Below are 72,089 nucleotides of genomic sequence, written 5' to 3'. Positions count from 1 at the left end.
CCTATTTAGTGTGAAAAAAGCCCAACACTTCCTGACAGGCAAAACTGGGCCTGTTCTACTTAGCTATTGATGAGGTACATTCTCTGCATCTATTATTTGAGATTTATAATTGAAAGCAAAGAAACATACTCCTGCCAATTTAAGTAGAAAGATAATTTATTGGAAACCTATCAGAATCCCTGGAAAGCTAGAGGACTGAATTCAGCAAATAGGAATGAGGGAGGCCAGGCAGCCAAAGCATGCTAAAAAACTACTTGTTGGGTCTCTACTGCCCTTGCTTCTCTGGAGTAAGGTCTGGGTCAAGTCTAGGGCAGAGGTATCTGGTCATCAAATATAGGTCAAGTGCCTACATCCACACCAAAGCAGAGCCTGGACATGATGAATGACTAACACTCACTTTTTAAAAGAAAAGGATAGTACTGTGATGATATTTTATTTGGACTAAACTGTGAAATCACAGATTGTTGAAATTAAAGTTTTCTGGTGGTAGAACACATAGGTTGCTAAGTGCCAGGAAAGAGGACCTTGATTTTGGCATTGTGTTCTCCTCCTACCTCACACTACAACTTATTTTCAACTTCTGAGAATTGTTAGTCGCTCAGTTGTATCCAACTCTTTGCGACCCCATGGACTGTAGCCTGCCGGGTTTCTCTGTCCATGGGATTCTCCAGGCAAAAATACTGGAGTGGGTCGCCATTCCCTTCTACAGGGGATCTTCCCAACCTAGGGGTCAAACCCAGGTCTCCTGCAATGCAGGTAGATTCTTTACCGTCTGAGCCACAGGGAAGCCTAGAAGAGGAAGGAATTTGGCTTAAAGCTGGAGACTTTTTGCATCTGCTTGGCTAAGGCTGACGCAAGTCCTGTGAGCCTCTTTGTCACAGCAAACAGGAGACTGTGTGCCTGGGGCCACCTTCCTTGTTCTGGAGAAGATGTCATCTCTGATCCCTTGTTTGGCAGGATAGACTGAGATTGCATGCCTCCTCCTTCCTGAAGGGTGTTAGGAGTACACTGTGAGAAGCTAAAGATGGGGGCAGCTCTGGGAACTTACCTTAACCCAGGAACCAGGCCAGCCAAAATGGTGGTTGGTGGGGGGAGGGAGGGGGAGGGGATGGCACTGGGCCTGAATACACTTGGGGAGGTGGTGCTAGGCTTCAACCAGACAGTAAAAGGAAGCAGAGTTATACCTTTTCTGCTAAAGCTGGTTTTAATGAAGGATGGCATGCCAAGAAGAAGACTCAGGCTAGCTGAGCATGGCCCCTCTCTGAGCCATTCCTGGAAGCTATGCTCATCAGTTTTTCTTCTTCATGACACTAAATCTATACTGATGTATAGTGTGGACCAAATTCCGCACCTGACTTGACTTCAGATAATTGAGTATTTGACTATCCCATATATACTCAGGGGAAAGGATCTTGGTGGGTTTGTGATAAAGCAGTTATTTGTTCAGGTGGCTCTCATCATTTCACATGGCCTCGATGTGACTGGCCTGGTCAACAATCATCGCCTCATGGCAGGCCTTGGCAAGTCTGTAAACCTCTGGCATGGACTCCCCAAATAAGGCCCATATGTAATAAAAGCCCTCCTTATCTTCAGGAATATGGGCCTGTGATGGAGGCCGGCGTTTATATTCAAAGTATTTCTGAGTCAATCAGTAGAAGCCAGGATGGAGGGTGCCAAACAAGGAGGAGAGGATCTCCATGCCCACATCGTCACTAAACTTCATGTCCACATTTGCACACACAAGGTAATCCACCTCCTGGTGGAAGCGCTGCTCAATAAAATTGCTGATCACCTCCATGCGGTGTATGGAAATCTTCTACCAGCAGGCATACCTCTGGACCTTGAAGATGATCATCTGCCGTCCTTTCTGAAGGCGAATAAGAGGAACGTTGGCTGGCTGAACAGTGAAGATATAGTAGTTCACCCTGTGTCTCACCATAAAGTACATCTCTGCCATCTCTAGGAACAGCTTCAGGTGGAAAATGTTTGTTTGTTTTTTTTTTTTCCACAACAAACACAGTTAATCCAATGGTGATGTTCTGAAGCCAGAACTGCTCATTCAGGATATCAATGTTGAAAGTCCCATTCCAGATGATGGGAGCCAGCCAGGGGGTCATAAGAAGGACATATTTCCTAGGTGGTACAAGCATATCTGGCAGGGGATACACCATCCTTGATAATTTTATACTTTGTGGTGTGTGGTGTTCTTTAATAGTTATGCTTGCCTCAGTTGGGATGTTTCCCAGTTTCTAGTTTCTGGGTTTCAAGTAACAATAGCCAAGAAAGGCTATGATGAAAACTGTTAGCATTTTTGTTCCCAGAGCTGCCCCCATCTTTAGCTTCTCACAGTGTACTCCTAACACAAGTAGCATTTTTGTATCCCAGCCAATATTTGTAGTACCTGAGCCATGCCTGCACGGCAGAAGAATGTCACCTCTTGTCTTCTCCACGATATGGGGGCACTCATCCGTCCTGACCTTCCACCCTCAGTGTTCTCCCCAGGGCAGGGTGAGGCGGAGTGGCCCCCACTCCCTGCTCACTACTCCAGCAGTGCAGTCTCCCCTGAGGCTTGACACCAGTGCAAGGGGGCACCTTGACCCAAGGGCATTTTTTGTGGTGCCCTGTGGAGAAAGATGGGATCCTGGCAGGACCTTTATAGACTCAGTTTCTGTCTGAGGTGCTGTCAGAGTAACCAGGTGGCAGGAATTTGTCTACAGACTGCTGGAACTTAATGACCTGTGTGTAGGAGAGAAGTCTGGGCATGTGAAGCAGCTTCAGGGCATTGGCTCAAGGCAGTTCATTGAGTAGGTCAAGGACAGAGATTGTGATGAAAGTGAGGCAGAACAGTAGCCACCAGAGTGCCTGGCCAGGGCGTCAGGGCTTGTGCACTGGCTTACCATTGACACTTACTGTCCATGAGCTAAGCACGGGGTTTCCTAAAGTCTATTAAGTCAAGATCAGACTGTCTTCATGATCACGTCCACATAGGCTAACATGGGCCAGCCTTTGGGAGGCCTGACTTGGGGACACATGATTCAGGTGGAGAGGAAAGCAGACCTATAGATCAAGGATTGTTTTCCTTTATCCCCTTTATAATGACTTAAAATCCATTGAATATTTACTTCTTTTTTGATACCTACCTTCCACTAGTGTTAGGACTACTAAGCTTGATGCACATTATCTTGTTTAATCCTTTCAAGTCTAGAGGATAGATGCTACATTATCCTCATTGTACCAATGGAGAAATAGGCTCAGGGAGGTGGGTCTTGGTCCACAAATACAAAGCAGCTGTACTCCAAAATATCCTGCATTTTTACCCTCTGACTCATTTGTGCCTTCTCTGAGGTTTCTTTTATTGAGGTGGTTTTTGTTTGTTTTGTTTTTGTCGGGTTCTTTTGGTTTTCTTCCTTAGGGTTTACATGCAGCTGTCCCTCAGACTAAGGCCTGAAGACAGTGAAGAGAGGCTAAGATAGTGCTCCGTGCTAACTCAGGGCTCTGCACATTGCCATTTCACACACCTCCTCCCTCTGATATCCTAGGCAGCTCCAAATATATACCTCCCAGAAATTGAAGCTTCAGACACAGACCCCTCTTACCACACTGTGGAACCAACCACAGGTTAAAAAAAAATGGTCTCACGGCCAATGAGGAGTACCTGCCACCTGACCATGGAATGGGCTGGTGCTCCTATATTGTTCTGTGATACCTTGCTCCCACCTTCCTTCAGAAGTGGGTGGCTGGGACTTCCCTGGTTGTCTGGTGGTTAAGAATCCACCTTCCAGTGCAGAGGATATTGGTTCAGTCCCTGGTCCAGGAAGACTCCTCATGCCACGTGGCAACTGAGCCCAAGCTCCTCAACTACTGAAGCCCACGTGCCTAGAGCCTGTCCTCCACAACAGGAGATGACACCACAACAAGAAGCTTGTGTGCCCCAACTAGAGAGTAGCCCCCACTTGATGCAACTAGAGAGCCCAGGCTCAGCAAATGAAGACTCAGTGCAGCAAAAAATAGATAATTTTAAAAATTTAAAAAAGAGAAGTAGCTGGTTGGAGATGGGAGTTGTCCGGGTGTTATGAAGCCTTCTCAGTAGAGTTCTGAGCATATTGGGAGGAAGAGTGTTCTGATTAGTGTCTTTTAATGGAGTCATCTCTTTATGATATAGATTGTGACTTTTGCTTTGCTGTGCATAGAGTTATAGCAGATTCCTGATGAGCACTCCTGACTGGAGGGCCCTCCCTAGGAAGTTTCAAAGAGGGTGCAGTATAGCTTGTTTCTTTTATCCCCTGAGGCTTTGAAAGGTTGTTGTTGAACCACAAAAAGACACTGGGATTCCTGGGCTCCAGAGGAGAAGAATTCAATCCGGGGCCAGAGACGAGGCTTGATCACTCAGAGCTTTTGTGTAATAAAGTTTTATTAAAGTACAAATGAGATAGAGAAAGCTTCTGACATAGACATTAGAAGGGGGCAGAAAGAATACCCCTCCTGCTAGTCTTTAGCTGGAAGTTATATAGCTGCTAGCAGTCTGCTAATTAAAGGAAGGAAATGTCTCAAAACTCAGAGAATGGCACCAGGCCCTTCAACGACAAGACACATTTTGAGATTATCTTGGTGAGTCATCCCGGGCCATAAAACAATTTATATGAATCTTGAAGAAAAGCAGATTCCCATACAAATATATAGTTTCATTAACATAGATTAAGAGAACAATGTATGAGTATAGCATACTGGTTTGTCAAGTCAATTCCGAGCCTGTAGTCTAATCGACTTGAAGACAGAGTCTGGGGTAAATGCATAGTACATTAACATAGCTTAAGACAAATATTTCCATAAGAAAAATGCATTGGTTAGCTCAAAGTTTAAGAATAGTTCAGGTGGAACCAGGTGTCATGGCAACACAGAATTTTAAGAGAAACCTCTTTTAAAATTTGTATCGAGAAGGGGGAAAAATATATGTGTGTATATATATATATATATATATATATATATATACACACACACACACACACATACAACTAGTTTGTTTCCTCCTGCCACTTAAGAGAGAGATAAAAACATGTCTGACACTTGCAGCCTATTTTCTCCATTTGGAGACCCCTGGCCTTCCTGCCTGTTACCCTCTCAGCTTCACCAGGTTTACTAACCTCCTTTCTGAAGAATAAAAGGTACTCAAGTGCTTTTGTGTTAATGGAGCCACACTTGCAGGCATCCCAAGGAAACCACTTGACTGAAAAGAAGTAGTCTTAGCCACGTCCACATATCTGATTGGAGGATTCCACCAATAAAGCCCTGCAGTTCATTAGGAGAGAGCTTATTCCTTGAACTGGAGTTGCAGCATTCTGGAGAGGTATGAGGTACACTGGGGGTACAGTCTCCACCTGTGAGTTTTGACAGGGACTGAATGCCCTCAGGATGCTGTTTCACCTCTGAACTAGGTGGTGGTCTTATGGCATTGGGAGGAAGACAACACAGCAGATGGAGTGTCTGCGCATTTCTGTAAACCATGATCTACAGTCACAAGCATTATCTACCATATTTCAGCCTCCTAGCAACCTTGAGAGATGAGAGGAAAACCTAGCGTCATAGATAAGGAAACTGAGGTTCAGTGTGTTACAGGGTATGCTAAAGCCATACAGATGCTGGTCAGCAGCATCTGCTCCCACTGCCCATTGCTGGGGAGACAGGCTTGGCTAATTCACCATGTGCCTGTGTACATATTACAGTCACTTTCCTCTGAATTCCTCTGAATCCTATCTAAGGAATGGGAACAATGCCCCACCCCCTTACATTAAATATAATTATTTTAAATGAAAATGCCACTATCTGAAGTATTTAGGGACCTGAGGTTTTCCCTTTTCTTCTGTTGATTCTTGTTCATGGTGCCTTATTTAATCCTGTGTTTTGTGTTTTAAGTTTTTCTGAGCTCCTGCCATTGCAGAATTCCTTGGTAATTCTTGGAGATTTCTCTTGAGGCTGGATTGAGAGAGATTTCTTCCAGATTTTATACATATGCTTCTGTCAGGTGCTTCCAAAACCAGCGTCACCTTAAACTGAATTCTTAGCTTGAGGTTTGATTTTTTCTTTTGTGGGGCAGCGGGGAGAGCGGGGGAGGTTCCTCTCAGTTAATTTGTCTTCAGATTCCAAATTCATCTGAAGTCCTACTGATTGAATTTCAAGGGAAATGTTTTCCACTATACTTAATATTACTTATGAAACAAAAGATTGGGGACTTTTTTGTCTCTTATTTTTTTCATTTTATTCTTAGATTAAGGGTATTGCATGCTGGGATTAGAATTTTATTAGATTTTTATGTTGTTGGATTTTCTACCTTGATGAGGCCCTAGGATGTCTGGTGCTGCCTATACCCCATTAGTTAATGCAAAGTAAAATCAGTTTCCCTGAAGCTTGACAAATTCCTCCTTGGAAGAAGTTATCCTACCTCTGTGGGTTCATGCTTTCTTTGGATTTTGGCTTCCTTCCTATATGTCTTATCTTTTTGCGAACTCAGTGATGTACTCAAAACATGGAGAATCTAAATTATTAGCTAAACTAACAGTTAAACTAAATTAATAGTTTTCAATGGGAATGATATTCAATGTAACCAGATAATCGTAGTGCTGAAATCCAAATTCAGTACTGAATACTCTGATGTTTTCACTGTAGATAAGCATAACTTTGTGACTAACACTAGTTTTCTTCCAAGAGTAATTTTATTTTTTATCTTACTGAGCTATTATAATATTGACTATAAACAGTGATGCCAACAACTTACTTTGTTTCTGATTTCAAAAGGACTGCTAATGTTTTACCATCAAGTATGATGTCTGATATAGCTTTTAAATTAATTTATATTTTGTGGCAAAAAACATGTAATGTAAAATTTCTCATATTAACTACTTGTAAGTGTACTGTTTGGTAATGCTAAGTCTATTCAAACTATTGTGAAACAGATCTCTATAACTTTTTCATCATAAAAAACCAAAATTCTGTCCATTGAACAACAAATCCTGATTTCTCTCTCCTTCTGGTCCCCAGATAGCACCATTCTATATTCTGTTTCTATGAGTTTGACTATTGGGTTCATAAAGACTGGGAGAGAAAAAAAAAAAAAAAAGACTGGGAGAGATGACTGTTTTTTCATTGCCCAAATTTCAACAGAAGGTCACAAAGCATACAAAGAAAATACAGATCTGCCGGGGGCCAGCGTGAGGAATTCCGCCCATGGCAAAGGTCATGAGGAAGGAGGCTTGGCATACACAAAGGCGTGATCAAGCCTCAGGAAACCCCCTGTTCCCCAGCATCTAACCCCAAAGCCAGAGTCTGTTTTATGCTCTCACCTACACCTCTGACTTTACGGGGGGCTCTCCCCCATAACCGTTTCTCTCAGAGAAGGAGTAAACGCGCAGCTCCAAGGCAATAAAAATTCCTGGGTGTGACAAGAGTGTTTCAGCTTACGGACTCCTCTGAAGGTTATCTAGCCCACCTGTATAGGTTTGTCCGGCCACAGGTGATTGTTTACAGCCTCCCAATCTGAGAGGCATGAGATGTTTTAGACTTACTAAAGGCAAAATCTTTTGGGGAGTTGGAAATTATTAGTATAGTTGGTTAGGAATTATATTGGTGAAGGGTCTCTTCATTTGTTGTGTCAATAATTGCTGCTAATTCCCTGCTCTGGGTGGGACAAGGATGTCTCAGGTCAAACCTCTCTGCTGACAGACTAGCTTGTGTGACAGGATTATCCATACTCCTGCCACATGATTGTTTACTACCTCTCAACCATAAACAGCACAGAGTTTTGGAGTATTTTGAGAGTCTTAATTAGCATAGGACTTTTTCTTCTTGTTGAGTCAATGATTGCCGCCAGGCCTCCATATCCTTAGGTACTTGGGAATATATTAATCAATGTATTTGGAATATAGCAAAAGGAAATATGGTAGTTTTTGATGTTAGCAATACTAGACTTTTTCAGTTAATGGATTTTCTCTTTTGTAATAGATCACTGTACTTTGTTATAAATCACTGTGTCCTTGCTATGTAAGAATGTAACTTTATCATATCTTAAGACTAAATAGATCTTAAGGGGAGCATTGGTGAAAGGATTTTCATTTGTTGGGTTGATGTTTGCTGCTAAATCTCCATGTTCCCTACTCTTATAATGAATATAACTAGCATATAGGAAGGAATAAGTATTAACCTTTAAGCATATAGGAGAAATAAGTATTAACCTTTAAGACTAATCATGTTAATCTCAGGTTAAATAAATTCCTTTCTTGATTGTAACTCACTACACCCTCACCCTATAGGAATGTAACTTTATTTGGAGGGTGGTGCCTGGTTTAAGAAAAAACACCCTTGGAAGAAATAAGTTTTTTGGTTATCAGAAAGAAAGGATCATAAAATGTCAGCAGGTCTCACTCATGGCCAGAAGATGATGTACCTTTTTTTATACATTTATGTGAAGCACCTGATTTTGATAAAGGTCAGGACTGCTGACCCCCACGTGACTCTGTATTCATCCCTATGTGTAACAAAAGGTATATAAGCAAACCCAAAAATAAAGAAATGGGATCAGTTTCCGGAAAGACTGATTCCCCCATGTCGCTTCTCTCTTGCTCCCGGTTTTTCTGGCTGAATTCCCATCTGGAGCATGGATGCTATTCCACATAATCCAAGTTATTCAGCCTCCTTTTCTCCACTAATCTTCCTACTACACTATCCATTTCTAATCTCTCTATATCTGTGATTAAATATGTATTTTTCCAAAGACGCCGACTCCGTCCCCCCACCTTCGAATCACCCTGGATCCACCGGGGCTGGACTCCGGCACAGATCCTTGAATTACCTGACAAGGAATTTAAAATAACCACCTTAAAGGTGCTCAATGAATTAAAAGAGAACACAGAAAATTAAATGACATCAGAAAAATCGTGCATGAAGAAACAAGAATAGCAACAAAGAGAAACTCTGAAAAAGAACTATCAGTAATTCTGGAGCTGAAAAATACAATAACTACAATGAAAAATTCACTAGGGAATTTCAACTGCAAACTTGATAAAGCAGAAGAAAGAATTTGTGAACTGAAACAAGTCATTTGAAATTATCAAGTCAGAGGAACAAAAAGAAAAAACACTGAAGAAAAGAATTGCCTAAGGGATTTAAAAGATACCATCAAGTGGAACAATACATGCATTATGGGAGTCCTTGAAGAAAAGGTAAATAAAGGCACAGAGAGACTATCTGAAGAAATTGGCTAAAAACTTTCCAAATCTAGGGAAGAAAATAGACATATAAATTCAAGGAGCTCAACAAATTCTACATGGAATTAATTCCAAAATATATGCACCAACATACATTATAACCAAACTGTCAAATATCATAGACAAAGAGAGAATCTTCAAAGCAGTATGAAAAAAAGTGACTTGTCACGTACATAGGAGCTCCCATAAGATTATTTGTGGATGATGAAAGAAATCAAAGATGACACAAATAGATGGAAAAATATACCATGTTTGTGGATTGGAAGAATCAACATAGTGAAATTAAGTATACTACCCAAATCAATCTATAGATTCAATGCAATCCTTATCAAAGCTACCAAAGGTATTTTTCAAAGAACTAGAACAAATAACTTCACAATTTGTATGGAAATACAAAAAACCTTGAATAGCCAAAGCAGTCTTGAGAAAGAAGAGTGGAACTGGAGGAATCAATCTGCCTGACTTTGGACTATACTATAAAGATAAGAAAGCCTTCCTCAGTGATCAATGCAAAGAAATAGAGGAAGGCAACAGAATGGGAAAGACTAGAGTTCTCATCAAGAAAATTAGAGATACCAAGGGAACATTTCATGCAAAGATGGGCTTGATAAAGGACAGAAATGGTATGGACTGAACAGAAGCAGAAGATATTAAGAAGAGTTGACAAGAATACACAGAAGAACTGTACAAAAAAGATCTTCACGACCCAGATAATCACGATGGTGTGATCACTCACCTAGAGTCAGACATCCTGGAATGTGAAATCAAGTGGGCCTTAGAAAGCATCACTATGAACAAAGCTAGAGGAGGTGATGGAAGTCCAGTTGAGCTATTTCAAATCCTTGAAGATGATGCTGTGAAAGTGCTGCACTCAATATGCCAGCAAATTTGGAAACTCAGCAGTGACCACAGGACTAGAAAAGCTCAGTTTTCATTCCAATCCCAAAGAAAGGTAATGCCAAAAAATGCTCAAACTACCACACAATCGCACTCATCTCACATGCTAGTAAAGTAATGCTGAATATTCTCCAAGCCAGGCTTCAGCAATATGTGAATCGTGAACTTCCAGAGGTTCAGGCTGGTTTTAGAAAAGGCAGAGGAACCAGAGATCAAATTGCCAACATCCGCTGGATCATGAATAAAGCAAGAGAGTTCCAGAAAAACATCTATTTCTGCTTTATTGACAATGCCAAAGCCTTTGACTGTGTGGATCACAATAAACTGTGGAAAATTCTGAGAGAGATGGGAATACCAGACCACCTGACCTGCCTCTTGAGAAACCTATATGCAGGTCAGGAAGCAACAGTTAGAACTGGACACGGAACAACAGACTGGTTCCAAATAGGAAAAGGAATACAACAAGGCTGTATATTATCACCCTGCTTATTTAACTTCTATGCAGAGTACATCATGAGAAACGCTGGGCTGGAAGAAGCACATGCTGGAATCAAGATTGCCAGGAGAAATATCAATAACCTCGGATATGCAGATGACACCACTCTTACGGCAGAAAGTGAAGAGGAGCTAAAAAGCCTCTTGATGAAAGTGAAAGAGGAGAGTGAAAAAGTTGGCTTAAAGCTCAACATTCAGAAAACTAAGATCATGGCATCTGAGCCCATCACTTCATGGGAAATAGGTGGGGAAATAGTAGAAACAGTGTCAGACTTTATTTTTTTGGGCTCCAAAATCCCTGCAGATTGTGATTGCAGCCATGAAATTAAAAGACACTTACTCCTTGGAAGAAAAGTTATGACCAACCTAGATAGCATATTCAAAAGCAGAGACATTACTTTGGCAACAAAGGTCCATCTAGTCAAGGCTATGGTTTTTCCAGTGGTCATGTATGGATGTGAGAGTTGGACTGTGAAGAAAGCTGAGCACCAAAGAATTGATGCTTTTGAACTGTGGTGTTGGAGAAGACTCTTGAGAGTCCCATGGACTGCAAGGAGATTCAGCTAGTCCATTCTAAAGGAGATTGGTCCTGGGTGTTCTTTGGAAGGACTGATGCTAAAGCTGAAACTCCAATACTTTGGCCACCTCATGTGAAGAGTTGACTCATTGGAAAAGACTCTGATGCTGGGAGGGATTGGGGGCAGGAGGAGAAGGGGACGACAGAGGATGAGATGGCTGGATGGCATCACTGACTCGATGGATGTTAGTTTCAGTGAACTCTGGGAGTTGGTGATGGACAGGGAGGCCTGGTGTGCTGCAATTCATGGGGTTGCAAAGAGTTGGACATGACTGAGCGACTGAACTGAACTGAACACTATTGTACTGGCACAAAGACAGAAATATAGATCAATGGAACAAAATATAAAGCCCAGAGATAAATTCTCGCACCTATGGACAACTTATCTTTGACAAAGGAGGCAAAAAAATACAATGGAGAAAAGACAATATCTGTAACAAGTGGTGCTGGGAAAACTGATCAATCACCTATAAAAGAATGAAACTAGAACGCTTTCTAACACCATACACAAAAATAAACTCAAAATGGATTAAAGATCTAAATGTAAGACCAGAAAATATAAAATCTTAGAGGAAAACATAGGCAGAGCACTCTCTGACATAAATTACAGCAAGATCCTCTATGACCCACCTCTCGGAGTAATGGAAATAAAAACAAAAATAAACACATGGGACCTAATTAAACTTAAAAGTTTTCTCACAACGAAGGAAACTATAAACTAGGTGAAAAGGCTGGCTTCAGAATGGGAGAAAATAATAGCAAATGAAACAACTGACAAAGAATTAGTCTCCAAAATTACAAGCAGCTCATGCAGCTAAACAGCAGAAAAATAAATAACTCAATCAAAAAGTGGGCCAAAGAACTAAACAGACATTTCTCCAAAGAAGACATACAGATGGATAATAAACACATGAAAAGATGCTCAACATCACTCATTATCAGAGAAATACAAATCAAAACCACAATTAGGTACCATCTCACACTGCTCAGAATGGCTGCTATCAAAAGGTCAACAAACAATAAATGCTGGAGAGGATGTGGAGAAAAGCGAACCCTCTTACACTGTTGATAGGAATGCAAAATAGTACAGCCACTATGGAGAACAGTGTGGAGATTCCTTAAAAAACTGGAAATAGAGCCTCCATATAACCCAGCAATCCCACTGCTGGGGACACACACCAAGGAAACCAGAACTGAAAGAGACGCGTGTACCCCAGTGTTCATTGCAACACTGTTTACAATAGCTAGAACATGGAAGCAACCTAGATGTCCATCGGCAGACAAATGGATAAGGAAGTTGTGGTATATATACACAAGGGACCATTACTTGGCTATAAAAAAGAACGCATTTGAGTCATTTCTAATGAGGTGGATGAAACTGAAACCTATTATACAGAGTGGAGTAAGTCAGAATGAGAAACACCAATACAGTATATTAATGCATATATATGGAATTTAGAAAGATGGTAATGATGACCCTATATGCAGGACAGCAAAAGAGACACAGATGTAAAGAACAGACTTTTGGACTCTGTGGGAGAAGGTAAGGGTGGGATGATTTGAGAGAATATCATTGAAACATGTATATTACCATATGTGAAATAGATGACTAGTGCAAGTTTGATGTATGAAGCAGGGCACTCAAAGCCAGGGCACTGGGACAACCCAGAAGGATGGGATGGGGAGGGAGGTGTGGGGGGGGCAGTTCAGGATTGGGGGGACACATGTACACCCATGGATAATTCCTGTTGATGTATGGCAAAAGCCACCACAATATTTTAAAGAAATTAGCCTCCAATTAAAATAAATTAATTAATTTAAAAAAAAGATTATCAGTGAAATTCTCAGCAAAAATCTTTCAGATGAGAAGGAAGTGGGATGATATATTCAAAGTGCTGAATGAGAAAAAAAAAAACAACTGCCAAACACAAAAGTTATATCCAGAAAAACTGTCCTTCAAAACTGAAGGAGAAACTTAGGTGTCATTGATAAACAAAAGCTGAGGGAGTTAATCACACTGGACCTGAACTAAAGAAAAGTAAAGGGGATGTCTTTTATATTGAAAAGAAAGTTGATGACACAACAATAGAAAACCATATGAAAGCATAAAGCTTTCTGATAAAGAAAAACTCAGACAAATATAGTCTTTTAGTATTATAATGATGTGTAAATAACTTTAGATTTTGGTACAAAATTTAAGGGACAAAAGCATAAAAAACTATAAACTTATATTGATAAGTATACACTATAAAATATATAATTGTGACTGTAATAACATAAAATGGGGTGGAGAAGCAAAGGAGTGAAGTTTTTGTGTTCAACTGAGATTATTATCATTTCAGAATAGATTGTTATAACTTTAAAATGCTTCATCTTATCCCTACGGTAGCGAAAAAGAGAATATCTACAAAAGATACTTGAAAGGAAACAAGAAGGAAATGAAAGCATGTTACTACAAAAAAAAAATCAATGAAATGCAAAAGAAGACAGTAAGAGAAGAACACAGGGAAAAAATGGATGGAGATTAACAAAATGGTAATTAAATTCTCTGTGAGTAACTAAGTGTAAATGGATATAACACTCCAATCAGAAGATACAGATTGGCTGAATGAGTTTAAAAATAAAACAAGCAATCCAACTATATGCTGCCTACAAGACTCTCTTTAGATCTAAGGAAACATGTAAACTGAAAGTGAAATAATGGAAAAATATAATCTATACATATAACCAATAGAGAGCAGGGTGGCCACACTATACAACACAAAATAGGTATTAAGTTATAACAACATGGAGAACAGTGGAGAAATAACTCCAGAAAGAATGAAGAGACAGAGCCAAAGCAAAAACAACACCCAGTTGTGGATGTGATTGGTGATGGAAGTAAAGTCTGAAGCTGTAAAGAACAATATTGCATAGGAACCTGGAATTTTAGGTCCATGAATCAAGGTGAATTGGAAATGGTCAAGCAGGGGATGGCAAGAGTGAACATCGATATTTTAGGAATCCCTGAACTAAGACTGGGATGGATGAATTTAACTCAGATGACCATTATATCTACTACTGTGGGCAAGAATCCCTTAGAAGAAATAGAGTATCCCTCATAGCCAACAAAAGAGTTCAAAATGCAATACTTGTGTGCAAGCTCAAAAACAACAGAAAGATCTCTATTCGTTTCCAAGGCAAACCATTCATTATCACGGTAATCCAAGTCTGTGATACTGTGATATCACAGTATATACTGTGTATCACAGTATACTGTATACTATATCACAGTATATATTGTATATTTACTGTGATACTGCCCTGACCAGTAATGCTGAAGAAGCTGAAGTTGAACGGTTCTATGAAGACCTACAAGACCTTCTAGAACTAACAGCCAAAAAGATGTCCTTTTCATTATAGGGGACTGGAATGCAAAAGTAGGAAGTCAAGAGATACTTGGAGTAACAGGCAAATTTGGCCTTGGAGTACAGAATGATGCAGGGCAAAGGCTAATAGAGTTTTGCCAAGAGAACGCATTGGTCATAGCAAACACCCTCTTCCAACAACACAAGAGAAGACTCTACACATGGACATCACCAGATAGTCAATACCGAAATCAGATTGATTATATTCTTTGCAGCCAAAGATAGAGAAGCTCTATACAGTCAGCAAAAGAAAGACTGGAAGCTAACTGTGGCTCAGATCAACTCCTTATTGCCAAATTCAGACTTAAATTGAAGAAAGTAGGGAAAACCACTAGACCATTCAGGTATGACCTAAATCAAATCCCTTATGATTATACAGTGGAAGTGACAAATAGATTCAAGGGATTAGATCTGATAGACAGAGTGCCTGAAGAACTATGGACGGAGGTTTTTGACATTGTATAGGAAGCAGTGATCAAGACCATTCCCAAGAAAAAGAAATGCAAAAAGGCAAAATAGTTGTCTGAGGAGGCCTTACAAATAGCTGAGAAAAGAAGTTAAAGGCAAAGGAGAAAAGGAAAAATACACCCATTTGGATGCAGAATTCCAAAGAATAGCAAGGAGAGATAAGAAAGCCTTCCTCAGGGATCAATGCAAAGAAATAGAGGAAAACAATAGAATGGGAAAGACTAGAGATTTCTTCAAGAAAATTAGAGATATCAAGGGAACATTTCATGCAACGATGGGCACAATAAAGGATAGAAATGGTATGGACCTAACAGAAGCACAAGATATTAAGAAGAGGTGGCAAGAATACTCAGAAGAAGTATACAAAAAAGATCTTCATGACCCAGATAACCATGATGGTGTGATCACACACCTAGAGCCAGACATCTTGGAATGTGAAGTCAGGTGGGCCTTAGGAAGCATCACTACGAACAAAGCTAGTGGAGGTGATGGAATTCCAGTTGGGCTATTTCAAATCCTAAAAGATGATCTTGTGAAAGTGCTGCACTCAATATGCCAGCAAATTTGGAAAATTCACCAGTGGCCACAGGACTGGAAAAGGTCAGTTTTCATTCCAATTTCAACAAAAGGCAATGCCAAAGAATGTTCAAACTACCACACCATTGCACTCATCTCATACGCTAGCAAATTAATGCTCAAAATTCTCCAAGCCAGGTTTCAACTGTACATGAACTATGAACTTGCAGATGTTCAAGGTGGATTTAGAAAAGGCAGAGGAACAAGAGATCAAATTGCCAACATCCTCTGGATCATTGAAAAAGCAAGTGAGTTCCAGAAAAATATCTATTTCTGCTTTATTGACTATACCAAAGCCTTTAACCATGTGGATCACAACAAACTGGAACATTCTTAAAGAGATGGGAATACCAGACCATGTTAGCTGCCTCCTGAGAAATCTGTATGCAGGTCAGGAAGCAACAGCTAGAACTGGACGTGGAACAACAGATTGATTCCAAATCGGGAAAGGAGTACATCAAGGCTGTATATTGTCACCCTGCTTATTTAACTTATATGCAGAGAATATCATACGAAATGCTGGACTGGATGAAGCACAAGATGGAATCAACCTTGCCAGGAGAAATATCAATAACCTCAGATATGCAGATAACACCACCCTTATGGCAGAAAGTGAAGAAGAACTAAAGAGCCTCTTGAGGTTGAAAGAGGACAGTGAAAAAGTTGGCTTAAAACTCAACATTCAGAAAACTAAGATCGTGGTGTCCAATCCCATCACTACATGGAAAATAGATGGGGAAACAACAGAAACAGTAACAGATAGTGGAGACAAAAAATAACATAAGGATTAGAAAGTCAACTTACTAGGAAGATACAGCAAATATAAATATATATGTATCTAATATAAGAGGTCTCTAACGTGAAACAACAGACAGAAATGAAGAGAGAAATAGTAATGCAGTCATAGTGAAAGTGTTAGTTGCTCAGTTGTGTCTGACTCTTTGCAATCCTATGGGTTGTAGCCCACCAGGCTCCTCTATCCATGGAAATCTCCAGGCAAGAATACTGGAGTGGGTTGCCATTTCTTCCTCCAGGACATCTTCCTAACCCAGGGATTGAACCTGCATCTCCTGAGTCTCCTGCATTGGCAGGAGGATTCTTTACCACTGAGGCAGCCAGGAAGCCCAAGTCAACAGCTAGGGATCGGGTAAAATAACTTGCTTGGACCTCTGGATATTAGTCAAGGATCTATAGCAACAAAGTGAATGCCCTATCAAGAAAAAGTCACTCTCTGGGAATTCCCTGGTCCAATGGTTAGGACTCTGTGTTCCCATTGCAGGGAGCACAGAGTTCGATTCCTGGTCAGGGTAGGAAGTTTTGTGCCATCTGCTTCTGACTCTTATACAGTCTCCTCCCCAGCACATCGCAATGCACTTTGAGGAAGTGATGGTCAGTTTCCAGTTTGATGCACAGAGAATAGAGTGGATCAAATAAGCAACATTTGAACCTATCTGGGAATTGCCTGACAGACTATTCTGGGTCACCTAACTCAGACCTCATACAGTCAAAAATGGCATAGCTAATACCCCAGGCTAGAGGAAGCATAGGGAATCAGTGGGCATGGCTTGTGAAAACCACAGTGACTGCAGACCTGCAAGCACTTAGGGCAAGAGATTATTAATTGATGGATACAGTAGAGTAGATAAGAACTCAAGAAGAAGCAGGAGTGAGAATCTCAGGGAAATTAAGACATTGAGATGCAGCTACATATATCAAGCAATCAGACAAAAAGCATACAGCCGAGCCCAGAGAGGGTGCAGGCTTTGAAAAGGTCTGAGAAAACCTTAAATTTTTATACCAGGCTGATTGGAGGTCTTACCCAATACCTGACAAACTGCCAACACAAATGGAGGTGACTATTTTTACAAATTAACATTTTTCAACAAAAGATCACGAGGCATACATAAAAAATGAGGAAACACAGCTTATTCAAAGGAACAATTTAAATCTCCAGAAACAGTCCCTAAAGAAATACAGGCATCAGACTAACTATAAAAAAGACTTTATAACAATCATTTAAAAAAAAAAAAGACCTAAAGAAAGACACAAAAAGTAAAGTATATTTTTAAAATGATATATACACACAATTGGAATACCAAGAAAGTATAAAAAAAGACCTAAACAAAGTCTTGAGTTAAAAAATAAAGGCATTGAAAAAATGCACAAATGGTTTAATAGTAGACTCCTTTCTATGGGGGAGAAGGCAATGGCACCCCGCTCCAGTACTCTTGCCTAGAAAATCCCATGGACAGAGGAGCCTGGTAGGCTGCAGTCCATGGGGTTGCGAAGAGTCAGACACGACTGAGCGACTTCACTTTCACTTTTCACTTTCATGCATTGGAGAAGGAAATGGCAACCCACTCCAGTGTTCTTGCCTGGAGAATCCCAGGGATGGCGGAGCCTGGTGGGCTGCCGTCTGTCTATGGGGTTGCACAGAGTTGGACACGACTGAAGTGATTTAGCAGCAGCAGCAGCCTTTCTAAGGAAATAAAGAATCAGCAAACTTGAAGATAGATAATTTGGAATGAATAAGTCTGAGTTATAAAAAGAAATTTTAAAAAAAATTTAAGAAGAAATTAAAAAAGAAAGTTTCAGTGAACAGAGCCTAAAGTTCTTATGGGACTCTGTCAAGGGGAATCATGTACATATTATGGAAGTCCTAGAAGGAAATGAAAAGGACAGAGGGTTCATTTGAAGAAATAATGGCTAAAAACTTACCAAATGTGATGGAAGCCCTAATCTACAAATTCAAAAAGCTCAACATATTCCAAATAGGATAAACCCAAAGAGAATCACACTGTCATTATAATCAATTGTCACATATTATAAGCAATCACACATTATAATTAAGTTGGTAAAAGACAAAGAATTTTGAAAGCAGCAAGACAAAAGAAGTTTTTCTTGTACAAGGGATCATTAATAAAATTACAAGAGAATTTCTCAGGAGAAACCTATCCAGCAAGACTGTCCTTCAAAAATGAGAAATAAACACATTCCAAAATAAAGAGAAACTGAGAAAGTTCATTACCCCTAGATCTGCTGTATGAGTAATGCTAAAGGGGGTCCTTAAAGTTGACATATAAGAATGTAAGACTACCTAGAAGACATAAAAAATATAAGGTTCTTCTATAATGATGAACAGACAAATATAAAAGCCAGTATTCTTAAAGTATTAGATTATAATGCAAGCTTTATTTATTCATGTATTGAAGTGTAATTCATTTACAACATTATATTAATTTCAGGTATACAAAAGAGTGATTCAATATTTTTACAGATCGTGCTTCATTTAAAGTTATGAAATATTAGTTATATTTCTTGTCCTGTAACATAACTTCATTTTATCCTATGTATTTTATACCTAGTAGTGTGTACCTCTTAATTCCCCTTCCCCTATCTTGCCCCTCCCCACAAACCTTTCTAGACCAGTAACTGCTATTTTGTTCTCTGTATCTATAACAGTTGCTTCTGTTATATTAAATATTATATTTAGTATTATATGAAAGTTGCTTTTGTTATATTCATTTGTTTTATTTTTTATATTCCACATATTAGCAAAAACTGTGTTTGGATTTCTCTAACTTACATCACTAAGTATAACACTCTTCAGGTATATCCATGATGTTCCAAATGACAAAATTTCATTCTTCCTCATAGCTAAGTAATATTCAATCATGTGTGATTGTTATATCTTTCTTATCTATTCATCTGCTGATGGGCCTGGTTGTCCATATCTTGGCTATTGTAAATAATGTTATGAATGTTGGGGTGCATATATCTTTTTGAATAACTGTTTTTATTTTCTTAGAATATACTCAGGAGTGGAATTGCTGGATCGTATGATAGTTCTGTTTTTATTTTTTAAGGAACGTCCATACTGGTTTCCATAGTGGCTGTACCAATTTACGTTCTCACCAATTTTGTTTCCTTCATTGTACAAAAGCTTTTACGTTTAATTAGGTCCCCTTTGTTTATTTTTGCTTTTCTTTCCCTTGCCTGAGGAAACAGATCTGAAAAAAAAGTGTTACTAAGACTTATGTCAAAGAGTATACTGCCTTGTTGGCAGGTAAGTATTGGAGTCACATTCATTAAAACAGCTCCAAATAGTAGCAGATGCTTCTTGTAGTTTACCAGATTATACTTCTTTAGTCTATCAATTCAAGGAAAATATCCCCATTAACCTCGGGCGATGGGATTGTTGTAGGAGAGTTAGATGCCCAGTATCCCTAAAAGATGATGCTGTTACTGTGCTGCACTCAACATGGCAGCAAATTTGGAAAACCTAGCAGTGGCCACAGGATGGGAAAAGGTCAGTTTTCATTCCATCACAAGGAAAGGAAATACCAAAGAATGTACAAACTAACAAACAATTGCACTCATTTCACATACTAGCAGTATTATGCTCAAAACCCTTCAGGCTAGGCTTCAGCAGTCTGTCAACCAAGAACTTCCAGATGTACAAACTAGGTTTAGAAAAGGCAGAGGAACCAGAGATCAAATTGCCAATGTCCGCTGGATCATAGAAAAAGCAAGAGCGTTCCAGAAAAACATCTACTTCTGTATTACCGAGTAGGCTAAAGTCACTGACTGTGTGGATCACAACGAACTCTGGAAAATTCTTAGAGATGAGAATACATACCACCTCACCTATCTCCTGAGAAACCTGAATGCAGGTAAAGAAGCAACAGTTAGAACCAGACCTGGGACAACAGACTGGTTCCAAATTGGGAAAGGACTACGACAAGGCTGTTTATTGTCATCGGGCTTAGCAACTGAACAACAAAAATCTCCCTCATGGCAGACATTGCACCCAACCACTAGGTGGTAGTGCAGCCACACCTCTTCTCATTCCTCCTGAATAAGACAGAAGCTCAGTAACGTGTTCACATCTATTCGTTCACTGCTTGTTTAACACAGTGACTTGACCAAGCCCTTCCTTTCAAACTCCACCCTTACCAAATGCCCCAGTCACATGAACCAAACTCTCAGTGACAAATGAACACACCACACATCTCTGTTAATAGATCTCATCCTTGTTGTGTCATCCTCTGTGCATTTCTCTTGCTTTTAGGACTCTTCCTTGGTATGCAGAGCTAATATAAATCCTGCTCTTCTGCAAGATTCAAGCCCCGACCCATCAACCTACTCCCATGTGCCATTACCAACTAGGCTACCAAGGCAAAAAACATTATGGTTGGCAATGCAGCCACAACACAATTATTGGGCCAATAACACATGATAGAACTTTTAACGTATTAATACTGTACATGAAAAGTATGAATAAATATTATGGGCCATTTGAACCCAGGAACGCTTTTTAAGCATGGATATTTTGGACCAAGGACCATTTGGTATACAACAGAGATGCTCACGGACACTTTCAACAGGTCCCACTTCTGGGTATATATCCAAAGGAAATAAAAATAGGATCTCAAAGAGCAATCTCTACTCATGTTGCAGCATTATTCACGGTAGCCACAAATGAAAACAGCCTAAACTGCTCATTACTGTTTGAATGGATAAAGAAGATGTGATACACACACACACACACACACACACATAATGGGATGTTATTCAGCCATGAAAAAGGGCAGTAGGGTAAAGAAACAGGTGTTTGAACAATGAAAGTGGCCAGTGGTAATGGCTTGAGCAAGATCCAGGTACTTGTGTTGAACAGGCTGGAGTCAGCGAGGCTACAGCCCAGGGCCTGACACATGGGCCAGTGGTGCCATGGAGATAGGAAAGCCTGGAGGGTCTCAGGCTAGTGCCCTGGCAGATCTGTTAAGTAGTCAGGACCTACTTAAGTGGTCAAAAGCTACACTGAGTCTCTCCCTGGTTGTATACCATTGGTGACTGCTCCATCTTCTCTACCTCTTCATTCTGTAATGTCCTTTAACCTCCAGGATTCCCAGAGAAGTGCTATGATGAACAGACTCATGGATTCCCTCTTCCACTGCCCTGGGATAAGCATATTTCCCAGACAGTCACCAAAGCCACAGATCCAGGGATAGACCCACAAGCACTTGAAGCCCATGCTCCTTATGACTAGAGTGTCATAACTAGACAGCCATAGAGACACTGCAGAGTGCCATTTCTTCATCAAAGCACTTGTTCAGTTTTCTGGCATTCACAACATCACAGTGTGGTCTACAGGGCTGCCACTATATCAGCATTATGGCTAGGCAAGACAATCAAGATTGTGCATTAACATTCCTATGCACAGCTAGGCAAATGTCGCAATCTGGATCACAAAGGCAACGTGTCAGTCCCTTAAAAGACACTCATTAAAATTCGCTCATCTTTTCCTCTTAAAATGCTAAGAACAACCCTGAGAAGGTTTCAGAAACCATGCCTCCAGCCACCTACTTCTACGGGAAGGCAGAAACAAGGTATCATAGAGTAGCACAAGAACACCAGGCAGCTTCAGGGTGCAGACGGCAGATGATCCCTACCCACCATGGGACTTTTACACCCACTGTTAGTCTCATAGCAGGCCGGTAGGAGGTGTTTTAGAGGAGACATATGCTTGGAGCAGCCTAGGACTGCAGAGCGAAGTACATGTGTTGGCAACACGATAAGCCTAGAGTCAAAAATGGCACTGGATCAGGTTCCCATACCCATCTGAAGGACTCTGCCTCAACTGCTATTGGAAGCATATGGGAGAGACCCAAAGGCACTTGACTGAGAAAAGAGCCCAGAAAAAGGAAACTGCAAAGAACACACAAATGAAGCCAAGGATCAGAACACAGAGCAGCCAAGAACCCAACCCTGGAGTCTGGCTACTTAGCTGGCTTCAGCACTTAGCAGCCAGTCGTGCAATCATGGGCTAGTCACCCACCTTTCTGAACTTGTCTTACCATCTGGACCATGAGGATAATGTAGCATCTACCTCCCAGGATCACTGCAAGGAGTCAGAAATATAATGTACACAAACTTCAGCAGCATTATCCTAACTGTAACGCAAGACCTAGGATCTCCATAGTAAATGTTCAGTGTAATTTTAAATGATTATTAGAGTGATTATTAGAGTAAATCAAGGCTGTATATTGTCACCTGCTTATTTAACTTATATGCAGAGTACATCAGGCAAAATGCCAGGCTGGATGAATCACAATTTGGAATCAAGATTGCTGGGAGAAGTATCAACAACCTCAGATATGTAGATGATACCACTCTAATGGCAGAAAGGGAAGAGGAACTAAAAGAACCTCTAGATGAGGGTGAAAGTGCAGAGTTAAAAAGCTGGCTTAAGACTAAACATTAAAAAAACTAAGATCATGTTATCTGGTCCCATCATTTCATGGCAAACAGAAGGGGAAAAAAGTGGAAATGGTGACAGATTTTATTTTCTTAGCCTCCAAAATCACTGCGGATAGTGACTGTAGACGTTAAATTTAAAAGACACTTGCTCCTTGGAAGAAAAGCCATGACAAACCTAGACAGCATATTAAAAAGCAAAGACGTCACTTTGCTGACAAAGGTCTATATAGTCAAAGCTCTGGTTTTTCCAGTAGTCATGTATGGATGTGAGAATTGGACTGTAAAGAAGGCTGAGTGCCAAAGAATTGATGCTTTCTAACTGTGGTGCTGAAGAAGACTCTTGAGAGTCCCTTGGACTGCAAGGAGATTAGACCAGTCAATCCTAAAGGAAATCAACTCTGTATATTCATTGGAAGGACTGATGCTGAAGCTGAAGCTCCAATACTTTGGCCACCTGATGCGAAGAGTGGACTCATTGGAAAAGACCCTGATGCTGAGAAAGATTGAGGGCAGGAGGAGAAGGAGGTGACAGAGGATGAGATGGTTAGATGGCATCACCAGCTCAATGGACAAGAGTCTGGGCAAACTCTGAGAGATAGTGAAGGGCAGGGAAGCCTGATGTGCTTCAGTCCATGGGGTTGCAAAGAGTCAGACACAACTTACTGACAGAACAACAAAGAGTAATACAGGAAAACAATCCTTGATCTAAAGATCTTTTATCCGTTCCACTACGATCACTAAATGAGGCCTCCTGAATGATCGCCCACAACAGCCTGTATGCATGTGACCTTGAAGACAGTCTGATCTCAACTTTATTGACTTTTCAGGAAATTAGTGCTTATGTAAATTTCTCACAGTCAGTAAGTGTCAAGAGAAGGCCAGAGCACAAGCCCTCTGAGGTCCTGGTCAGGTCCTCTGGTGGCTGCTGCCCTGCCCTGCTTTCATCACAATCTCTGTCCTTGACCTGCTCAGTGGCTGTCCTTCGGCTAGTCTCCTGAGCCTGTTTCAGGAGCCCTGCCTTCTCTCCTACAAGCTGGCCTGGAAGTTCTAGTAGACAGTCGACTGAATCCTACCACCTGGTTACTCTGACATGATCTTAGAACAAACTTGAATTTATCAAGATTCTGCCAGTCCAGAAGTCTTACTCAGTTTGGTGGTCCTAAACACTCAACTCCCAGGAGCCCCTGGCAGGTAGAATCTCAAGAGGACCAGGCAACATAAGCACCTTGTGGTCCATGCATTCTGTCTTCCTGTGCCCAGGAGAGACCGCTGTGAGTGGAAGAGTGAGATGGGACAGCTTCTCAGCAGCATCTAGGTGATTCTGGCTTTAACAGTCTGAAGTGGAGGCATGGCCCGGCTGGTCAAGACATTGTCAAAGAACCCAATATGTTACTTACGTCATCGAATGAACTTTCTTCTTTTAATAGCTCTTGCCTTGGCCTTCTTTGGCTATTGTTACCCGAATCCAAGAAGCCAGACATTGGAAAGCATCCTAACCTGGGCAAGCAAGGTTCTTAGAAAAACCCATGGTGAACAAGGTGTAAGATTATCAAGCATGTTGAATCTCCAGCCAGATGTACTAACACTCCCTAGGAAAGATGTCCTTCCTGTGACTCCCTGGCTGGCTCCCATCATCTGGGACAGGACTTTCAACATCAACATCCTGAATGAACAGTTCCAGCTTCAGAATATCACCATTGGATTAATTGTGTTTGTTGTAAAAAAAATACATTTCCACCTGAAGCTGTTCCTGAAGATGGCAGAGATGTACTTCATGGTGGGACACAGGGTGAACTACTATATCTTCACTGACTGGCCAGACTATGTTCTTTGCATTCCCCTTCAGAAAGGATGGCAGACTGTCATTCTCAAGGTTCAGAGCTGTCCCAACTGGCAGGAGATCTCTATGCACCGTATGGAGGGTATCAGAAATTTTACTGAGCAGCGCTTCTACGAGGAGGTGAATTACCTTGTATGTGCAAATGTGGACATGAAGTTTAGTGATCACGTGGGCATGGAGATCCTCTCCTCCTTGTTTGACACCCTCCATTCTGACTTCTTGGAGAAGGCAATGGCACCACACTCCAGTACTCTTGCCTGGAAAATCCCATGGACAGAGGAGCCTGGTAGGCTGCAGTCCATGGGGTCACTAAGAGTCAGACACGACTGAGTGACTTCACTTTCGCTTTTCACTTTCATGCATTGGAGAAGGAAATGGCAACCCACTCCAGTATTCTTGCCTGGAGAATCACAGAGACAGAGGAGCCTAGTGGGCTGCTGTCTATGGGGTCGCGCAGAGTTGGACACGATTGAAGTGACTTAGCAGCAGCAGCAGCATTCTGACTTCTATAAGCTTAGTCAAGAAAAATTCCCCTATGAATGCCAGCCTCAGTCACAGGCCCATATTCCTGATGATGAGGGGGACTTTTATTACACAGGGGCCTTATTTGGGGGGTCTGTGCCAGAGGTTTACAAACTCATCAAGGCCTGCCACGAGATGGTGGTGGTTGACCAGGCCAATCACATAGAGGCCACGTGAAATGATGAGAGCCACCTGAACAAATACCTGCTTTACCACAAACCCATCAAGATCCTCTCCCTTGAGTACATGTGGGCTGAACAGAAATCAAAGGGCATCTGGGGTGAGCAAAAGCCAGGCTTGCCTTACAACATAAAGAGGGTTAGATTTAAAACTGTCAACTAATTGCCATGAAATCAGGACTTACCAAAGGAAGCTTCCAGAAAGGATTCAGAGAGAGGTGATGGCCAGGCAGTCGTCTTTCTCTGGACATTAAATTAAAACCAGTTTTATGAGAAACGGTATAACTCTACTTCCTCCCCTGCCCTTTTTTTTGAGAGAAACTGCTAATGCCTCTCACCGTCCCCTGCAAATTCAGACAGGCCTGTCCTCTCTCCCTAACTCTTCATATACCAAACACACACCTTTAGGCTGGCCTGATTCCAGAACTCAAGCACAGTTCCTGAGTTGGCATCACCTTTAGCTTCTGTGTGCTCCCGGCACCCTTCAGGATGGAGGAGGCTGAGGTCAGAGGCTGGGGCAGGGGGAGCGGGGAGTCTTAGCCTGCCCTGGTGTTTCAGGGATCAGAGATGAGATTTTTTTTTTCCAGGGCAAGTGAAAATGCTCCTAGACACAAAGGCTCTTGTTTGTGTCTAGACAGGAGTCTGTTGTGGTCTGTGTGTGAGTTGGAAAAGAATTTCCAGACATGAGGCAGAATGAGAGGAGAATAAAGTTTATTAGAGTGGGAGACACAGAAGAGTGGGCCAGCTCAAAGGAGAGCTGAACCCTTTTGCAGGCTAGCAGCCCATTTTTATGGCCTCAAGACAGAGAAAATTCCTATTGGAATGGTGGCATTAGGTGATTGGTTAGGATGCTATTAGGTGGATAATACGGTAGGCATTTTACCTAGTATGGTGTCAGGGAGCTGGCTGGTTTAGATCCAGAGGCTCATGGCAATGGTTGCTATGGGGCTTGGTCAGTTTCAGAGATTTTTATCCTGTGACCTTTGCATAGGGCTCCAGACACCCCTCTCTGGCTACTGCTCTGGTCCGGATCTCATGGTTCCTCTTGGATACGGGCCAGCAACTTTCTCAAGATCTCCCACTTTCACTCTCATTACCACCCCCATGTCCACTCTACCCTAAGCTGCCTTTGGGAAGCTTTTATTTTTTTAATGGAGTTCCCTCCAAATGTTTTAATTTCTTTTATAATGAGAGCTGATTTTTACTGTATACTTTGTTGCATTTTCTTTTCTTTTTTTAAAGAAAAAGAAGAGAGTAAAGTTGCTCAATGGTGCTCAACTCTTTGCAACCCCATGGAGTGTAGCCTGCCAGGCTCCTCTGTTCATGGGCTTCTCCAGGCAAGAATACTGGAGAGGGCTGCCATTTCCATCTCCAGGGGATCTTGACCCAAGGATCAAACCGGCCTCCTGCATTGCAGGCAGACTCTTTACCACCTGAGCCACCAGTGAACCCTTTAAAAAAATAGAGTATAAATGCATTACAATGTTGTGTTAGTTTCTGCTGCACAACGGAGTGAATCAGCTACATGTATACATATATCCCTACCCTTTAGGACCTCCCTCCCACCTCTGGGAACCTTTTAAAGCCCTAGCTCTAGGTCCAAAAGCCTCCAGGTCTACCATCACATTCAGATAAAGCCCTAACTGCTCAACCTGCCAAGCCACTCCAAATCTGTTTCCTGTAGACAGGAGACTAGATAGGAGACTGGCCCCAGGTTTCCCAAATACTCCACTCAAATGCACGTCCAAGCCTTTGCACACCATGGTCCCTCTGCCTGTAACATTATTTCACTTTAATCACATCCAAGTATCTGAAACGGGGGACACCCCTGCCCCCCGGACACCCCCCCCCCCCACTCCCACCACCACCATGTGTCAAGTCCTGCAGAAATGGCCTGACTTGAAAGTGAAGGGGCAGGCACCACCCATTTGGGTCTTTAGGATTCAGAGGTGGCAGTTCCCATGGGTGAAGGCTTGGAGAATGCAATTTATGCGATTTCCATCAGGGAAAACACCACCAGCCAAGCCCCTTGGCAGAGCTGAGCGGGGAGGGGCGGGTCACCAGACCTGGGTGCTCAGCCAGACTCTCATCCCCGTCTGCCTCAGGCAAGCAGCCACCACAAGCGGCACTCTCACTAAGCCTCAGAACCACCTCTGTCAGAGGGGACACATTCATTTTCATATCTCCAGTTCACTTTATCTTGGGCCCCACAAAGAATGCTCAAACTACTGCACAGTTGCACTCATCTCACACTCTAGTGAAGTAATGCTTGAAATTCTCCAAGCCAGCCTTCAGCAATACAAGAACCATGAACTTCTAGATGTTCAAGCTGGTTTTAGAAAAGGCAGAGGAACCAGAGATCAAATTGCCAACATTCACTGGATCATCAAAACAGCAAGAGAGTTCCAGAAAAAACATCTATTTCTGCTTTATTGACTATGCCAAAGCCTTTGACTGTGTGGATCACGAAAAAGTGTGGAAAATTCTGAGAGATGGGAATACCAGACCACCTGACCTGCCTCTTGAGAAACCTGTATGCAGGTCAGGAAGCAACAGTGAGAACTGGACATGGAACAACAGACTGGTTCCAAATAGGAAAAGGAGTACATCAAGGCTGTATATTGTCACCCTGTTTATTTAACTTCTATGCAGTGTACATCATGAGAAACACTGGGCTGGAAGAAGCACAAGCTGGAATCCAGATTGCCGGGAGAAATATCAATAATCTCAGATATGCAGATGACACCACCCTTATGCAGAAAGTAAAGTACTAAAGAGCCTCTTGATGAAAGTGAAAGAGGAGAGGGAAAAAGTTGGCTTAAAGCTCAACATTCAGAAAACAAAGATCATGGCATCCAGTCCCATCACTTCATGGGAAATAGATGGAGAAACAGTAGAAACAGTGTCACACTTTATTTGGGGGGGGGGGCTCCAAAATCACAGCAGATGGTGATTGCAGCCATGAAATTAAAGGACGCTTACTCCTTGGAAGGAAAGTTATGACCAACCTAGACAGCATATTAAAAATCAGAGACATTACTTTGTCAACAAAGGTCCATCTAGTCAAGGCTATGGTTTTTCCAGTAGTCATGTATGGATGTGAAAGTTGGACTATAAAGAAAGCTGAGCACTGAAGAATTGATGCTTTTAAACTGTGGTGTTGGAGAAGACTCTTGAGAGTCCCTTGGACTGCAAGGAGATCCAACCCGTCCATCCTAAGAGAGATCAGTCCTGGGTATTCATTGGAAGGACTGATGCTAAAGCTGAAACTCCAATATTTTGGCCACCTGATGTGAAGAACTGACTCATTTGAAAAGACCCTGATGTTGGGAAAGACTGAGGGCAGGAGAAGGGGACAACAGAGAATGAGATGGTTGGATGGCATCACCAACTCAGTGGACATAAGTTTGTGTAAACTCTAGGAGTTGATGATGGACAGGGAGGCCTGGCGAGCTGCGGTTCATGGGGTCGCAAAGAGTCTGACACGACTGAGCCCCTGAACTGACCACTTACCATATACTCAAGAATCATATCAAGCGAACAGAATGAAGATCAACCAAAACCATGGCTGATAAGAAAATGCTGGAAATCCCCTCCAGATGCATTTCATGCGCAGGCAGAAAGCTGTCTCTCTAAGGCCTTCATTGGTCTGGCGCCACAGCCCAGTGATGCTGGGGCATCTGGGTAATGTTCGCAGCAGGCCTTGGGCCTGTGGAGACATGCCCACCATAGGTTACTGGGCAGGCGCCAGGGGAAAGGCAGGGTGCTGGGAATGATGCTCAGAAACTGAGATCTGGAGGGGCTCTCCTTTCTCTTAAAGGTACACACCCAAATTTCCAGGCAATGTAGTATGCAAATGATGACAGAAATCTTTAGCGACCTTACTTAGATGTTTTCCAAAGCTGCAGAATCAAATAGATGCACAATAATACCACAGTGTCAGTCTGATAAAGTGTCCTCCTATTAGCTGGGAACTAATATGTTTCTTTTTGAATATATATAGACTAAAGCATACAGGTCAAGAAGCAACGATTAGAACTGGACATGGAACAACAGATTGGTTCCAAATTGAGAAAGGAGTATGTCAAGGCTGTATATTGTCACCCTGCTCACTTAACTTATGTGCAGAGTTCAGCTCAGTTCAGTCTCTCAGTCATGTTGGACTCTTTGTGACCCCATGAACCGCAGCACACCAGGCCTCCCTGTCCATCATCAACTCTCGGAGTTTACTCAAACTCATGTCCATTGAGTCAGTGATGCCATCCAACCATCTCATCCTCTGTTGTCCCCTTCTCCTCCTGCCCTCAATCTTTCCCAACATCAGGGTCTTTTCAAATGAGTCAGTTCTTCGCATCAGGTGGCCAAAATATTGGAGTTTCAGTTTCAGCATCAGTCCTTCCAATGAACACCCAGGACTGATCTCTCTTAGGATGGACGGGTTGGATCTCCTTGCAGTCCAAGGGACTCTCAAGAGTCTTCTCCAACACCACAGTTCAAAAGCATCAATTCTTCTGTGCTCAGCTTTCTTTATAGTCCAACACTAACATCCATACATGACTACTGGAAAAACCATAGCCTTGACTAGACGGACCTTTGTTGACAAAGTAATGTCTCTGATTTTTAATATGCTGTCTAGGTTGGTCATAACTTTCCTTCCAAGGAGTAAGCGTCTTTTAATTTCATGGCTGCAATCACCATCTGCAGTGATTTTGGAGCCCCCCAAAATAAAGTCAGCCACTGTTTCCACTGTTCCCCCATCTATTTGCCACAAAGTGGTGGGACTGGATGCCATGATCTTAGTTTTCTGAATGTTGAGCTTTAGTACATCACAAGAAATGCTGGACTGGATGAAGCGCAAGCTGGAATCAAGATTGCCGGGAGAAATATCAATAACCTTAGATATGCAGATGACACCACCCTTAGGGCAGAAAGTGAAGAGGAACTAAAAAGCCTCTTGATGAAAGTGAAAGAGGAGAGTGAAAATGTTGGCTTAAAGCTCAACATTCAGAAAACGAAGATCATGGCATCCGGTCCCATCACTTCATGGCAAGAAGATGGGGAAGTAATGGAGACAGTAACAGTCTTCATATTTTGGGGGCTCCGAAATCACTGCAGATGGTGCCTGCAGCCATGAAATTAGAAGATGCTCGCTCCTTGGAAGGAAAACTATGACCAACCTAGACAGCATACTAAAAAGCAGAGACATTACTTTGCGGACAAAGGTCCACCTAGTCAAAGCTATGGTTTTTCTAGTAGTCATGTATGGATGTGAGAATTTGACTATAAAGAAAGCTGAGCACTGAGGAATTGATGCTTTTGAACTGTGGTGTTGGAGAAGACTCTTAAGACTCTCAAGAGTCCCTTGGACTGCAAGGAGAACAAGCCATTCAATCCTAAAGGAAATCAGTCCTGAATGTTCATTGGAAGGACTGATGCTGAATCTGAAACTCCAATACTTTGGCCACCTGATGCGAAGAACTGACTCATTTAAAAAGACCCTGGTGCTTGGAAAAGATTGAAGGCAGGAGGGGAAGGGGATGACAGGATGAGATATTTGGATGGCATCACCATCTTGATGGACAAGAGTTTGAGCAAGCTCTGGGAGTTGGTAATGGACAGGGAAGCCTGGTGTGCTGCAGTCCATGGGGCTGCAAAGAGTTGGACACGACTGAGCAACTGAACTGAACTGAGACTAAAGCTTAGAGTTCAATTTTGTGAGCCTCAATTTATTTGGTCAATGACAAGAGAAAAAGAGCTCCAGATAATGTCAGGAAAACATTTTTAATTTTAATTAGCACACCAAATTAAAACTTGTGGGATGCAGCCCAAGCAGTACTTAAGGGAATGTTGCTGATTTAACTGCCCTTATGAAAAAGGAAGTGAGCTTGGAAAACAAGGATTTAATTTTCAATTATAAGATTAGAGACAGGAGAACAAATTAAATCCAAAATAGAAATAAATAATAAAGGAGTAGAAATAGAAAGTATGCTTTAGAGCAAATTAACAAAGTGGATTTTAAAAAATATTAATAAAATTGATAAAACTACAGCAAGTTGGATCAAGAAATAAACAGGGAAAAAATCAAATGGCCAGTATGAGGAATAAAGAAAGGAGCTTCACTACGGTTTTGACAGATAATTAAAAGGATAACCAGTGGCCTTAAACTCCTTTTGTTGATGAAAATTGCAGATCCAGATGAATTTTATCAAACATGTAAGGATGATACTTTCAGTTCAGTTCAGTTGCTCAGTCGTGTCTGACTCTTTGCGACCCCATGAATTGCAGCATGCCAGGCCTCCCTGTCCATCACCATTTCCCAGAGTTCACTCAAACTCACGTCCATCGAGTCGGTGATGCCATCTAGCCATCTCATTCTCTGTCATCCCCTTTTCCTCCTGCCCCCAATCCTTCTCAGCATCAGAGTCTTTTCCGATGAGTCAACTCTTCACATCAGGTGGCCAAAGTAATGGAGTTTCAGCTTTAGCATCAGATGCTTTACCAGTGTTATATAAACTCTTTCAGAGAGTATAGGAATAAACATTTTCCAACTCATTCTACAAGGCAAACATGACACTAATACCAAAGCCCAACAGTAAAGAAATTCACAGTTTAATATCCCTCATGAACACAGACATTAAAAATCTTTAACAAAATTTTAGGAAATCGAATCCAACCAGAGAGGAAAGGTTGATCTAGGGGTACCAGTGGGATCTGTCCCAGGTTGGTTTAACACTCAAAAACCAATCAAAGCAATTCATCATATTAAGAAAATGAAGAAGGAAAGTCATGTGATTATCTTAAAACTGTGGGCAAGGTAATTGACAAAATGTAAGGGCTTCTTCAGAAAAATCTTTCGACAAAATAAGAATTGGAGGAAATTTCCTTTAAGTGATAAAATGCCTCTATTAATATAACAAACTTCATTTAATAGCATACTGAACACTTTCCTCTAAGACCAAGAAAATGATGTCTCTTTTTTCACTATTTTAGGTTGTAGCAAATGAAGACAGTAAGCAAAATAAAGGCATACAAAGTAAAGAGGAAGAAATAGAACTATCTTTATTCATTGACAACATGATTGTATAAATACAAAATCCTAAGGACTCTGCAAAGAATCTCCTAGAAGTAAAGAATAAATTTAGTAAGGTTTCCACATACAAGGTAAATACACAAAAATCAATTGTATTTCTGCCAATGAATGACTGAAAATTAAAATTTAAAAGATAAAATTTATGATACCTTATAAAATACTTAGGAGTAAATTAGCCAATGTTGTATAATACCTATACACTGAAACTACAAAAGAGTTGTTGGCAAATTTTTCTATAAAGGGCAAGATAGTAAATATTACAGGCTTTACAGGTTACATCTTGTTGTATCTTCTTCTGTTTTTATTTTTAAATATAGTAACTGTTAATACTATTCTCAGCTCACTGACATTACATATCCACATTTTACATCCACAAAAACAGACTGTGGACAAAACATGGCTCATGGGCTATCATTTGTCAACTCCTACTAAAAAACGTCCTGTAAGAAAATTTAAAAGTCCTAAATATAAAGAAAATATATACCAATCTGGTAGAGCGGAAAAATTAGTATTGGTAAGTTACCAATTCTGATCATGATCCTTAAAGTGAATCTATAGGATTATTACAAGAGATACTGTGTCCTTGAGTTATAAGACTTTTCACCCAAGGTGAATCCTGCAATAGATGTGTCCTGCACCCAGGAGAAGACAGCTCACGGCTACTCAGTTTGCTGCATGGCTCACTTAGCAGAGATGCCTGAGGGGTAATTCTGACAATTTCTGCTCTCTGTCCTTCTCTCTGGTCTCCCAGAAGATTCTGAAGATACCAGAGCCCACTGTGGCCTGTGGGTACCTTGAGCTGAACCAATTCAGACCTCCTACTATGCATTGCATGTGCTCATCAGAGGTGTGCCATGGTGCTGAGTCCCCTAAGGACTATAAAGATGGTCACCCACAATGCCTACATGAAGAGGAGGCACCACAGTCAAGTGGATAATGCATGAGCTCTGGAATCAGACTGAGTTCAAATCCTGGCTTCTCCACTAACATGCATGTGAGCTGAGGAAGGTTCTAAGGGTTAAATGTGGTTTGCAATTTGTAAAGTATACAAAAAGAATTGAAGAGAATTTGCCTGCCTGGAAAGTTATGCTGCAGGGTGCAGCGTCTATCTGGTCAGGTCAGGTCTGGATGCCCCATCTCAGAAAACTCTCCAGCTCGGGATGCTAGGGACTTGCTCCTTTCCAAGGTGGCCACAGAGAAGGCATGCCTGCTCCTGGACTTGGAACAGTGATAGAGAGGTCCCCCAAGGAGGCACATCTGGTGCCCCTGAGCTACTAGCATGAAAAGTAGAGAGTGTGGAGTAAACTGTGGTGGGTGGTGGCCACCTGAAAGGAAGAGGCTGGGGACGGAAGCTGCTCATCCTTTCCTCTGCACCTTAGCACCCATTCTCTGGCAGCTATCCCAGGCCTCCTGGGCAATGACTGGAACAGAGCTGAACCCTGGTCCCCCAAACCCCCTTCTTTTACCCTGACTCCTTCCTGCAAGCTAGCCCTGACCCTGGCAGGATCCAGGTTGCTCTGGCACTTTGGCCTCTGGCTTTGGCAGGCTCTGCTCGGCAGTGACCATGGGGAAAGGGCTGGGGGACTCATAGGGACTGGTTGCTGAGCCTCGGTGTGGAGGAACCTGCACACCTGGGGTGACAGTTGTGCAGGCTCTGAGAGTTCACAGTCCTGAATAGTCCTCCAGACCACAGGGCGCATGTGGTACCAAATACTTGCAAACGGCTGCCTTGAAGAGTTAAAATACTCCTCTGGGACTGGGCAGCTGGGCTTCACCCTTTGCCCTCTCATGGTTTTCCATCACTCCCCTTTGCTGGAGGGCCCTTTCTCTGTCAATGTGTTCCAACACTATGTCACAAGCATCAGGCTGATCTGTGCACACTGTACCTTGGAGGAGCTGGTAGTGAGGAGAGCTCAAGTTGCGTACTACACTCTCAGGTTCAACTGCCTTCCATGGGCAACTTCCTCAGCAAGTTTCCCTCCTTCCTGTGCCAGCCCAGCTCGCCCTCCCCATTCCCCCTTTTGGCAGGGATCTCTCTGGAGCACCTGTGCCCTTCCTCCACCCTGTTCCCAGCAGGTTCTACCCAGATCTAGGGCTGTTACCGCCTCAAGTTTTCTATCACCCTTAAGAGGTGCTATCCAGTCCAGTAGGCTTGGGGCTCCTCTCCAAGATCTTTCCCTTGGGATCCTGGTGGCTGTGGTCTGTGGCGGTTTAGTTGCCAAGTCATGTCCAACTCTTGTGACCCCATGGACTGGAGCCTGCCAAACTCCTCTGTCCATCGGATTCTCCAGGCAGGACTACTGGAGTAAGTTGCCATTTCCTTCTCCAGGGGATCTTCCTGATCCAGGAATTGAACCTGGGTCTCTGGCTTTGCAAATTCTTTTTTTAAAACTTTTATTTATTGGGCTGTATGGGGAGTCTTCTGTCTTCCCTGTGGCATGCAGGATCTTCAGTTGCAGCATGTGGGATCTAGTTCCCTGACCAGGGATTGAACCCAGGCCCCGTGCACTGGGACTCGGAGTCTTAGCCTCTGGACCACCAGGGAAGTCTCTGCAGACAGCTTCTTTACTGACTGAGCTGTGTCCTGCTAAGACTCTCCAAGTGACAGTATTGTGTGCTTACAGCTCAAAGATGTGTAGCCACTCAAGAATAGTAAAGAGCCCTCCTCCAGGGCCAGAGGACTCCCCTTGCTTTGCTCCCTGAGCAGGCCTGCCTGTATGAGGCCTGGGCCATCCAATCCACCCCTAGATCCTTGCCTAAAGGAGATCAGGTTGATGGCACTAGGAGCTCAAGGAAAAGGGACAGCATAGGAGGATGATCAAACAGTGATCAAAAGGCAGGACTGTCAGGGAGGAGCCACAACAGGGGGAATATCCTATCAGCATCTAGACCCCTTTGGGTGGTGGCAGCTTTGGGGTCACTGTGTTCATCCCAAAGGCCAGTACCATATCTGGGGCAGGCACCCAGCTTTGGAACTAGGCTTGGGAGAACACCCAGCACTACAACTCACACTGTATAGGCTTAGACCTGCTACCTGTCAGCCTGCAGCACCCGCCACTGAGTTTAGAGTGACCAGGTTGTATGGAGTGAAAACTGTCCTGGGAGACCTTTCCTTCCTGCCTACAGTCAGAGCACCTGAGGCCCACTCTGCCCAGTGCACCTGTTCCTCCTGAAGGAGACAGCAGCCCTGAGAACAAACGCACTCCTGAGGCATGGCTGCTCCTGCTGAAGTCTGGGTCACTTGAGTGCTGGGCTGCTGGAACACAGCAGATGCAGTAGGAGGGGCCAGCATCATAACAGTGCTTGGGAGATGCCTCTGTTCCCACCCACAGTCAGACCACCTGAGACACACCTGACCAGAGGACATCCACGGTGCTGAAAGGTCCAAAACCACACCTGTGTCGGAGGCCCTTTTGTTCCCACCTACAGTCAGAGCACCTGGCCACTACCTGTTCAGAACACACGTGTCCAACCGGCCGGGGCAGCACAATACCTGTGATGGAGGATGATCAAATAAATGACCAAAAGGCAGGACTATCAGAGGGTGGGGCACCCCATCAGCATCTAAGCCCCTTTAGGTAGTGGTAGTTTTGGGGTCATTGTACCTGTTCCCCAGACCCACTTCCATCTTTGAGGCACCTGCTTCTCTTCCTACAAATGGACAGAGCACTTGGGGCCCATTGAGCCAGTAAACACTTCCAGCCTTCTGTGAGACACCTAGGGGAGCCTGGCTGTTACTAGCAGAGGGGCTGACACTGAACCTGTGGCTGGAGATACTGCTGTTCATGAACCCAGTCAGAGCACGAGGGGCTTTCCAGTCCAGAGTACAGGTGCTGCAGCGGGAGGAGACAGCGTCATACCTGCGTTTAGAAACACTTCTGGTTCTACTAATACTGAGAGCACCTAAGGTACGGATGGCCAGAGCATGTCTGTGACAGCCAGAAGGGACAATACCGTACACTTTCAGGAAGATTCTTCTACTCTCGCCTTCAGTCAGAACACCTGGGGCCTAGCCAGCCAGGGTACCCACTTTTGACTTTGTAGGAGCTGATACCACTGAGAAAATATCCATAATTCAGGCACGCTTGTTCCTACCTAAATGTGCCTCTGAGGTGGGCAGAGTCAACAGCGGCCTGCTTTTGAGGCTTCTTCGTCACCTGTCCAGGTCTTCACTGGAGATGCAAAGTGTTGAATCACCAACCTATTCGTTTTCTTCTAGTGAAAGAGCCAGGAACTCAACAACCAAGAGGCCAAAGCTTCCTCTGGAAAAGGCAGCAGACGACCACTGTCCACCACGAGCAAACCTCCCTCTTCTGGGAAGAGGCTCAGCACAGACCGTGCCAGTGATGATGGCAAACACATGGAACAGCCGGCTCTTTTTCCTCCTACTGAAAGCTGGAGGCTCATTGCCTCCAGGTGCTTTTTGTACAAGCCATAAGGTATGGATTCAGATGAGCCAGGTCGGAGGTCAATTCTGGCTTGAGAAGTTCACTGGGGAGAGGAGAGAGAGATCTGTAAGTTTCAACTATGCTGCATTCCACTGTTAGCCTGGAAGATCCAAGCCCTGGGCCAGTTTTCCTCTAGTCTTGATACTGGTGAGACAACCCCTTCCCCTGCTGCCTACAGCTGTCCCCTTTCCCTTTGCCCATTTTGCTTCATGGTTCTTCCACTTTTCTTTCCAGATTAAATATATAGTCTTCTTTTAAAACTCATTTTTTTAATAGGAGTATAATTGCTTTACAATGTTGTGTTAGTTTCCGTTGTGCAACTACATGAATCAATTATAAGCATATACTTATCCTCTTCCTCTTGTGCCTCCCTCCCACCCGCCCTCATCCCACCACTCTAGGTCATCACAGAGCACCGAGCTGAGTAAAGCCTTCTTCATATTAATTTATCCCATGTCTATGAGTCTTTGTTCTTTGACTAGTCTGTGGAAGAACTGACTTGTATGAGTGGCAACAGGTGGAGCCTGACTTAACTTTTTCAAGTTTTCTGGATCTCAGCAAATACAGCTACATTTATGACTTAATGTGTTGACTTCTGAAGTCCCAAGGGGAAGACAGGGTGACTCACCCTTGCTTCTTTCCTCTATGCTTTTCCCTAAATTCTGGCCTGTTTGCCAGATCATCCCCACTGTGCAAAGCACATTTTACAATTCTAGTCTTTTTAAAACGTTTGAATATCTCTTTCGTATCTTTTTCTTTAAATTAGACTTAGGCCAGGCATTCTACCACATTCAGACTGCTCAGAGAGGATGGGCTTGGCATCTACCTTCTTGGGGCTGGAATAGAAGAAGGAATTCACGCCACTCTGTAATTACTGAAAATGTTAAGTCTAGGATAAAATATGTGACTCATCAATGATTTTTGGTCACTGGAACTATGGAAACAAACTAGGGAGGAATTCACAGAAGGGGAAGATAACAATGGAGAATATAGAGGGATGATGGAATCCCAGTGCATATGGTTGAGACCGTTGGCTCTGTGCATGGGGGTAAATGCTGACATCCTCACCTCAGATCATCACAAAAAAACAGATTCTAGTAGGATCCTAGATACCAGATATTAAAAGTGAAGTTATGAATGTTTCAGGACAAAATGTAAGAGACCCTGATCATAGCCTTGGGATATCAAGGAGTTCTTTTTTAAAATAATTTTCCAATTTTTAATTGAAGGATAATTGTTTTACAATATTGTGTTGGTTTCTGCCATACAACAGCAAGAATCAGCCACGGGTGTATGTATGTCTCCTCCCTCTTGAAGCTCCCTTCCACTTTCCATCCAACCCTCTAGTTTGTCACAGAGCACTAACTTGAGATCCCTGTCTTATACACAAATTCCCACCAGTGATCTATTTCATATATGCTGGTGTATATGTTTCTATGTTACTCTGTCCAGGAGTTCTAAAAAAATTTTTTTTAATGTATTTACTTTTTTTGGCAATGTGAGCAGCAGATGGGATCTTAGTTCCCTGACCAGGGATCAAACCTGACCCCTCTGCACTGTAACCTCAGAGCTTTAACCACTGGACCACTTCAGGGAAATCCTGAAGGAGTTCTTAAGAATAAAAAGATCATAAAATAAACCAAGAAATAAAATTTAACCAAAACAAAAACCTTTTATTTAAAAACCATTTGTTGTTGTTGTTTAGTGGCTAAGTGGTATCTAACTCTTTTATGACCCCCTGGACTATAATCCTCTGTCCATGGGATTTCCCAGGCAAGTATACTGGAGTGCGTTGCTACTTCCTTCTCCAGGGGATCTTCTCAACCCAGGGATCCAACCTGTGTCTCCTGCATTGGCAGGTGGATTCTTTACCACTGAGCCACTAGGGAAGCCCTTTAAAAACCATACACAAAACTAAAAGACAAAACATAGACTTAAAACTACTTCTCCAAAAAGATATAATTCAAAAGATGAAAGAGCAGGGCACAGATCAGGGGAAATATTTGTAAAATATATATCTAACAAAGGACTGGTATGAATAAGCATATGAAAAGATGTTCAACATCACTTATCATTAGGGAAATTCAAGCCAAAACCAGAATGAGATATTTCACACCTATTAGGATGGCTATAACCAATGAAGCAGAAAATAACAAATGGTGGCAAAAATGCGGAGAAATTGGAATGCTTGTACTTTGCTTGTGGGAGGGTGAAATGGTGCAGCTGCTATAGAAAACATTACGGAAGTTCCTCAAAAATTTAAACATATAGTTACCTATGATTTGATAGCTCAGTTGGTAAAGAATCTGCCTGCAATGCAGGAGACCCTGGTTCGATTCCTGGGTCAGGAAGATCCCCTGGAGAAGGGAAAGGCTATCCGCTCTGGTATTGTGGCCTGGAGAATTCCATGGACTGCATGGGGTTGCAAAGAGTTGGACACAACTGAGTGACTTTCACTTTCACTTTCTTTCAGCAGTTTCATTCCTAGATATATACTCAAAACAATCGAAAGCCGGGACTTAAACAGGTATTTGCACACCCATGTTCATGTGGCAGTAGTCACAATAATCAAAAGGTGGAAGCAACCCATGTCCATCAACTGATGAATGGATAAATAAAATGTGGCATATACCTCCAATGGGATATTATTCAGTCTCAAGAAATTCTGATACATGCTACAACATAGATAAACCTTGAACACCTCATGCTAAGTGAAATAAGCCAGACAGAAGGACAAATGTTGTACAATCCTACTTATGTCAGGTAGCTAGAATAGGCAAATTTATAGACAAAATAGAAAGTGGTTGCCACGGGCTTGAGGGAGTAATGGGGAACTATTATTTAGCAGGGACGCAGTTTCTGTTTGGGATGATGAAAAAATTCTAAAGATGGATAGTGGTAATGGTTGTACAACAATGTGAATGCACTGTGTTATGATTTGTTAAAATGATAAAATTTGTTATTAACATATACATATGTTAGTATAATTTTTAAAAAGCTTTATGGTAAATGAGAGAATTCAAATACAAAGAACCACATATTCTATGATTCCATTTACATGAAATGTCCAGAACTGGTAACTCCATAGAGGTTTTCATCCAGAAAGTGTGTTAGTGTTTTTTTGGGTCAGGATCATTGGGAGGTAATAGGGGTACAAGGTTTCTTGGGGTGATGAAAATGTTCTAAAACTGATTCTGTTGACATTTCCATACCTGTGGATACCCTTATAGCCCTTGAATTCTACACTTTAATGGGTGAGTTTTTTGGTACATAAGTTATATGTTTAAAAAGCTATGACAAAAATCAATGTAATTCATCATGCTCAGAAATTAAAGGAGGAAAGCCATGCAATCATCTCAATAGCTGTGGACAAATTAACTAAGTTTAACATTCCTTTCAAAAAATCTTTTAACAAAGTTGGAATTTGGAGTGAATTTCCTTCCAATGGTAATGCGTACATCAAAACAAAACACAACAACCTCAAGTAACAGCATACTGCTCACATTTCCCCAGAGACCAGAACCGGAAAATTGTCTACTACATTTTATAGGAGGTTGTGGCAAATGTAGCATGTAAGAAAAGTAAATAGAATCATACAGATTAAAAAATAAGAAGTAAAATTGCCTTAGATTCAGAGAAGTCATGATTATGTATGTAGAAAATCTTATGGAATCTAAAAAGGAACCAGAGGAAGAAAGGTGTGAATTTAGCAAAGCTCTGGCATAGAAGATATATACATATATAAAACATTTTTTTTCTACCTACTACCATATGCCAGTACATGTATGTGTTTGTGTTATCTGTGTGTACATGAGTATATGTGGGCTGCTGCTGCTGCTGCTAAGTCGCTTCAGTCGTGTCTGACTCTGTGTGACCCCATAGATGGCAGCCCATCAGGCTCCCCGGTCCCTCGGATTCTCCAGCCAAGAACACTGGAGTGGGTTGCCATTTCCTTCTCCAATGCATGAAAGTGAAAAGTGAGAGTGAAATCACTCAGTCATGTCCGACTCTTAGCCACCCCATGGACTGCAGCCCACCAGGCTCCTCCGTCCATGGGATTTTCCAGGCAAGAGTACTGGAGTGGGGTGCCATTGCTTTCTTCGGTATGTGGGCTAGTGGAGTGGAAAACTAATATTGATAAACTGTCAATTCTGATCATGACTCTGAAAGCTGGTCTATTATATTATTCAAAGAGATATTGGTACCCTTTGGGCATAAGACTTTTCTGCCAGGGTGAACCTTGCACCCACCTGATATGCATCTCCTGTTCTTGCACCTGGGAGAAAAATCACTCACAGACAGCTGTGTGGTCTGCAGCAAGACAGCAAGACTCGATCACCTGATGGTGCTATGCTGACCATTGGTGCCTGAAAATGTAAAGGTAAGGAAGAGAAATTCAAAGACATGCAGATTAAAACAGAAGAAATTAAAATGACTTTAATTCTATGAATGCAATCATAGAAAACCTTCTTGTGGGTGTAGAAAATCCTAAAGAATCAAAGAAGAAGCCATCAGAAGTGAAAAGAGAATTTACCAAGTTCTCAGCATGCAAGTCAATATATTTTTAAATGTATTTTCTATATACCATCAAAGAACTACCGAAAGCTAAAATTGAAAAGATATAGTATTTGCAAATCTCATAAATTTCTTGAAGATAAATTAACAAAATCTCTGCAAGATCTAGTTAGTTACAGAAAACTACAAAACAGCAGTTGCAAATTTTCTCTTCAAGGGCCAGATAGTAAATATTATAGGTTTTGTGGAACTGATGGCCCCCTTCAAATATTCTTTCATTTTTAAAAACCTCTTTTAAAATGTTAGCACTATACTTAGTCATTGGCCTTATTAAAACAAACGGGGGCCTAATTGAGCCTATAGGTCATAGCTTGTGGACACTGATTCAAAACATTGCTGAGAGAAATATATATATATGTATGTATATATATCTACCAGCCTCCTCCCTCCATGGGATTCTCCAGGCAAGAGTACTGGAGTGGGTTGCCATTTCCTTCTCCAGTATATATATATATATATATATATATATATATATATATATACACACACACACACACACACATATATATATCATGGTGCTATTCTGTGCTTAGTCACTCAGTCATGTCTGATTCTTTGTGACCCTGTGGACTGTAGCACGCCAGGCTCCTCTGTCCATGGGGGTTGTTCAGGAGAGAATACTGGAGTGAGTTGCCATGCCCTCCTCCAGGGAAGCTTCCTAAGCCAGGTCCCCACACTGCAGGTGGATTCTTCACTGACTGAGCCACCAGGGAAGCCCCCGTATATCGTGGTACTCTACTGTAAAAGTTAATATTGAAAAAGTATACATTTTGGCCAGAACCCTGAACAACAAGAGATACTGGTGCCCTTAGGGCACAAAACTGTTAAGGCAAGATGGACCCTGGACCCACCTCATGTACTATCTCCTGTCCTTGGCTTTAGAAGAAGACAGGTCACAGAGATCTTCACTGTTTGCAGAGCAAACACTTAGAAATGTCCTAAGGAAAGGTGCCAACAACAATGATGCCAATTCTACAGCTTCTGGGGAGACTGAGGTCCCCTTATAGCCAATGGTGACATCTGAGTTGAACTAAAAGAAAGACTTCCTAGTAAACTGTGCGTGTGTGTGTATTCAGTCATGTCTGACTCCTTGATACCCCATGGACTGTAGCCCGCCAATCTCCTCTCTCCATGGGATTTTCCAGGCAAGAGTACTGGAACAGGTTACCATTTCCTGCTCCAGGGGATCTTCCCGGCCCAGGGATCGAACCTGTGTCTCTTGGGTCTCCTGCATTGGCAGGTGGATTCTTTACAACTGAACCACCTGGGAAGCCCAGGAGACAGTGTGTGTACTCATTACATTAATAAGTGTGCCATGGGGCTAAGATTCCTATTGGTTATGAAAAATGGTTACCCAGGAGGCCTCCATGATAAGAGTGCACCACAGTCTGGCCACTCCACCTGTGTGAGTGAAGAAAGTTATAGAACTAAATGCTGTTTTACTAAATTTGTAAAAACAAGCAAAGAAACCCTGCTTCCCAGAAAGGAATGGTGTGTCATTCAGGCAGGTCAGAACTCAGTTCCTCACCTCAGACAGCCAGAAAGCCTAGTTGGTGAGGCTCCAGGCTCAAGCCTCTCCAGGGCAGCCTCAGAGAAGTTGCCTGACTCCAGGATTTCAGGAGTTGACTTCAGAGGAGGGAAGAGAACAGGGTGCAGGACAAGGAGAGCAAAATGATGACATCAGTGGCAACTGCCAAAAAGAAAAAGGCTCCAGCTTCTGGTGCCCCATGGCACTCTGGTGTCTCCTTCCTCAGCACCTGTCCTGCAGAAGCCTCCCTGGCCCTCTGGGTGGATAGTCACCCTAGGAGACAGCGCAGCCCTCCTACCCCCCATCATCGGGCTTCTCATACTCACCTATCCCAGTGAACTGGGTCGCCATCTGGATATGGGCTGCTCCTCAGACTCGGGGGCAGCTTCTGCTTTCCCCGGTGACCCCAGAGAAAGAGCTGCAGGAAGCTCCGCCACTGACTACATAAGTCACTGTCCCCAGACCAGGAGCTATGGGCCTGCAAACCTGGGCACCGACGCAGGACGCAGGATGAACGGACGCTGGCCTGATCGGATCTTACGGTTCCTCCCGGCGCGCAGGCACGTCTGAGTCTGCACACCCGCGGCACTTCGTACCTGCGCGGAGTTCCAGAGGGGCAGAGGCCCGCAGAGGCCCGTTGGGGTTGGGCCGTTGGACCTCGGCCTTTGCCCTTTGTCGCTACTTCACGCCCTTCCCTCGTGCACCTTCCTCTGTCACGTGTCCCAGGGGTGTTGCTCTCGTTGTCGAGTAATCGGAAGCCAGGAGACCTCTCTGAGCTTCCCAGCCTGCTCGGAGGATCCCTCAGCGCCCAAACTTCTCTTCACGGGCAACTTCCTCAACTAGCTCCACTCCCCAATCCCCACTCTGACTTCCGCCCCTGCATCCCCCTGTCTGGTCTGAATAAATCTCCTCCACCTGGGCTGTTGACTGAGATTACCACCCCAGTTTGACATCACAGCTAAGAGGCTAAGCTAAGACCTGCTCTGGCAGGCTCTGTGCTCCTCTCTGGATCCGAACCTCGGTGTGGTGTGTGTGTGTCTGTTCTTCTGGTCTCAGAAGCCATCACTGTCTGCTTGCTCTTCCACGATGTTCCTCCACTCAGGAACGTTGAGGACGACTCCTTGCAGGGTGCAAAATAGCTCTTGAGCAGGCCTCTGTGAAGCCTGGACCATCCAGTTAGCCCTAGATCTCTGCCTGAAGGAAACTGAACTGAACGCCCTAGAAAAGGAAGGGCGGAGGAGGACACAAAATAGTACAGGACAGAGGATCAGAGAAGGGCTCCCGCCCCGGCCCAAAGCAGTGGGAGTGTACCAACACCACGCAGGGCCCTGGAGACCAAGAGGGTCCTCCCCCTCTTCTGGTAGAGTCCTGGGCTTCCTAAGGGAAACCTCTATTCCCAGAGCCCAGAAGACAAGTTGAGTAAGAAAGTGAAGACAGGGACTTCCCTGCTCATCCAGTGGTTAGGAATCCACCTTGCAATGCAGGAGCTGCGAGTTTAATCCCTGGTCAGAGTACCAAGAACCAACATGTCATGAGGCAAACTCAGCTGCATGCTGCAACTGCTGAGCCCAGGCTCTGAAACCAAAGATCCTGCATGATGTAAGGAGGATCCTGCATGCCTCAACTAAGACCAGATGCAGCCATATAAGTAAAAAAAAAAAAAAAAGAAAAGAAAGTGAAAATACCTGCTATGGGTCCATCACCAGAGGCCATCTCCAGCTCTTACAGCCCTGCTGAAGACTTTATCTGTCTTTGGAGGACTGATCTGGGTGCAGCAGGGCTGTCTGGCCCACTTTCATCCTGCCCCTGCTGCCAAAGAGGTCAGCAAAGAAAGAGCGTGATGAAGGCCTTACACCCAGATGTCCAGGCTCTCTGGAGTCAGAGAAGACACAGGGAGGAAAGCTTCCAGATGCTCCATCCAGAAAAACCTCTTGACTCATATCTGCCAATTTTAGGCTCTGTACACAAAAATTCCCACACCCCTGCTGATGCCACTGGCACTGTTTTTGGAAGAAGGAGAGCTGTCTCTCCCTCCCAGGTTCCCTGCATACTCATTGGTGAGGTCCTAGGCTTTTAGGAGAAAGCTGAGCTCCAATAGAACCACATGGTGTCTGGAGATAAATTTGAGGCCACTGCAGACTGTAGTGCCACCCAGCCTGCCTGTTCTCTCTTCCTTTCAGTGGCAACTGCAGACACACCTGCCGTTGGTCACTTTCACCTTGCAGATTCTAGCTATTGCCTTATTATGAGACAACTGCCAGGCTTCCACCTGTCTACCCCTGTATCTGTCTTCACACAAAATGCTGATCATGAAATGAGATGCCTAAATCCTAACTCTCATTTTACTTTTCCTGCTGAATCTCTTTTCCCCTTAAGGATAATAATTTAAAATAATAATAATAAGACAAACCACTCACTATAAAATGGACAACCATTTGAACAATCTCTTTCCAAAAGGTGATTCACAAATGTTCAATAAACCCTTTAAAAAATTGCTCAACACCATTAGTCATCAGGAAAATTAAAATTAAACCACAGTGAGAGATACCATTACACAATCATCAGAAAGGATAAAGGTTACAAGCTGAATACCTCCAAATGTGCTCAGGGGTGTGGAGCAGCTGAAACCCTTCTCACTTCTAATCAGAATATAAAATGGTACAACCACTTTGAAGAAAAAGTCATGCAGTTTCTCATAGAACTAAACATACACCTATTCTGACATCACAATTTCACATCTAATAATTTAACCAAAAGAAAGGAAAACATGTATGCACAAAAATGCTTGCACTTTTGCAAAAAGCTTTGTTTTTAATAAAATCTGGAAATACCTCTGGGTGCCAACCCACAAGAGGATAGAAAAGCAAATCATAAAGAATTCATACGGCTCAACTATCAAGGAAAGAACTCCTGATAACAGGCAACAAACAACAGGGATGAATCAAAATAACAGTTTACTAAATGGAAGAAGCCTTACATAAGAGTCCATACTGCATGTCCCCATTCATGTGGAAATCTAGAGCAGCTAAAACTAACTTAGTGAAAGTTAAGTCTCTCAGTCGTGTCCGACTCTTTAGGACCCGTGGACTGTAGCCCGCCAAGCTCCTCCATCCATGGGATTCTCCAGGCAAGAATACTGGAGTGGGTTGCCATTTCTTTCTCCAGGGGATCTTCTCGACCCAGGGATTGAACTCAGGTCTCCCACATTGCAGGCAGACGCTTTAACCTCTGCGCCGCCAGGGAAGCCCAAAACTGACTAACTTATATTGGAGCAGTTTCGGAAGGACTAGGATGGGAGGGTTTGACTGAATCCAGAGACACAGCAGTAAGCAGATCGGGAACTGCCAGCCATGGGGAGCCAGGATAGCCCACCCATGAGTGATCCTCCCCAAGGGCTGAACTGCTCTTTTTCTGTGCTGACCTGCTTGCTGGTAGGGGAGTGTGTGTGTGTGTGTGTGTGTGTGTGTGTGTGTGTGTGTGTGTGTCTGATTGACCTGGCTGAGATCAGATTCCCGAAGTCCAGACATGGGTCCTAGGAGTTGCGGGTCTCATGGCCCATGAAGTTTTTATTAGAGGATGTTGGCATTGCTCTAAAAAGAGCCTGTGGCTCTTGGCTGTATAGTCATTCACCAAGTCTTTCATCCACTCAGGATTGCTTGCTGATTTGCTTCTTTCTTGCCTTGTTTCCCCCTGCTTTCCATCTTCCTATTCTCTGCTACACCTCTACATTAACATTATTAACGTCATTGTCTCAATAATTTTTTAATGTTTGAAAACTTTTGTAAAAGTTATGAAGAAAATTTAGCCTTCTCTGCCACGACAATGGTCAATTTCATCTGTGTAGTAAAAATCTACTCATAAAACAATGACTTTAGGATGATACTCGTTACTCTTGCTTCAATTTTTTTCAGTTAAGTCTTTGAGGTAAAATGTATATAAAATAAAATGGGGTTATTTTAAATATAGAGTATGGTAAGTTTTGAAAAATATATTCACCGGAGTAAATAACAGAGTATTTAAGATACAGGTCTAGTAATGTTTCATCTTCTTAAAAATTCTCTTTTGCTATCAGTCCCTCCACATATCTAGCTCACCAAATGGATTGATCTGATTTCTGACATTATAGTTAGTTTTTCCATTTCCATTTCATACAAATGGAAGCATACGTTAGGTAGCCTTCTGTGTGCCTCTCTTTTGGATCAGTATAATGATTTTTAGATCAATCTAAGTTGTTACCTAAGTCCCTCATTCATTCCATTTTATTTTGTTCTGGTGACTCATTGTATGGATATACCAGAGTTTGTTTATCCATTTTCCTGGGAGGAGGAACCAACTGCCACAGGAGTCTGTGAGGAGTCCCAGCTCTGGAATCACAAAGCAGATTATAGAAAGGAAAGTTGAGAGGCCCACAATAATAACTAAATAATTAACACAACAACTTTAGAGGTTTCTTGTAACCTCATTTTTGTAAGGTGTTTTCCTTTGCATTATTTTGTGTTTGGTTTGCACAAAAAAATTCAATTTAGGAATTTCCCCTTTGATCTGGAGGTTGTTCCTGAGTGTTTAAAAATTTCCAGCTGTGTGGATCACAAGAAACTGTGGAAAATTCTTAAAGTGCTGGGAATACCAGACTACCTTATCTGCCTCCTGAGAAACCTGTATGCAGGTCAAGAAGCAACAGTTAGAACTGGACATAGAACAACAGACTAGCTCAAAATTGGGAAGGGAGTATGTCAAGGCTGTATATTGTCACCCTGCCTATTTAACTTATATATATATATATACATATATATATATATATATATATACATATAGAGAGTTGCTGCTGCTGCTGCTGCTAAGTCGCTTCAGTCGTGTCCGACTCTGTGCGATCCCATAGACGGCAGCCACTAGGCTCCCCCATCCCTGGGATTCTCCAGGCAAGAACGCTGGAGCGGGTTGCCATTTCCTTCTCCAATGGGTGGCCTTCACCAAATGAGCTGGGTGGCCTTCACCAAAACTTCCCTCCAGTGCACGAAAGTGAAAAGTGAAAGTGAAGTCGCTCGGTCGTGTCTGACTCTTAGTGACCCCATGGACTGCAGCCCACCAGGCTCCTCCGTCCATGGGATTTTCCAGGCAAGAGTACCGGAGTGGGGTGCCATTGCCTATACAGAGTACATCATGCCAAATACCAGGTTGTATGAATCACAAGCTGGAATCAAGATGGCTGGCAGAACTATAAACAACCTCAGATATTCAGATGACACCACTCTAAAGGCAGAAAGTAAAGAGAACTAAAGAGCCTCTTGATGAGGGTATAAGAGGACAGTGAAAAAGCTGGCTTAGAACTCAACATTCAAAAAACCAAGATCATGGCATCTGGTCCCATCACTTCATGGCAAACAGAAGGGGAAAAAGTGGAAGCAGTGACAGATTTTGTGTTCTTGGGCTCCCAAATCTCTGTGGAAGATGACTGCAGCCATGAAATTAAAAGACACTTGCTTCTTAGAAGAAAAGCTATGACAAACCTAGACAGTGTATTACAAAGGAGAGACATCACTTTGCTGACAAAGGTCTGTCTAGTCAAAGCTATGATAGTCATGTACAGGTGTGAGAGTTGGACCTTAAAGGAGGCTGAGTGTGGAAGAATTGATGCTGTTGAAATACAGTGCTGGAGAAGACTCTTCAGAGTCCCTTGAACAGCAAGGAGATCAAAGCAGTCAATCCTAAAGGAAATCAACCCTGAATATTCATTGGAAGGACTGATGCTAAAGCTGAAGCTCCTGATACTTTAGCCACCTGATGGGAAGAGCCAACTCATTGGAAAAGACCCTGATGCTGGGAAAGATTAAGGGCAGGAGGTAAAGGGGGCAACAGAGAATGAGATGCTTGGATAGCAGCACCATCACCAAAAAAACAAAACAGTAGCAGAGACAGCAGTAGAGGCATGGGGATTTTTGTTTACAGAGCTAACAACTGGCAGATGTGGGAGAAAAGTTCCTTCTTAACAAAGCATCTGGAAGCTTTCCTCCCTGTGTCTTCTGACTTCAGGGAGGTGGGAGAGCTGGGTGGCCTTCCCCAAAACTTTTTAAAATACCTGTTTAGCAGTATGGACAGGATGCACGTGTGCTCAGTTGTGTCCGACTCTCTACAACCCCATGAACTATAGCTCACCAGGCTCCTCTTTTCATGGGATTATTCCAGCAAGAATACTGGAGTGGGTTGCCATTCCCTTCTCCAGGGGATCTTCCCGACACAGGAATTGAAAAAGCATCTCCTGAGTATCCCGGGTTGCAGGCAGATTCTTTACCACTGAGCCAACCTGGGAGGCTGAGGGCAGGCCAAACAACCCTGCTACATCCAGATTGTTACTGACAAGGGTTCTTGGCCTTCTTCAACCAATAGAAATTGACTAGAGGCTAGACAAGTAATTCAGGCAAGGCTTTACTGGGCTACCACTGTAGCAGAGTGGAGTGAGAACAAACAGCAGGTACCCTTGCTTGCTTGCTCCCTGAATTTGTTCCTTATATGGGGTGCAGGGAACCTGGGTTCAATCCTTGGGTGGGGAAGATTCTCTAGAGAAGGGAATGGCTACCCACTCCGGTATTCTTGCCTAGAGAATTCCACAGACAGAGGAGCGTGGTAGGCTGCAGTCCATGGGGTTGCAAAGGACACGACTGAGCAACTAACACTTTCAGTTTCACTGAAAGTACCCTGCTTTTGCTACCGACTCCCTGCTTTTGTTCCAGGCTCTTCAAAAGTGGTGAATTTTCTTGGCTCTCTTTTTATCTTTTGCCACGAATTTGTCCCAAAGGTGCATGCATGAAGTTGTTTTTAGTCCCATACTGTTTCTTTGTATTTTGTTGCTTGAAGAGAGCTGTGTCTAAGTTCAAGCATTTCAGCAAAGAGTCCCAGGTCCTAGCCTGTCTCAAGATCAGTCCTCTAAAGGAGAGGGCAAGCCTCCAGCAGGGCTATAAGAGCTAGGGATGGCATGACCTTTGGTGATGGGCTCAGAGAAGATATTTTCACTCTCTTACTCAGTGTCTTCTGGGCACTGGGAATGGAGGTTTCTCTTAGGAGGTGCAGGACTCTACCAGAAATGGTCTCCAGTCTCCAAGGCCTTAGGTGCTGATGGTACTCCTCCTGCTTTGGGGCGGGAATGCTTCTCTCACCAAGCTTCTCTGTCATTTTTCATTCTCCTCCTTATACAACCCTTTCCCCCCCCATTCCTGGGCTCTCAGGTCAGTCTCATTTGGACAAGGTCTGGAAGGGTAACTGGATTGCAAAGACTTCACCTGCTCAGGTGGCAAACAGGAGAGGATTTGTGCCTTTCTGGAAGGATCTTTATCCCTCCCATGTGACTGAACATGTGGGTCGTGCAAGTAGACAGCGGCTGCTTATTCTGAGAGTCCGGATCCGGAGGTAAGCGCCCCAGGGAGGAGCGCTGAGGCTGTGGAATCGGACACGGCCTCCTAGGGGCGATTAAACACGAAGAGGTGAAGACCTGAAATTGCTGTAGATGAATCTGCAAACAGAGCCGAGGTGAGAGACAGGGACGCGGTGGGGGTAGGGGCGTTGATCCAGGCCAGATGCGAAACACCGGTGAGCAGTGAGGGGAGGCGGGGAGCGAGGCTGGCTAAAGAAGTTGCCCTGAAGAGCACTGTGGCTGCCGGCAAATCCTTGGAGTGGAATAAAGAACTGCGAGAGGTTTCCTAGCTTCAGACCCCTTCGCGGCGAGGTACGCGCCCAGTGCTTATGAGACACCACTGGAAAGCGTGACAGCGGCGCGCGAGCCGAGCGCACACGAGCCATGGGCTCGCAGAAAAGATGGCAAAGGGCAAACGGTGAGACCCAACGGCTCCAGAGGGACTCTCCGTCGCGTCAGAGTTCCAGTACGTGCTTGCAGGTCTCTGGCACTAGATGTGCCCCGGCGCTATATGGGGACTGTTCAGGACTGTGGTTGCTCCGACGCCAGCAGAACTGGGCCCGCCCACCTACCGGCCCGGGGTTCGCAGCCTCAGCGATTGGCCAGGGGCATCACTGCCTCTGGATCTTGCAGCTCTTTCCCGCCGGGTAGCTGGAGGGCAGTGTCAGCTCCGAGATAGTCGTGGAGCCGCCCAGACCCTCCTGGAGTCGGGCACCAGGCTCACGGGGAGGGCTGGGTATGGGTGCCCGGATGCGGAGGGGGAAAGGGCCGCGTTGTCTCCCTTCGACTGATGAAAGCAGGGGGCAGGGGAGGCTGCCGCAGAGCAAGTGCTCAGGCGTTGAGAGACGCTGGACAGAGTAGCACCGGGCGAGAGACCCCCCGCCCCCCAGCCTCCTCATTGCAGTCAACAGCCGCAGAAAACCCCAGTTTATGTCAACATCCCACACACCGCCCCCAAGCTTGCCCCCCACCCACATGCAGGTAGCTTGTGGCTCAGGACACCAACCTCTAGGAACCTCTGTATGTATATGTTAGTCACTCAGTCCTGTCTGACTCTTTGCCGCCCTATGGACCAGTAGCCAGCCAGGCTCCTCTCTGTGCATGGAATTCTCCAGGCAAGAATACTGGAGTGGGTAGCCATTTCCTTCTCTGGGGATCTTCCCCACCCAGAGATCGAACCTGAGTCTCCTGTATTGCAGGCCGATTCTTTACAGTCTTTCCCCACCAGGGAAGCCCTAGGAACCTCTGCAGTGCCCCTCCAAACCCTGAAGGTGAGCACCTATGTGGCCACCCTGGAAAGGTGCCAGCCTAGAGTAGCATCAGCTGGGCTGGGATGGTTTCTGAGGTAGGAACCAGGTACTCTGACCTGCCGCAATGCCGCACTCCACACCAGCCCTTCCTGGAGGGCAGGGTCTCTTATTTTTACAAATTGGATAAAACTATTTAAATCCTAGAACTTTCTTCAGCTCACATAGATGGCAGTAACCCTGGTAGGACTTCACACAAGCTGACTAATTCTATAGATCATAATACCAACCATCAGACTAGGGTGCCTCCTTGTCATGTACATGTCATGTATTACTTTTCACTTTTTAAAATACTTTTCTGAGACTTATTTATTTTTGATTGGACTGTGAGGCATGTGGGATCTTAATTCGCTGACCAGGGATTGAACCTGTACACCCTGCATTGGAAGGCAGAGTCATAACTACTGGACTGCTGGGGATATCCCATATATTATTTTTTAAGTAGTCCTTTGGATGCTTAGCACTATGATTCACCTGTAACAAGCACATGCACTACCCACTAGGAGGTCAAATTTGGTTCAACTTGTGAGTGAACCATTGGCTACACTGGGCCTCAGTCTCCTCAGATGATGTAGTGAGGGACTACCAATTGTCAGCGCCTCTCCATGGCAAATTATTTCTTCTAATTGACTCTTGCAGGAAATCACACAGCTGTCTGGGAGTTATCTTCTTCCAGGAGATGCACGTTAGGTAGGTACACGATCTACTTGTCTTAAAAACCCTTATGTCCCAAGGGCACCAATATTTCTTGCAATAATTCCATAGACTAGATTTCAGAGTCTTTGTCAAAATTGGCAACTTATCAATATTAACTTTTCCGGGGCACAAGGATGGTATATGTCTCCATATATTTAGGTCTTTTATCTTTCCTCTCAGCAACATTTTGTACTAGAGGCTCACACCAAGGCCACTGGGCCAGTTCAACACACAGCCTGTTTTGATAAGAGCTAAGGATCGTGTCAAAATTTGAAAGAGTTTTAATACACACAGAGAGGAGATTATGTGACAGAGAACATGTGACCCATGAAGCCTATAATACTTATTATCTGGCCTTTTAAGAAAAAGTTTGCAACCACTGTTTCATAGTTTTCTGTCTATAGCTCTTCCATGGTTGTTGTTTAGCTACTCAGTCGTGTCCGACTCTTTGCGACCCCATGGACTGTAGCCCACCAGGCTCCTCTGTCCATGGGGATTCTCCAGGCCAGAATACTGGAGTGGGTTGCCATGCCCTTCTCCAGGGGATCTTCCCAACCCAGGGATGGAACCCCAGTCTCCCGCATTGCGGGTGGATTCTTTATTGTCTGAGCCAGACATGTGTATGATCTTGTATACTGAGACCTTGCTAAAATCACCTCACTTCTGTAGTTTCTTTGTGGATTTCTTAGGATTTTCTACAAACCCAACAATTTTTTTCTATGAATGAAGCTAGTTTCACTCATGCTTTAATCTCCATGCCTTTTATTTCTCTTTTTTACCTTCACATTTGCAGAGGCCAACAGCTGTCAGCATAGTACCATCAGGCATTTTTTTTTTTTTCTAATTAAGACATGCAGCCAACTCTGTGAGTGATCTTCTCCCAGGTACTTGGACAGGAGAGGTAGGTATGGGGTCTAGCGCAGGATCATTGCAGGCAGATTCTTTACCATCTGAGCCACCAGGGAACCCTGGATATATATGAATACATATAACTAATTCACATTGTTGTACAGCAGAAACCAACACAACCTTGTAAAGCAATTATACTCCAATTTTTAAAAAAGAGCAAGAATACCTGAGCTGAGAACCAATTAACAAGAACAATTTATGTATAACATTATATCTGGGAAAGAAAGATAACAACCCATTGAAGCCAAGGGTAAGAGGAGAGGGGGATAGTTGTAGGTAGCAATGGCTGTCCTGTCAGTTCCAAGACTAGAGGAAAACTGACCTAGAGCTTAAGTCTTCCAGGCTAACAGTTGAAACCATTGTTGCATAGTTGATATATACAGATCTGTCTCTTCTTTCTAGAGTGGAACTTCTCAAGCCAGTGTGCTGACTTGTAACCAGTACACCTGGATCCACGAACCTTTAATACAGACACAGACATCACCCTGAGATGTCTGGCCTGTAGCTGGTTCTCGGAGAACACAGAACAGGTTAAATTTGTTTGACATAACTAGAAGGACTGAACCCACTCCAGTGGAGAATTCTTTCCTGGAGAATCCTAGGGATGGGGGAGCCTGGTGGGCTGCTGTCTATGGGGTCGCACAGAGTCGGACCCGACTGAAGCAACTTAGCAGCAGCACCAGAAGGACTGAGACTGTTCCCGGCAAAGCAAGATCCATTTATGGGGCACAGAGTTCACCTGCCATTCTAGAGGAAACTTTCACTTCCTAGTTGCTGAGATCCTAGTTCTTGCACAAGAAGAAATGGCTTTGTCCACCACACTTCTGTTCCCAGAGATCCCTGGGTAGGTGATTAAGATGCCCCATAGGCAAAGCGACTGCTTGCTGGACCCACCAAAGAGGCACATTTGATCTGGTCAGAAGTAGGTGAAAAAAATGCCTGAAATTGGTATCTTCTCAATGATTTCAGCTCCTACAAAGTCAAAGGGGGTACCCTGGCTGGATAGACCCCTGGTGTTCTGACTGAGGGCAAGACTAGAGGTGTCTTTCTGAAGGTATATGATGTTGTCCCATCTGATTGCAACAGATATGCTCTGGTCAGGAGTATACCACCCTCTCTCCCCGCCCCCCGCCCCCTCCGCTACAGCTCTGAATGATGGTGGAACTAGAAGTGTGTCCAAATGCAGGTATGGTGCTGTCTCCTTCCATTGCACCACCTATACCCTGGACTCATGCACCCCACATTCTCTGACTGTATTCATGGACAGTGGTTTCTTCAGCTACAGATGTGGTGCCAGCCCCTCACATTGCAATGGATATTCCGTGGCCATTGGCCCTGAGATATCTGACAGAAGGCATGAAGAGAAGTACCTCTGGGTATGTGTTTCTTCTCAGTGGTGCAGGCTTCTCCAGGAGGAACAGGTTTGCTCTGGCCTTATGGGTCCCAAGCACTCTGACCAGACACAGCAAGAGAAGGCTGACTGCATCACAGTTACTGTCCTGGCCTCTTCCATTGCAACGCTTGTGTTCTGGAAAAGTGGAACCCGGGTGTTATTGTAGGGAAATGTAGGGCCTCCAAATACAGGCAAAGTGCTGACCCCACCCACTGCAACTGATGTACTTTGGCTGCGTGGTTTCTGGGTGACTTGAACACAGGAAGGAGGCTGATACATGCTCCTTCTCAGTGATGCTATCTCCTCTAACAAGAACAGGTGTGCTTTGGCTGGGTGAGTCCCAGGTGGTCTGACTTTAGGCAAAAAGAAAAGTGTCTCCCAGGAAAGTTTTGCTTTCAGTAGTGCTGGCCTCTCTAATTGTAACAGAGGCGCTATAGGCTGGCAGAACCCTGGTGTTCAGGTCCTAAGCCTCCCCCAACAAGAGTGGTGGTGCTCAGCTCTGTCCTAAAGCTGACATGGAGCTTCAGACATGGAGCTGGGGCCTGTGGCAAACACACTGACCCCTGAGCTGTCATTATCCAAAAGAGCTGTATGTGCCATGAATAGATTTGAATCTGGAGTGGTGTTAACTAAAGGTGAGCTGTGCCTGGTGCTGGGCATCCTGCTGATGGCTTGGGGCAAGAAGTAGCAGGTGGGCAAATGGGGAAAAACAAGATGTACCAGCAAAGGCTGGTTGGATGTTGACAGTGATGCCACAGGTGGAACATAGGGATGTCATATATGCAAAAACTGAGTTAAGTCCCCATGGGGTACCTGAGCTGCAGTAGAGGTTAAATTTTGAACTTGTACTGGGATTTCCATGTTTCCTAAAGGGGAAATGATATCAAAACTGTTCAGGGGGCAGTCTGTCAGGAGGAGCCTGGGAAGGGGGCATTGTAGCCATACCAATTTCATCAGAGTCAAAGGTGGGCTCAGATGCCCAGTTGGCTAACTCCTCGTCTGCTGGAAGAGCAACTGCAAAAGCAGTGATGGATAGGCTAGTAAAGTCAGAGCCAATGGGGAGAGGGACTCCCTGCTGTAGCCTGTCAGGGACTTCAGATGTGAACGAGGTGACTCCTGAGCTAAAGGAAAGGTTCAAAGTTGGGGGCAGGGGTCCTGGCGGAAATGCAGGTGAACTGGTAGAGGCTAGAACCTGTTCCACACTGGGCTGGGCCTGGTCAAATGGGAGGGAGCTGGCACTGGATCCTGGGGGCAACCAGGAGATAAAAGCCTGGAAGAGGAGAGCGGTGCCCTTGTCGGTTACATCCAATCCCAGAGCAGGCTGAGTCTGTAGAATGGCTGACTCCAGCGGAGGAAGTGATGAAGCAATGAGTGGCTGGCCAGTGGAAGTGAGGGAGGACATGGTCAGCTGGGTGACAGCTAGTCTGGAACAGGAGTTGGCAAGGAGGAGGGCAGAACCATGCTAAGAATGTTACTCTTGGAAAGCACTGTGTTTGCTGTCTGATCCTGGGAGTGCAGGACTCAGTTTGGAGCTGCCTGCTAGATACTTTCCCTACCAAGGCAAACCATGCAACGTTTGCCTTGATGCTGTGACACAGCATTGGAATGGGTAACTGAGTGGGGTCATGCCAGCAGAGGATGGGGAAAAGGTGCCAGAGGGCAAAGGGCAGGACCCAATGGCCTTTCCCTTGTCCCTTTGAGATTCCCATGCCTGGTTGCAGTTGTTTGGCACCAGATGCCCCCTGTGCTCAGTGGGAACTGCTCAGGACTGCTGATGCTTGATGCCAGTAGAACGGGGACCACCAGGGCACAGGGTCTTCAGCCTCCTCAGCACTTGACCTGGGACAGTAGTAGCTGCAGTAGTCACTGCCTCTAGGTCTTCTGGCCTTTTCTCTGTGAGTCACAGGAAGGCAGAGTCTGTGTAGAGCCAAGTGCTGGAGCAACCTGGATCTTGCCAAAGTGGGGCCTGGGTTACTTGAGGTCAGTGTAAGAGATACAGTGATGGAGAAGACAGGGGTGGGCTCTGTTTCCTGCAGATACTGCTGCACCCTGGTGGCCCAGGATGGCTGCAGCAGGGCACGTGCCAAGCAGCATGGGGTGCAATTAACCCCGGTCTCTTCCTTTCAGGTGGCCACCACTAACCACACAGTTTACCTCCACACCCTCCCAGTCTGATGCTAGTAGCTCAGGGCTACCAGATACCACCCCTTCCTGGGACCCCTCTAGACCTCCATGGTCACCCTGGAAAGCCACAAATCCCTCGCATCCCCAGCCTGGGAGCTTTCTGAGCTGGGGCTATAGCACCCAGACCTGACCTGACCAGATGCGACACCCCACAACATCCTTTCCAGGTAGTCAGGTTCTCTTCAATTCTTTTTGTATAGTTTACAAATTAAAACAGCATTTAACCCTTAGAACTTTCCTCAGGTCACACGCATGGTAGCAGAGAAGCCAGGATTTGAACTCTGTCTGATTCCAGAGAGACGGTGGTGCCTCATCTTCATGTAGGCACTGTGAGTGACCATTTTTATAGTCTTCAGGGGACTCAGCACCATGGCACACCTCTGATGAGCACATGCAGTGCACAGTAGGAGGTCTGAATTGGTTCAACTCATAAGACACCCACTGGCCACCTCTTCTCTGCTCTTCTCAGATGTAGGACAGAGATCAACAATTGTCAGCATAACCCCATCAGGCCTTGTCTTCTGTTTGAGTCCTTTGGCCAACCACACAGCTATCTGTGAGTGATCTTCTCTCACATGCAAGGACAAGATGCACAACAGTTTAAAAGTTTTATGTCTCAAGGCATAATCTCTTAAAATTTGTGATAACTCCACAGCCCTGCTTTGCTCTGGGACAAAGGAAATCCTTCCAATTGCTACCTTCCTGAGAGATTTTTTTTTTTTTTGCAAGGGATGTTAAACTTTGTCAGTCACTTTACATATATTTGAGATATTCACTTGGCTTTTCTCCTTTATTCTCTTAAGATGGTAAATTACACTGATTTTAAACTAACCTTGCATTCCTGGTACAAATTTCATTTGGCCATGGTGGATCATCTTTTCACTTTTGGTTACATTTGATTTCCAAAAATGTTAAAGATTTTTTATATCTATGTTCATAATGTACATTAATCTGTATATTTTGTTACTATGTTGTAGTATTTTAGTCTAATGCTAGCCTTCATAGATTGAGTTAGGAAAAGCTGCCCCTTTCCCTATTTCCTGAGAGTTTATGTAACACTGGTAAAATATCTTCCTTATATATTTGATGAAATTCACCAGGAAAATTATCTGGACCTGTAGGTTTCTTCCTGGAATAATCGTTTGTTATGCTTTTAATCCTCTAGATCAGTAGCTATGCCCCCGCCTTTCTTCCTTGATGTTGGTACTTTGAATTTTCTTTTAATTTCTTGATCAATTTTAGTAAATTTTTATCAATTTTATTAATCTTCAAAAAAATCCAGCTTTGCTTGTTAATTTTCTCTAGGTTTTCTTCTATTTTATATTTGTTATTTCTTTATTTCTACTTTGGATTTAACTTGATTTTCTGTTTTTAAAATGGAAAACTAAATAATTGTTTTTAGATCTTATTTTTAATATAAATACTTAAAGCTTCAACATTCCCAGGACTTCTCTGGTGGTCCAATGGTTAAGACTCTGCATTTCCAATGTAGGGGGTACAGGTTCCCTGTTTTGGGGAAGTGAGATCCCACAGGCTGCGTGGGTGGCCAAAAAAAAAAAAAAAAAAGCTGCAACATTCCTTTAAGCACTGCTTTAGCCACACTCCACAAATTTTGATATGCTGTTTTTAATTATCATTCATTACTAATTTCCTAATTTTCCTTGTTATTTCTTTGATCCATTGTTTATGTAAAAGCATGTTTTGCTTATAAAGGACTTTCTAGATATGTTAGCTTTTGGTTTCTACTTTCATTCCATTGTATGTGTTCTGTCTTTTGAAATTTGCTGACTTATTTTTTCACCTCATATGTGCCTACCTTTGTGAACATTCTATCTTTACTTGAAAAAGAATGTATGTTCAGGTAATATTGATGAATTGTTTATATAAGCCATTAAGTCAAGATAAAATTTTTGTACTTTTTTTTGTCCACTTGTTATAACTGTTCATGAGAAAGAAATGTTAGTATCTCCAATTATGGTTGTAATTTGTATATCATCCTTTGGTTTGGTCAGTTCTTGCCTTATTATATTTTGAAGTTCTGCTGCTGCTACTGCTGCTAAGTCACTTCAGTCATGTCTGACTCTGTGCGACCCCATGAATCGCAGCACGCCAGGCCTCCCTGTCCATCACCATCTCCTGCAGTTCACTCAGACTCATGTCCATTGAGTCCGTGATGCCATCCAGCCATCTCATCCTCTGTCGTCCCGTTCTCCTCCCGCCCCCAATCCCTCCTAGCATCAGAGTCTTTTCCAATGAGTCAACTCTTCACATGAGGTGGCCAAAGTACTGGAGTTTCAGCTTTAGCATCATTCCTTCCAAAGAAATTCCAGGGCTGATCTCCTTCAGAATGGACTGGTTGGATCTCCTTGCTGTCCAAGGGACTCTCAAGAGTCTTCTCCAACACCACAGTTCAAAAGCATCAATTCTTTGGCGCTCAGTCCAACTCTCACATCCATACATGACCACAGGAAAAACCATAGCCTTGACTAGACGGACCTTAGTTGGCAAAGTAATGTCTCTGCTTTTGAATATACTATCTAGGTTGGTCATAACTTTTCTTCCAAGGAGTAAGCATCTTTTAATTTCATGGCTGCAATCACCATCTGCAGTGATTTTGGAGCCCCCCCAAATAAAGTCTGACACTGTTTCCACTGTTTCCCCATCTATTTCCCATGAAGTGATGGGACTGGATGCCATGATCTTCATGTTCTGAATGTTGAGCTTTAAGCCAACTTTTTCACTCTCCTCTTTCACTTTCATCAAGAGGCTTTTTAGCTCCTCTTCACTTTCTGCCATAAGGGTGGTGTTATCTGCATATCTGAGGTTATTGATATTTCTCCTGGCAATCTTGATTCCAGCTTGTGTTTCTTCCAGTCCAGCATTTCTCATGATGTACTCTGCACAGAAGTTAAATAAGCAGGGTGATAATATACAGCCTTGACATACTGCTTTTCCTATTTGGAACCAGTCTGTTGTTCCATGTCCAGTTCTCACTGTTGCTTCCTGACCTGCATAGAGATTTCTCAAGAGGCAGGTCAGGTGGTCTGGTATTCCCATCTCTTTCGGAATTTTCCACAGTTTATTGTGATCCACACAGTCAAAGGCTTTGGCATAGTCAATAAAGCAGAAATAGATGTTTTTCTGGAACTCTCTTGCTTTTTCCATGATCCAGCAGATGTTGGCAATTTGATCTTTGGTTCCTCTGCCTTTTCTAAAACCATTTGAACGTCAGGGAGTTCACGGTTCATGTATTGCTGAAGCCTGGCTTGGAGAATTTTGAGCATTACTTTACTAGCATGTGAGATGAGTGCAACTGTGCGGTAGTTTGAGCATTCTTTGGCATTGCCTTTCTTTGGGACTGGAATGAAAACTGACCTTTTCCAGTCCTGTGGCCACTGCTGAGTTTTCCAAATTTCCTGGCATATTGAGTGCAGCACTTTCACAGCATCATCTTTCAGGATTTGAAGCAGCTCAACTGGAATTCCATCACCTCCACTAGCTTTGTTCATAGTGATGCTTTCTAAGGCCCACTTGACATCACTTTCCAAGATGTCTGGCTCTAGATTAGTGATCACACCATCATGATTATCTGGGCCGTGAAGATCTTTTTTTTACAGTTCTTCTGTGTATTCTTGCCACCTCTTCTTAATATCTTCTGCTTCTGTTAAAAGTATTATAACACCTATTACAGTATAGTACTATCTAGCCGATTGTGTTAGTTAGGTACGTAGGCTATATTTGTTGGATTTATGAACAAATTAGACATGAATGAGCTCTTGGAACAGAACTCATTCATATGTAGGAGACTTTCTTTATGGGAAAAATTGGTATGAATATAAATATGATTCTTTAAGTGCAACCACTCTATGAAAACAAAAGATGTAAATTTTAATGCAGCTTAAAAAATACCTGACTTAATGCAATGAAAACAGGAAGAAAAAGAATTATGTAAATGAAATATTGATTAAAAAACAAAAGGTTGTATAAGGTGTGGTGAGAACAGTTGCTGGGGGCTGAGTGCTGAATGGAGGTTGTAGAGGCCTACAGTGTGCAGTTCATTTGAATCCTGACCAGCCAGAGGGGAAAGACCTCCTCTCTGAACACCCTGAGCATTCCGTGGAGACCCCAGAGAGACCACCCCTTAGAAGTAACACTGTGCCTTAGCATGCATGCCCTTTCTCCAGAGGGCCAGCAGCTGACAGTTGCTGGTAGAAGGGTTCTGAGTGACTAGCCGCAGGCACGTCGGACCCACAGAAGACTTTAAGGTTCTTTTCAACTTTCCCTATCAGTTCTTGTGGATAACCTACTAGTAGGGGTACCGACAGGCCCCTGAGAGGGCGCTGAGCCCTCTCGAGGGTGCCCTCCCAGGATAGGGTGCCATCCTATGTCCAGGGCTCCTCTGGGCACCAGGCCTAACTCGCCCAATGCTGGTCTCAATAGCTGAGCTCCCAGCACTCCCTCAAGAGCTGCGTCCTGAGACTAAATCTTGGCCTTTGGCTCCAGAGGTTAAGTCTCCACATCTCCCTTCACAGGCCAAATGCTCCAGGCTAGCTCCTAGACCGTATCCCGACCTTGACCAGCGGCTGCCGGGAGGCGACCGAGGAGCGGCCAGCCAGCCAGAGACGGCCATCCCGCCTCGTGACTTTTCCAACAGGTTCTAGCAGTGAGTTTCGCTCTAAGACTCCAGAGAAAAGCAGGAAAGTATTAGAAAGGGACTTACGGCGCCCAGGCCCCAGCAGGGTCAGGTCAGAGCGGCGAAAGACCTTGCCTGGGGACCGTGACAGCCTGGCCAGTCCCTGCCAGTAGAGGGCGCCCCCGAGCGCGTATCGAGCGGCCCCTTCTCCCTCAATACCTGTCCGCGCAACCTCGGGAAACCTGGCCAGGACCGCAGGGCGCAGCCGCAGTGAGGTGATGCGACGTCACTGCCAGGCTCCTGGACGTGGAGATGGGGACCACAACGGAACCGAAACCAGGAGGCCAGACCCGGATGCGTCTGAGCGCTGAGACCCGAAAGGCGTCCCAACCGGCCTCTCCCACTCTCTCAAACCGCGTTCCCCACCCCTTGGAGGTCGGAGAACACCCGCCATTCACAGGACCTCCTGTTTCATGGCTGTGGCAGAGCCACAAAATTATTAAATAAATAAAATAATTTAAAAAATCCTTTAAAAAAAAGTGTTATCATGTGATGCTCTTGCTGCTGGTTCACGGATCAAACTCAGAGAAGTAGTGTTCTAGGAAAGGCAATGCTGTCTCATGCCTCAGCCAGCGGATTTAAGCCACCGTCGCAAAACCCCAACCAGGGCTGACCCCACCGCTTCTGGGCAGCCATGGTGCATACTGGCAATGACACGAGGCAGCTTTTAAAAGGAGGAGGTGGCTTGAGGCACACAAGGTGTTCATAAGGAGATTTGGGGAGTTAAATAAAGAAGTAGCTTTAGGTTGACCAAGATAAACGGAGAAACGCGAACTGCAAATCAGCAAAGTATAACTTTATTTTTACTAAGAAAAACAACGTGTATAGAATATATCTGAACGTACATACACACGCATAGAGCAAGACTTACATGTGAAGACTCAGTTCTAAAAGTATAACAGAAGCTTGCAAACATTGCTCCAGAAGCTAAAATTATCAGACTTTTCACTTTGTATTTTAGAAATGTGTATAGGGTTGACATTTTATATGTTAAAGTATTAGGAAAAATAACATTCACAAATGCATTTTGCAATCTCCGTTCAAAACTCCTGTGCCTTTAGAAGTGATTCCTGTTAGTAGCAAAAAACAAACAAAAACCGCATGATTCCCATTGGTAGGAATCACAGCAGAAGGATAGTGTTGTTAAACTTGCACTAAAGCCCCTTTAAGGCAGATTTTTGGACTTTAACCCTAGAATGTCTGATTCAGTAGGTCTAGGTTCAAACAACTGAGTTTGCACTTCCTTGAGTATGCTCATGTGGGACTTCCCTGGTGGCTCAGTGGTAAAGAATCTGCCTGCCAGTGCAGGAGACACAAGTTTGATCCCTGGTCTGGGAAGATCCAACAAGCCTCAGAGCAAGTAAGCTCCTCCGCCACAACTACTGAGCTTGTGCTCTAGAGCCCAGGGAATCACAGCTACTGAAGCCCGAGTGCCCTAGTGCCTGTTTGAAGCAACAAAAGAAGCCACCTCAATGAGAAGCCTGTGCACTTCAATAAGGAGTAGCCCCCGCTCTCCACAACTAGAGGAAAAACTCAAGAAGCAGTGAAGATCCAGCACAGCCCAAAATTATTAAATAAATAAAATACTAATTTAAAAAATCCTTTTAAAAAAAGTGTTATCGTGTGATGCTCTTGCTGCTGGTTCACAGAGCAAACTCAGAGAAGTAGTGTTCTAGGAAAGGCAATGCTGTCTCATGCCCCAGGCAACAGGGCTGGAGGTTTGCAGACTCCACAGGGCAGATCCCAGAGTTCTCACTGACATCCCTGGAGGTCTCAGCAGTGACCAAAACAGAGAAATGTCCCTCTGGACGTTCTAGTCCCTCCACTGCTAAGGAATCCAGTAAGGAAGCCCCAGGATTCAGGTAACCAAACCCCCACCAGGCTCCACCCACTGAAGCCTCCAAATCACTTGTTTCTTCTGCCTGGAACTGTCTGAAACAATAAACCCAACATGACTCATTCTTACCTCCTTCAAGTGTTTACTCAGTTATCTTCTTACTAAGGAGATCTACCTTACTGCACAAATCTGCATAAAAACAAAACCCTGAGTTGTTAAAAACAACAACAACAAAAAAATCCCCGTTGGTGTCAAAGGGTCCTATTCCTAAAAACCAGCAGGTGGAGCAGGTGGGAGAGGGGTGTGGCCAGGCTGGTGGCTTCAGTCCTGCTCCTCCTTGTGGTAATATTACAGATTACCTCCCCATGTCCACCACATTGGAAAGTGGATTCTTAACCACTGGATCCCCAGGGAAGTCCTCAAGTACTTCTTTCCTGTTGTCTGTCTTCCTTGAATATAATATAAGTTCTGTTGAAGGCAAGAGTTTTTGTCTCAACTGTTTCATGATGTCTCCCATGCACCTACATCTTCAGTGAACATTTGTTAGATCAGTGAATAAACACAACACTACAGATCCCTGTTCACTTTCACTGTTCTCTTTACAATATTTTCAAGAATGAAAAAGAATCACTCTTGGAAATACCATCCTCAGTGGGGCTACTTCTTTGCAGGGCCTCCAAACGTCCCTCTTGCATTTGACTTGATCTGGCCTTTTTTTCCCCTTTAGTTCCTGACAGAACATACTGAAATGCACAAAACTGATTAACACTTTAGGCGACATGCATTTGAAGAGCAACAAGTTAAGTTTATTAGCTCCCAGCTACGTGTGGAAGCATTCTGAGTCTCAGTAACACCATGGAATGATCATTTGGATTTGCAGTCTTAGGAGCATCGGAAAAAACGCTTAGCCTCTAAGAGCACGCTGACCTTGATGAACTGTGAAATAATCTTTATCAACACTTTGGTGATAGACTGCAGACAACACTGCTCACAAATCCATGTGCGTTTCTTTTGAGAGAAAGCAAAGCGCCTTTTCCACGGCCTGGATTGGATGGGACATGCGCTCTTCGCTGCGTGCAGAGAGGTGACTATATTACCCAGAGTGCTCTGCGCGGAAGAGCGGCAGTGCTGACCCAATGAAGGCGCGGGAGAGGGGCGAGTCATGGTTGGCAAAAGATAGGGGCGGGACTTCCGGTTTCTCTTTGTGGCGGTCGTTTTGGCTGGCTTGGGGCAGGTTCACCAGCTCCGTAGCTCCTGATCGCTGAGTCGGGTCTGAGGCAACCAGAGACTGAAAGGTCGAGAGAAACTGTTGTCCTCACTGCACAGAGGTGAATCTGAGGCTTGGAATGGGGGCCACCTGAGAGGACCTCACGTTAGGGCTGGGCTGGAAGGGGTGATGTTGGAGTTCCCACACTGGTCGCCTGTCATAACCGTCCCTGTTCACCACAGGCTCAGAGCACAGAGGCCTCACTGATGGACCTGGCATGAGTTGGTGCTGAGGTCTTCAGGCCCTCACTTGAACCACTCCCACTTTTGAATCCTAAAGCCCCACATATGGGGAGCACAAATTACCGCAGCTTAGGTCAGAGGGCGGAGAAGGCAATGGCACCCCACTCCAGTACTCTTGCCTGGAAAATCCCGTGGATGGAGGAGCCTGGAAGGCTGCAGTCCATGGGGTCGCTGAGGGTCAGACACGACTGAGCGACTTCACTTTCACTTTTCACTTTCATGCGTTGGAGAAGGGAATGGCAACCCACTTCATTGTTCTTGCCTGGAGAATCCCAGGGACGGTGGAGCCTGGTGGGCTGCCGTCTATGGGGTTGCACAGAGTCGGACACGACTGAAGCGACTTAGCAGCAGCAGCAGCAGCAGGTCAGAGGGTCCAGCACCTGCAGGGGTGTGAGAAGGGAGGGCCCATTTCTGAAAGTCAGTGTGATGAGATGTGGGAGTGTTACAAGCAGAGAGATCGCGTGTGCAAAAACCTGGAGGAGCTTCTGGTCCAGGACTGTTGGGGAAACCTGGGCTTCATGTCCTGTGGAGGAGGTGTACCTGAGCTCTTATGGTGCTTGGAATCATGGAGGGTTGTGAACAGAGAAGGAACACAGTCTGAGTTGGAGTTTTTAAAGTTTTCCCCCAACAGGAAAAGGGGTGATGAGGACAGAGTCACCTGAAGGCTGAGCCCTTCTCCAAAGTCACACAGCTGGTAAGAGGTATTACTGAAGACTAGCATACAGAAGTTAACAATAAGGCTTCCCTGGTGGCTCAGTGGTAAACAATCCACCTGCCAGTGCAGGAGACCACAGGTTCAATCCCTGATCCAGGAAGTTACCACATGCCTCAGAGCAACTAAGCCCATTTGCTGCAACTTTTTGAGCCTGTGCTTTGGAGCCCCTGTTCTGCAACAAGAGAAGCCACCACAATGAGAAGCCCTTGCTCTGCAATGAAGAGTAGCCCCTGCTCTCTGCAACTAGAGAAAAGCCCACACAGCAGGAAGACCCAGCACAGCCAAAAATAAATAAAATTTTTAAAAAGAGAAGTTAACAGTAAGCCCAGGTCACTTGGCCCCAGAACCAGGCAAGTGTACAATGGTGGTTTGAGCCCATGGATCCCTTCCATGGTGACTTGCTTCTCACAGCCTCCCTCTTCCCACAGGTTCCATGGCCGCAGAAGTGCTTAAGGACCCTAGCGAGGTGAGTGGGATCTCACCAGTCCCAACTTCCTCACCCAAAACACACAGGTTCTCTGAGATTGTGATGCTCTAGGATGCAGACTGTCACTCTCCTAGCCCTTTGGCCTGGGGACTCTTGAGAAACCCCAAGCCCTAGGTCATTGTTTATGTGAAATAGTTCCTATGTCTGGCAACCAAGGGAATGAGGTAGGGCAGGTTATTCCAGGCACAAGTAGCAGTAGGTCCAAATGCTTGAAGGTAAAGTTGAGCTGGGAGTGTTCAGAGAACCACGTTTCTCTTTCCTCTGGTGATCAGGAAAGAAACATTCAGACCTGAAATGGCAGCCTGAGAAGTTGAATGTTTTCCTGGAGAGCATAGAAGCAATGGTATAGGAACAAGGAGGTTATGTGACTCAGGTCTTAGAAGGCTCTGTCAGACTGCAGAGGAGTGAGGGAGGAGGCAGGAAGACCAGGGGTGATGTTAGTGTAGTAGTCCGGATGAGTGTTGGTGGTAACTGGACAGTCTGGTGGCCATGAAAGTAGGAGAAGTGGTTGGATTCTGGATCTTTTTTTTTTTAATATATGAGTGAGTGAGTGAAAGGGATGTGTTAGTCATTCATTTGTGTTTGACTCTTCGACCCCATGGACCATATAGGCACCCCACCCCACTGCCTAGGCTCCTCTGTCCATAGAATTCTTCAGGCAAAAATACTGAAGTGAGTAGCCATTCCCTTCTCCAGGGCATCTTCCTGACCCAGAGATTGAAGCCAGGTCTCCTGCATTGCAGGCAGATTCTTTACTCTGAGCTACCAGGGAAGCCCCTTTAATGTATAACTGACTGGATGTTCTAATGTTAAAGATGAGAGAGAAAAAGGTAGGAGTTGGGGATTACTCTGAGGTTTTGGAAGGAAGAAAAGAAAGCTGGCAGTAATTTTCAATGGGAATATCAGAAGTTTTTTGTTTTATTTCTTGGTGGGAGGCAAGCCATGTTAAGAATCTGAGATGTTTCAGAAAATACTGCTTGAAGGCATTAAATTGGCAGTTGGACTTAAATATCTGAAACTGGGGAATGATTCAAGGTGGAGACATCAAAATGGTGGTGGTTACTCTGTGTATCCAAGATGAGGTGGAGATGTGGGTCACATTTAGGAGGAGGTTATGGTGGTAATGCTATTAGCAGGCCAGGAAAGGGAAGGTGGTGCCCCAAGACTGGGTCTCTTGTTTGAGTACCTGATTAGGGGTAACATGCAATCACAAGCATTGTTGAGGGAGAGAACTGGCCATGAAAGGGGGCTTGGGAAGAGGATGGTCTGGCAGGTGGTCAAGGCTCCCACGGGAAGAGTAGACACTGAAACGATGTAGACGCCTAGATATAACTGAGGAAACATGACGCTAACGCTGAGGCTGATTCATATGCTCAGGTCTATGGACTTACTAGGATTTTGGGGGACCCTGGAGTGTTTCGGTCAGGCTGGTGGATTCGGTCAGGGGAAAATGTGGTTATTTCATCGAGTCACTAACCTGTAGGAGGAGAGCCATGAGGTTGGGCTTTGAATGAGTGTTAGGTTGAGAGAAGAGGGTTGTGACTAACAGGGGGACAGTAAGTGCCACACGGAAGTGGAAGAGGACCAGTGGGATCTGAATGCATGTGGCTCTAAATGGCTGAGGGTGACACAAGCAATAAGCCAGGAAGTGAGGATGGGATAGCAGGATTCAGGGCTGCCCCTGGCAGTGGGAGCCAATGAGGATCTAGAGTAGTGCTGAATCCTGTTTGCATTTGCATAATCTTGACACCATGAGGTAAGTAACCAATGGGGAAGCCAGGCAGAGGTTTACAGCATGTGACAGAGAGGTGGTGGTGGTGGCAGTAGGGTCTGGAGATAGAAGAGAGGTACAGTCTAAAGTATGATATGCACATGAAGAAGAAGTATGAAGTGATGTTACCGGTGTCCTGGTAATAGGGACTGAAGGATGAAAGGTGGGCCCAAGTTTGGTTGTGGTTGGGAGGCACCATCTGGGAGACTTCCCAGGAATTGCCTGGCAGGACAGGTGGAGCCCTGCATGGCAGGCCTGGATCTTAATGGCATCCTTGTGCCCACCTGCCTAATGTTGCTGAGGGCTAGACACAGTAACTAATAGGACCACTAGGAGGGAACAGACACAAATGGCACCAGGGTCTGATACCTCATCTGAGTTGTGGAGCTGGGGAGAAGTATGAGCGTGGAATACATATGGGAGGATATGGATTGGGGATCCTTGACCGAGAGGCTGTTCATGATTTCCTCTCTCTTCATCATGGCAGGGCAGCATAACCTTTGAGGATGTGGCAGTGTACTTTTCCTGGGAGGAATGGGCTCTCCTTGATAAGGCCCAGAAACTCCTATATTGCGATGCGATGCTGGAGAACTTTGCACTTATGGCCTCTCTAGGTAAGACCCTCATTCCTGCCCCAGTATATTTTCCTTTTCCGCATGGACAGATCAAATCTTTCTCACATCAGGACCACAGGCATTGCTTCCTTCCCCAGTTCCCTGGGTAGGTGCTCTGGTTGCTAGAACTGAGCTGTCTGCAATGTCCTGTCTTTTTCTCACTCAGTCCCAGTACCTGCTGTCCCAAAGCCTTTCAGGGAAGGAGTCAGAAGTCTCTCAGTTAGCCTTTGGATCCCACCTTGCTTTCCCTTTCTGTGGCCAGGTGTCACCTCTGCCCTAGGTTCTACTCCATTCCTCTAGCTTATGTATCCTCGTTTCTGCCTATGCTAGGAATTGTAGGCACTGATATACTGATATGGTCACTACTTACGTGCCCCATAGGCTATTCTTGCAAGATCCTCCTCTGAGGTTGATTTTGGTAATGTTGAATTTTCTTTCCTACGTCTGTTGCTCGGAGTTGCTCTAGGCCAGTGCTGGCCACTCAGCTGTCCAGTCTTTTCCTTAGAGCTTGTATCATCCAGGCACTATATTTACATGGGTGGGGGAGACCTATGGATGCTTCTCAGGGTGGGCATGACTCCAGCTCCACAAAATGGGCTCAGAGGGTCCCTGGCACTATAGAGTGGCAAGTGAGGGGGCGTGATCTCAGGACTGTGTGTTCAGTTCATACCGTGATTCTGTTCTGTTTCCTCTACATTTTGGTGCCAGTACCAGTGGCCACACTTTATTTCTGCCTTTTCTCCTCCATTCTTGACACTTTGCTAACTTGTCGTTTCTACACTGACTCTCTGTCAGGGTGAATCTTAACTCTCACAATGGATTCCACCCATTCTTCTCCACTGCTTTTTCTCACAGTGTTCTCCATCACTGCCCCACACATATTGTGTTGTGAGATGTGCACATATCTCTAAATAGTCTTTGAACAAGAACTACTGTGATGCACATCCTTCTGCATAGCTCTCCTGTGTCATCAGCAGAGAAGTGCTAGGAACCATTCAGAGTAAGTTGTAGACCTGCATCTCCTCTTTATGCTGTACCCTGCCCTTTCTCCTGCACTTGGTTCTTCACTGTGTCCTTTATGTCCCGCATGCTGTGACCTTTAGAGGACCATTGCTGCACAGCAGCTGCTTCCTCAACCTGAATCCAACTCCCTCCTCCTGACAACAATCCTTTGGATTCATGCGCACTCATCCATTAGTGTGTCAGATGCACTTTGGTAATGGAAGTTGCTCCTTCCCACCAGAGTCAGTTGTCCTTCAGCTGTATTTCTTTGTTTCCAGGTTACTGGCATGGAGGAGAAGATGAGGAGGCACTTTCTGGGCAGAGTGTTTCTGTAGAAGGAATGTCACAGGTCAGGACTCCCAAAGCAGGTCCCTTTCCCTACGAAGCCCATTCCTGTGAGATATGTGTCTCTATCTTAAAAGACATTTTGCACTTGGCTGAGGAAAGGGGCACACATCCCAAGCAAAAGCCGTTTACTTATGGAGCATGTGGGAAACCATTCTTTTAGTATAAACTTTCACCAGAAGCAGCACAGTAGAGAAAAATTTTCAGAAGCAATGTGGCAGGGCCTTATTTGTGAATAGCTACAAACTCCCTATACCAAAAAATTCCTTTACCTGAAACAAAGTTGGGAAGTGCTTCCTGGTCAGTTCAAGCTTCCTGTGGCACCAGTCCACTTACAACAGAAGAAGCCATGCAGCAGCACCGAGTGTGGGGTGACCATTCATAGTAGGAAAATTCATTAGAAGTGTGACGGATGCAGGGAAGCCTTCAACCACAAATACCAGAGACTCTACAAAAAGGAAAAAGTACTTGAACTTTCCACAAATGTGGTAAAATCTTCAGCTGGAAATACAGACCTGTTCTCACCAGTGAATTTACACTGAAGAAAGACCTTATTAATGCAGTGAATATGGGAAATTCTTTATCTAGCTTTCTTGAACATCAGAGATTTCATCCTAGAGAAAGACCCTCTGAATGCAGTGGGTATGGGAGAGCCTCTAGGGAAGCTTCAACCTCATTCAATATTGGATAGTTCACATTAGAGGAAGGTCTTATGAATGTAAAGAATGTGGGGAATTCTTTAGCTGAAGCACCCACCTTATTTAGCACTGGAGACTGCACACTAGGAAAAAGCCTCATGAAGTAGAGAAACTTTCAGTTCAAGGTCTGCTCTGATTTATCACTGAAAGCTTTCCTGAAGAGAAAACTTTAGGCCAAAAGTCTATCCTTATTTAGCAAGAGAAAATCCACAGTGGGGAAAGGTGTTACAAGTGCCATGAATGTGGGAAAGTCTTCAGTCAAAGGTCTTCTCTGATTCAGCACCAAATATTCAATCATTTAAGCCTTATGAGTACAGTGAATTAAGAAAGTCTTCATCCAAAGATCTAACCTCATTCAACAGCAGGAAAGTCCACACTACAGAGAGACCTTATGAGTGCAATGAACATAGGAAAGCCTTCAGGTGATAGTTTAACTTCATTGAAAAAGCAGGAAATTCACACAGAGTCACCATAGACATACAGGGATGGTGCAGTCTACTTGCTCAATATAACAACACTAGAGGAGAGCCTTTGTGATGAAGACATCTGCCTAATGTTGAACCTTTTATATACGAACGTCCACAGTGAGGAGATTCTCCATAAGGTACAAATTTGTGGCAAGCTTTCTTGTGCTTTCTGGCCTACCCAAGGCTCTTGCCAGATATGTCATTGTATGTTTCTGTTGTAGAAGCCGTCTTACCTTCACAGCTGGCAGGTCCCCACAGTGGCCAGTTTCAAGATGCCAAAATGATGTCACTGAACGTGGAATAAGAAGAGATGCACAGTAGCTCATCATTGTATTTTTTTTCCACTATACTGATAGAATTTTCATAAGTAAACCCAAGAACATACATAATAGTACAATGACTAGGAAAGATAACTTTTGAGTATTTAGTACCTTTGGTTTTTTAATAGCTTTATTGAGGTATGATTCACTTAAACTGCACTAAGAGTGTATAATTTGATGTTTTGATATATGCTTACACTCCTGAAACCAAAATATTTCCTCCTACTCTTTTTAATCCATCTTATTAACATAGAATTATTATTGCAAGGACACAATCTTCCTTTTGTAGTAGATATTTTTCATATATATGTGTATATATATATATGTGTATATATATACACACATATACACATGTTCATATAGCTGGAGAGAACTGTTATGAAGCTCCATGAACTATTCCTCAATCTTCCATTATTTATCATTTCATGGCCATTCTTTTTTTAAATTAATTAATTTTAATTCGAGGCTAGTTGCTTTACAATATTGTGGTGTTTTTTGCCATATATTGACAGAAACCAGCCATAGGTGTACCTGTGTCCCCCACCCGCCACATCCCGAACCCCCTCCCACCTCCCTCTCAGTCCCATCCCTCTGGGTTGTCACAGCACTGGCTTTGAGTGC

General features: G+C 44.0%; 2 pseudogenes; one reads left to right on the top strand and one right to left on the bottom strand.

Annotated features, from left to right (window-relative positions):
* Nucleotides 1-1,288: 1,288 nt before the first annotated feature.
* On the bottom strand, nt 1,289-2,410 carry LOC138419524 (histo-blood group ABO system transferase 1 pseudogene; annotated as a pseudogene).
* A 21,872-nt stretch (nt 2,411-24,282) lies between these two features.
* On the top strand, nt 24,283-43,686 carry LOC138419523 (histo-blood group ABO system transferase 1 pseudogene; annotated as a pseudogene).
* Nucleotides 43,687-72,089: the final 28,403 nt, after the last annotated feature.

The sequence above is a fragment of the Ovis canadensis genome, chromosome 14 (genome assembly GCF_042477335.2).
Source record: "Ovis canadensis isolate MfBH-ARS-UI-01 breed Bighorn chromosome 14, ARS-UI_OviCan_v2, whole genome shotgun sequence".
Classification (NCBI taxonomy): Eukaryota; Metazoa; Chordata; class Mammalia; order Artiodactyla; family Bovidae; genus Ovis; species Ovis canadensis.
This window is presented reverse-complemented; position numbering and strand designations above follow the sequence as displayed.